General features: G+C 38.0%; 5 protein-coding genes and 1 pseudogene across 33 annotated transcripts; 4 read left to right on the top strand and 2 right to left on the bottom strand.

Moving 5' to 3' along the window:
• LOC18786703 lies at positions 7,377–7,893 on the bottom strand (annotated as a pseudogene).
• Positions 8,781–13,135, top strand: LOC18787191. 28 transcript variants are annotated; one of them, XR_002270483.1, is made up of 6 exons: positions 8,781–10,088; positions 10,697–10,816; positions 10,998–11,189; positions 11,411–11,458; positions 11,842–11,945; positions 12,782–13,135. XR_002270483.1 is itself a non-coding variant. In XM_020558434.1 (5 exons), exons 2-5 carry the CDS (start codon positions 11,051–11,053, stop codon positions 12,862–12,864), a joined length of 333 nt encoding a protein of 110 aa, XP_020414023.1. In that variant the 5' UTR covers positions 10,697–10,816; positions 10,998–11,050; the 3' UTR covers positions 12,865–13,135. The 28 variants fall into 28 exon arrangements, 5 of the variants coding, with proteins under 5 accessions (XP_020414019.1, XP_020414023.1, XP_020414020.1 ...); XR_002270481.1 differs by having other exon boundaries at positions 11,411–11,549; XR_002270487.1 differs by having other exon boundaries at positions 11,406–11,458; positions 11,883–11,945.
• Positions 13,688–17,341, bottom strand: LOC18786151. The gene is made up of 7 exons (XM_007220590.2): positions 16,846–17,341; positions 16,563–16,723; positions 16,180–16,428; positions 15,379–15,513; positions 14,902–15,084; positions 14,446–14,607; positions 13,688–14,349 (listed from the first exon to the last, which is right to left on the bottom strand). The coding sequence occupies exons 1-7, from the start codon at positions 17,216–17,218 to the stop codon at positions 13,927–13,929; spliced, it is 1,686 nt and encodes a 561-aa protein (XP_007220652.1). The 5' UTR covers positions 17,219–17,341; the 3' UTR covers positions 13,688–13,926.
• On the top strand, positions 36,943–41,998 carry LOC18785427 (protein SUPPRESSOR OF npr1-1, CONSTITUTIVE 1). Of its 2 annotated transcripts, XM_020558328.1 has the most exons (7): positions 36,944–37,705; positions 38,184–38,580; positions 38,710–39,279; positions 39,430–39,732; positions 39,821–40,903; positions 40,981–41,070; positions 41,218–41,998. In XM_020558328.1, the coding sequence occupies exons 1-7, from the start codon at positions 37,209–37,211 to the stop codon at positions 41,734–41,736; spliced, it is 3,459 nt and encodes a 1,152-aa protein (XP_020413917.1). In that variant the 5' UTR covers positions 36,944–37,208; the 3' UTR covers positions 41,737–41,998. The 2 variants fall into 2 exon arrangements, with proteins under 2 accessions (XP_020413916.1, XP_020413917.1); XM_020558327.1 differs by having other exon boundaries at positions 36,943–37,705; positions 38,184–39,279.
• LOC18786504 lies at positions 44,951–50,572 on the top strand. The gene is made up of 8 exons (XM_007218809.2): positions 44,951–45,667; positions 45,781–45,933; positions 46,044–46,169; positions 46,320–46,430; positions 47,864–47,995; positions 48,787–48,924; positions 49,474–49,707; positions 49,869–50,572. The coding sequence occupies exons 1-8, from the start codon at positions 45,182–45,184 to the stop codon at positions 50,262–50,264; spliced, it is 1,776 nt and encodes a 591-aa protein (XP_007218871.1). The 5' UTR covers positions 44,951–45,181; the 3' UTR covers positions 50,265–50,572.
• On the top strand, positions 57,135–62,803 carry LOC18787732 (ethylene-responsive transcription factor WRI1). Its single transcript, XM_020556275.1, has 7 exons — positions 57,135–57,733; positions 57,853–57,935; positions 58,128–58,136; positions 58,390–58,478; positions 58,668–58,792; positions 58,882–58,958; positions 61,643–62,803. The coding sequence occupies exons 1-7, from the start codon at positions 57,516–57,518 to the stop codon at positions 62,239–62,241; spliced, it is 1,200 nt and encodes a 399-aa protein (XP_020411864.1). The 5' UTR covers positions 57,135–57,515; the 3' UTR covers positions 62,242–62,803.

Below are 65,530 nucleotides of genomic sequence, written 5' to 3'. Positions count from 1 at the left end.
ATCGCTCCCAGGAGGATATTACAAACCTTGAAAAAGCTCAAACAATAGTTTGCTCATTATCGGAATCTCTTATTGTATTTTGCAGTCCTGGTCTCTCGGTCCACAGGAGTCCAAGAGTTTGTGGTCTCTCTTAGTTGGATTCTGATCTAATAGTTCAAAAAAGTTTCTTAAAATGAGTTCAAGATTGAGTGAACCGTTGAATTTACATCCAACGGTGAGTGACCACAAATCTCTTGGACTCCTGTGGTCCAAGAGATCGGGACTGTAGGAACTTGTACCTAATTTTAAAATTGAAAAAATTGAATCTCACCACCAACATGGCTTTTTTTTTATGACATGGACTTAAAAAGTAATATATTTTTTTCTCTATTGTTTAAATTAATTAAAAAATTTTAAATAAGATAAATACAAAAATAAATAACAATAAAATTGACGGACTTTGACGGTAGGACCATCTTGATACCAAAAAAAAAAAGTGGAACGACGGTTCAAATGAAAATTTTAGTTGGTGGACCAAAATGATACTAGAGCAATAGTTGAGGGACCATTTTAGTCATACCCTTCGATAAAGCTTCTCAAAAAGTCGCATATACCCTTCAAAACTTAGTCACGTGGCCATTGCGTGATCAGAAGTAACGGAATCTGTCACGGATGGACCATCTTGGTACAAAATAAAAAGTTTAATGACGTTTGAATTGAAAATTTTAGTTGGTGGACCAAAATGATAATGGAGCAATAGTTGAGGGACCATTTAGGTCATTAACCCAATATATATAGGGCAAAGTGTATCAAATGAGGAGGTTCCTTGATTAAATTAGCCAATAAATGGCAATATATGTATCAAATTTGACCATAGGTGTCTATAGATTATCATTGCTTCTATACAATAAACTTGCTTATACTTTGATTCTCTTATGAGTTTTTGGTTTGATTCTATTACACTTTGGGTCTTTTGGTTTCATTATGTTACAGGTATTTAATAATTTGTGGTAATGACTGAGATTATACTTTGTTCACTAGATTTGGAGAATACTTGGCGTATTTAAATTGTGGTTTGTGCAATTGATTTTGTGGCCATAATTCTGTAATAATAGCCATTGTCTTTGCTCAAATTTTCCTATGTGTCTACACTAACACCTACCATTTTCCAAATTTGTAGCAACAAAATCAACGCCCCTTGATTTGATTCTATTAAAGCTCAGGTGTTTTGGCTTAATTTTCTTATACCTATTTAATAAATTGTCACAATTGTTCAAAGTTTGTTACCAATTGATTAAATAGAATGAGGTTATACTTTTGTCCATCACATTAATAGAATGTTTGATGTATTTAAACTGTTGTTTGTTCTGTTGGATTTTTTTAACTTAATTCTATGATAATAATTATTGCCCTCACTCAAATTTTCCCATTTATCTACTCTAATGCCTGTCGTTTTCTAAATTTGTACCAACAAAGTTGAAATCCCCTACAGAGAACAAGAAAGAACATAAGCCACCTCTAAGGCAAAGCCAGCAAAGCAAAAGATGGATCCCTTTCCAGCAGACATGAAAGCATAAAAATCCCCTTCCAACATCTAGTAGCATGTATATAAAGACTTGTCCAAACTTTTTTGAACAATGATCATCTTGTTCTAAAACTGGAGGAAATTGAAGAGAGAGAATTAGGAAATTGAGATATGGAAAGTAGGGAATGTTTTCTCTTCTCATTGTATCTGTGTTTACAAAGGAAGGGTGTGAACCCTTTTGTAGGCAAAGCCTCTTCCCAATTGGAAGTGGGCTCCACCTTATTATTTACAACACTCCCCCTTGGAGACCACAAATGATATGGAATATGCCTCGTTAAAAACCTTGCCAGTAAAAATCCAGTGGGACAAAAACTGGTCAAAAGGAAAAAGAGTACATAATCATGTGTAACGTAAAATTCTGTGTATATTGACACGCGTGCGACACTGCCTCGTTAAAACCTTGCTAGGAAAAACCCAATGGAATAAAAACCTGGACGAAAGAAAAAGAGTACAGTGTTTGAAGATCTTTATTGATAGCACGCTCCCCCTGATGCTTGGCAAAATATCTTTAAGTCATACTGTTGATCACCTTTCTGAATATCGTAGTTGACACTGCCTCTGTGAGTCAATCTTGAGCGACACTGCCTCGTTAAAACCTTACCAGGAAAAACCCAGTGGGATAAAAACCTGGATGAAGGAAAAAGAGTACAGTGTGTGAAGGTCTTTATTAATACCACGCTCCCCCTGATAAATATCTCCCCCTGAAAACTTCATGACTAGCTTTTTCCAATAAGCGACCATAGAGATTTCCAGAGTTCGCATATCTAATAACACTTGGGCTATTTGTAAGTTCACTCAAAAATATGCCCGTATATGGTGTTATGCTGAGATTGCATCAAATATGCCTCACATCATCCCAAAATGATGGTGATGGAGTTGAGCTCTATCTGGAAAATACGATGTACGGTCCAATATACTTCCAGAAAATCCTTTAAATGTCCAACGGATAATCCTCAAAAAATACTTCAATACTTTCTTAGTATAAGCAAGAATCTCGTTGGCATAATGCTCGATCTTTAAGTCGAGACAAATATTTCTTGAACTCTTCAGAAGCTTTAATGTGTTGCAAACACATTATACTCCATGTACTCACTGAGGCAATTTATGCATATTAGTATTGAGTACTGATTTTGTGCTGCAGGCACATGTCATTCAGGGACTGGCTTCATGCAATTTCAATCCTTTCAAGGATTTTGTTTAAAGGGATTAAACTTTATGACACATTATATAGCTTTAACCCAGCTATTTATACATCTTTAGGGAATCGCTTCTGGCGATATGCTTCGTGCATTTAATAACCCTTAAAGATAACATGTTGGTCTCCATAAATGTGCAATAAGGAGGCACAATTGAATCTGTAAATATGGAGAAAACCCAACATTCCTTGTTTCTGCCAGAAATATTGTGTCATACAAAGTAGGTATATTCCCTTTTATTCCGAACACCCAAGTATAAATTTCAGTATTAACATCTTTTGGGGTTCGTACTGTGGGTTTGTTCTTTCACGTTCATCCTCATCTATAATGGAATTACCTCATTCCATTTTGGCCAATGATATTGTCGACATTTAATAACTGAACGTGGTTCCAATCAACACAGCCCATTGATGATTTGAGTAGCTACTCTAAAACCAAAAATTGTCATTCATCAATTCATGATCCCATCATTCTCATTTGCATGCGCATGCATCAATTATAAGCATTTCTTTGCTTTTGGGTACCCAAGCCACTTCAGGGGGCTTTTATTATGTAAGAATGTGGATTATAACCTCCATTGGAGCGTTATTTTGCAATAGGGCGTGGATAATCTCCATTTAGGGAGTTGGAACATGTAGAACCCATATATCTGTCGTGCTGCAGGCATGCCACAGATTAATACATACATGTCAATTAATTTATGGGACTTTAACCCATATAATTTGCTACGCATTAGGCGTGCACAATATCAATATTGACATGTCAAAGGATTGTCCTTTCAGGACTTCAATCCACATCATTTGCTACGCAACAGGCGTGCATCATATTGATCACTGCTATACCCATATTCTGTTCTTATGGGACTTTAATCTGTGCAGTGTATTATCAATGTATCCAACTTGCAATCTGTAAAATTTGCATTAATAATTCATGGATACATACAAGCCATTCTTTTGGAACAGACTTATCTCTCCATTTGGTTACCTTTCAAGATAAAATATCAAATAAGTATATAAGCATAAAATAACACAAATATTGCTTACATCCTTAGGTGGGAGAAACTTTTCTCAAGTATCATTCAAGCTCGTATCGGCCCAGTAAATATAATGTAGCGCTTGATGATCTAGTTATATCATGCAAGAGCAAAATCACAACTCTTTTCTCTGTCAAAAAATAAATAACCCTCAGAGTTAGAATCACTCCATGGATTCTTTCTTCAGATGTTCATTCTAAAGAAATAAAATCTCTTATGAACAGAGAGTTACAAAAAGAGAAAAAATGCAAAAAAAAATTGTGATATTGATTGCAAGAGAAGGTAAGCAATCAGGGAAGGAAGGTGGTGGGAGCAGACAACAAGCTCAGCAATCAAGGAAGGAAGCTGGTGGGAGCAAACAACAAGCTCTCATTTCTTCTAGTCTAGAAGAACTTCCGGAGATTAGAGCATAAGGTTGCCTTCACAGTTCCCTGATGTGGCGGAAACGTGATCAGGGATAGTCTCGCTTCCTGAATGGATGATCAGAGATAGTCTTGCTTCTCGGGCATATTAAGTGCTCACTGATAAGAAAAACAAGTAGATATCGCATCACTAGGTATGGAGAAAACTGGATGTCTTCTGCAAAGAAAATTTCGTTAGTAACACATTTATACACAAATAAGAGGAATAGGTAGAACCGGTGAATTTCAAATTAACCATAAGAAAATTGCGAGATTCTCGGGGTGCTTTTGAAAAAATAGCTCCGTGAAATCCGCAAAGCAAGATCGGCTTTTAACGAAAATAATACTTTGAAAACGCCGAAAGTGCCGACAAACATTAATGGAGGCCACGTGAAGTTTTGGAATCTGGGAAAGAACAAGAGAATATGGGGATCCGAAAAGATATTTGGATCCTGAAAAACTGTAGCCATATTTCCTCCTATAGATATTGCCTTTGCAAAACTTGATTGGAGCAACTGCGTTTCAACTTAACTTCCTTCATTTTTCGAAACTTTAGTTTTCTTAAGACTTTCTTCGAAACCTTCTTAAAAATGGCTTCCTCTTCTTCCTGCCCAAATTATTTCAATTTAAATGATACTCCCACAACAACCAGTGACGCCAAAGTTTGGCGTCCATCCTTTGTATCCCAAAATCGTCATCTCACAGTTAATGATTCTGTGATGATGGATGATGCTACTGCTGTCATAGTAGCTAGGAATTTCATTATTCCAATGGATGAAATGTTGTTGACAGGAAGATCTGAGGAAGAGGCTATTGATGACTCAATGGCTTTTAGCATTCAGAGTGCTGCTTCTGTTTCTAACATGGCTGATCGTTTGTGTGCCAGAGCAAACGAGGTTGAGAGGTTAATAACTGAAAATTCGTCTCTCCAAAGAATGCTTCATGAGTCTCAACAGGAGGTTGAGAAACTTAAAGGAGAGAATAATGCCTTGTTGAAACTGGTGAGTTCGTACTCTGTTGATACACTGAGAAGGCTAGACATGCTGCAGGTCTCCAATGAAAGAATTTTGGGAGACCACGAGAGGCTCATGGCTAAGCTTAAGAGGCGTCGTCCTCTTCCTTCAGAGGCTTCCAGAACATAATGTAATTTTATAGATTTTACAGGGCCTGCACCTTCATTGCAGGTGGAAAAAAAAAATCTATCTGTTGTATGTTCCTGTTATAATAATTGCGCACATTCTTAAACTTGCACCTGTGGTTTTTACGTCTTTTCAAGATGACGGTTTGGAACCTTGTGCCTTATAGATTCAAATAACCACATCGACTCTCCCAAATTTCATATTTCAACGTATGGGAGCCCGGAACTTTTGGCCTGGGCTAAACACAAACTCAGAATTTATTCACCCTTTTCAAATGGACATGAAATATGAATTGAGTAAAAGCCATGATAATATCACAATATATTTGGGTTCATGAGCTTCCGGCCCAAATATAACAAAATATGTGGGGAGACTCAATTCATCATTCTCTTATGCCAAAGAAATATGTGGCGTACCACAATTTGCAATAATACCTTAAGGGTTGTCCATTTAATTGTTGGAACTTCAGGTTCTCAACACTTAGATTTTGAACCTCAAGCCAAAATCACATGTTCTCATGGTATGGACATTTTTACAATTTTCTGTACATATTTCTGGACTTCAAACTCTTACATAATTGTCCATATCTTGAGGAACTTCTGGCATCTCATTTAATTGCTCACCCATGAGTTTAAGGAACTGCAGGTTCCCTTTTGAATATAGTGACGGTTTACCCAAAATGGTTAATATTTATGTATATGTCACTATTCATATATCCGGTACTATTCATCAAGTCATGAATACGTATCTATTCATGTGGACAGTACATTTGCCAGTACAGTTATCATCTATGTGTACGGCATTATGAAACAATACGGTACTGTTACATCATTAAGGAACCCCAGGTCCTTATTTACATGTCAGGGATCAAGGACCCTCAAGTCCAATCACATGTTTACAAATATAGTACCGGAGAGACTGCCAGCTCTCATTTTAACATCATCATCAAGGATCTTCAAGTCCTAATGTAATTGTATGATGAGGATCAAGGAACTTCTGGTCCTGATCTGCATACTGTAAAAACTCATCATACAGCACAATTAATCCATAAAATAAATTGCTGGTAAAAAAATTACTGGTATGGACGATAAACCCGCACCATATTTTAAATAAATGTAAATGTGCGGTAAAATAAATTCATAAATTAAATTGCTTGCTGTATGGACGTTAATCCCGCACCATACCTTAAATAAAATTAAATGTGCGGTAAATTAAATTCATAAAGTAAACGTGCTTGTATGTGCACTAATTCTGCTCCATACTTTTAAATAAAAGTAAAGGCATGGACGATAAACCCGCACCACCCTTTTAAATAAATACTGTCGTATGGGTAATAAACCTACACCATATAGTAAATAATGTACAGTAAAGTAATTTCATAAAGTAAATTTCATAAAGTATGAGGGTCAATTCCACATCATACTTTAAGTAAAAGTAAATTTGCGATAAAGTAAACGTGCTTGTATGGGCACTAATTCTGCTCCATACATTTAAATAAAAGTAAAGGCGTGGACGATAAACCCGCACCACCATTTTAAATAAATACTGTTGTATGGGTAATAAACCTACATCATACAGTAAATAAAATAAATGTGTGAAAAAAGTAAAGACAATTATTTGTGGGTTCTTATCAACACCACGATCAAATAGTGTAATATTGTTATACTGATATATTAGTGAAAGCTAGATATATCACGTTGGCTTTTCTTCTTTCCACCTGCAATCTACACTGATCATGAGTATTAAATTCTGTAGGTATTTTAATAATGTATTTAATTGAAGGAGATAGAGTGAGGCAGAGTACTTATCCCTTTATTTTGGTGGGTGTTTTTATATGTGCAGCAGAATAGCACAACCCATGATATGTGCTGCTGTGCAACTGTGATCATGCGTGGGTGGGGGCTGCGATCATGCGCACTCGACAACATATCGTGGGTGGGGGCTGTGATCATGCGTACTCGACAGCATATTCTCTCCACCACAGCCATTGAAGCCCAAGCCATGAAAGTCCACCCGATGCCCAAGAAGCGCAACATCACCATCCAATACAACTCAAGCAACCGAGCATCCTTAGCCTCATGAACCATAACCTTGTCTTCCATAGCCATATAGAACTTATCCCCAGAACCATCGTAGGTCACCAAGCTGGCCTCCTTCCCCAACATTTGTTGCTATCGTAATCGACGACCTCGGAGTCGGTGACGGACCTCGAGTGCTGCACTATGGACCGTCCGATCGAGTTGATCCAGTCCTCCTTCTCCTTCTCCGAGTCGGCGATGAAGTACATGTTGTCGGAGCGCGTGAACAGCTCGAACGCGTACTGCTTGTTGAGGACGTCCTCGGCTCCCTTGACTGTAAGGCAGGAAGCCACCGGGATCACGCCACGTGGGCTGGAGCCGCGGGTGACGGTTGAGTCCTTGAACCAGAAGAGCTTGCCTTGCTTGAGCACGAACCAGTGCGTTCAGGGTTTAACCAGAACTCCACTCCGTTGTAGTCGTTGGGCTTCTCCGTCTGGCCCGTCGCGGCTCGCCATAGGCTCGCCATCGGACTTTGGGTCAGGTTCGGGCAGAAATCGACTTGGATGGCGACGGTGTGGATGCCGAGGTCGTGGCGGGAAGAGAAGTCCCGGGAGAGGAAGTTGAGGTCGCCGGAGCGGAGGAGGTAGGAGGCATGGGAGAGGTCTGATTTGGCTACCATGGGCATGCCGAGGCCGTTGGTAGAGCTTGTATGCGAGGAAGATCAAGATGATGATTGATGAGATTGGAAGTGCTAGTTCAGAGAGAGCCATGTTGATGGAATGAAAATTGAGGAGAGCAGCGTTGTATTGGCCCAACAGCATGAGCCATGGATAAATAAGCTGCTATCTTTATTCTCTGCCTGCGCTTTTGGATCAGTTTTTTTTATTTATTATTTTTTTTTTTGAAGATGACGATGAACTGGGCGGAGCATGGTTTCTGATTTGCAAGAGGGATCGAACAAATCTATGAGCAAACTTGGTTCTGCAGGATTTGATCGAATTTCCCAGCTGGTATTTTAGAGATATTCGTGCTGATAACGTGTTCTAAAACTGGAGGAAATTGAAGAGAGAGAATTAGGAAATTGAGATATGGAAAGTAGGGAATGTTTTCTCTTCTCATTGTATCTGTGTTTACAAAGGAAGGGTGTGAACCCTTTTGTAGGTAAAGCCTCTTCCCAATTGGAAGTGGGCTCCACCTTATTATTTACAACACATCTCAAAACTGCTGATATTTTGGTGTTTTGAGTGCTGCTTGGTTTATTAAAATATGGTCAATATTTTAACATGACAAGCAACATATAATACGGTTATTAGTGTATTTTTGTAACTTAAACTTGCTAAACAAAGCATGATGCAACTATTTAGATCTCCATGTCTATATAAATGGTACAATTGTCCCTACATATTTGAATGACGTTGTACACATTTCACACAGTTTTAAAACCCGCAGCATCGCACGCACTCCTTTACTATTTGAAATCACCGTTCCGCCCACCCAAACAGAGCTACGCTCGATGAAATGAAAGCAGGCGCCTCTCTGAATTCTGGAAATGTGAAGAACCACCGGCACAAAATACACACCTGACATTAAAATGTTTCATTTTATCTTCAAAACCTCTCTCCATCTTCAACAAACCAGAACCCTGAATGCCAATATCAGATCCCTCACCACTCTCAGCATTTGTGACTACCCAGCACTCACAGACTATCTCACAAACACTTTGGCTTTCACCCCAGAGTCAGCTTCTCAAGTCTCCAAGAAAATCCATGGTAGACCCCCCAACAATCCCTACCCAGTCCACTCCCTCTTCGAACATTACGGTTTTACCCCTACCCACATAGCCAAAATCATCACCATATGCCCATCCTTCCTCTGGGCAAACCCAGAAAAAACCCTCAAGCCCAAGCTAGACTTTCTCGCCCAAAATGGCATTTATGGTCAAGACCTTGTAATCACAATCACCAACAACCCCAGAATTCTAGAGCGGAGTTTGAACAAACAGATTGCGCCCTGTATTGGGTTCCTCAAGAGCTTTCTTGGGTCTGCCTCGGCTTTGTTGTCGCACTTTTCGGTCAAGCGTGGTACTGCGGTTGTGCTCAGATTTTCTGACTCTATGGGCGCGAACGCTGAGACTCTAAGACAACACGGTGTGCCTCACAGTAACATTATGAAGATGATCGCGTGCCAGCCAGGGATATTTTCAAGGGATGTTGAGGTTTTCAGTAAGATTGTGAGGGAGGTTGAGGAACTGGGTTTCAATCCGTTGAGCATGATGTTCATCTATGGCGTGTGTACGCTTTTTTCGATGACGAAGGACAAGTGGGTTTCAAAATTTGAGGTGTTGAAGAGTTTTGGGTGGTCGGAGGCGGAGTTTCAGGCTTTGTTCTTGAAGCAACCCCTAGTAATGAGGTCGTCGGAGGAGCGATTAAAGAGGGCATTGGACTTTTTCATGAACAAGATGGGGTGGGGCACTTCGGACATTCTCAAGTACCCAGTTTTGCTTTGCTTGAGCTTTGAAAAGAGGGTGTTGCCAAGGTGGTCGATACTTCAAGTTTTGATTGCCAAAGGTGTTATAACCAAGAGCAAGAAGACTACTGCGAAGGCATTTATGCAAACTGAGGACAAGTTTGTGAGCGAGTTTGTGAAGGGATATGAAGAGCATGCCCCTGAACTTTTGGAGATGTACCAAAAAAAGCTCCGAGGTTTATGATATGTGACTCTGTTTCCTTGCAATGAGGTGGGAGCTTTTATTTTTCTGTGCAATAATTAGGTTGTTTATTTATTGTTATTGGTTCATGATTTGGTTATTGAAGAACCTTGACGGGATTATGGTTTCATTTGCTTTTATCTATATTGGCAATTGTTTTAATTCAATATATGTTGTGCTTTCATAGTATAATTTTCTGACTTAGTAATAAGGCAATATTTTGTTTTAAAAAGCTGAAACCTGATTAGTGAACCAGTTTGCAGACAGACAAAAACCTAATGAAAGCATTTTTGAAGTGTTTTTCCTTTTCCTTTTATTCATTTACTATGCATTTCTCTTTTGAAATATGTCATGGTGTAAAAAAGAAAAAGCATGTCCTTGGAACGGAACCATGCATTTATCTGATAAAAGGGAAGACTACCATTTGCTGTTAATATGTTTTTTGCTAGGGGAGTTGGTAGGCGGTCTGCCTATGTGGTTGTCCATGTTACTGTTCGAAGTCTTGATTTGCTTGGCCATGCAAATAGACAGCTGCTGATAATAAGAATCTTCTATTGTTGGCAGAGTATTATTTCTGTACCAGGAATGCTGTAAATAACCTGAAACTTGACAATGCGCATGTGTGTCTATTTTTCTAGGGTGTATATTGAGGAAAAGGCATGAGAACTACTAGCACTTTTAGATATGATTTATTGGATGATGGATTGAAATTGAGGATGAGATGACATGAAGCTACTAGGCCTGGCAACTTATCAGTGGTGAGTGAGCTGATTTTCGGTTCTTTTGGAAATGCCTAATGGTTCTTGCACTTATTATGATAGAAGCTGGGAGATCTCATTGGTTCCAAAGTCAATTCCTTATTTTTGCTTTTCCCACTTTTAGTGGGGTGTGGGGGATAAATGATCTATTCTATTCTTTAACAGTATTTTTAATATGTAGATGGAAATCAGGAAGGAACATGTAATGAGAAATTGGGGTTGTGACTAAATGTGATGGTAGAAGAACGAGTGATGCTTTTCTTATGGGACAAAGCCAGATTCTGGGCCTCGCTCCAGGCTTCTTCTGAGTTCCCAGGCTTCCCTTTCTTCCCTCTGACTTTGGATTGGGAAGCAGCTAGTTCTTATGGTTTGGGTCTGTTTTCAGTGTGGCTGTTCTGCTGTTTTGTTGTTTTTTTGTGGCCTTTTGTAGTTTGATGGTTGTTTTTTAATGGACAGCTTGTTCACTTATATTGTACTTCCCCCTTTCGTTCTTGTTCAATTTTTCTGTTAATGTGGATCATTTCTTCTGTATATAGCTACATTATTGCCTTATTACTAAGTTTCCCCTAACATTCTTTCCTCCTTTTAGGGTAGGTTGGATGGCTGGTGTGGTCCTGAGATTGGTCATCAAGGAGTTTGAAGGTTTTTCATGGACCAATTGCTTCTCAGTTCCCACTGTATTTGTTGTGTCAAAAGAACGTGATGGTCACTGTATTTGTTTGAAGGTTTTTGTGTATGTTATATTTTTGGGGCCTCCATTTTCAGTTCCATGTTATCTGTGTAATCACTATGACTACGCCTCCAATGTGATGCCTTTTCTGATACAAGAACAAATGGGGAAATCCTGCAAATAGGAATTCTTTATATGGCAGACTTTTTATATTTGGTTTCTTTTAACTCATCAAAAAATAATAATAAAGGTTTTCTTACTAGCTTTATCATCCTTCTCACTTTTGCAAACATTTCTGAATATCTAATCATTATATGTGAAGGAGTTTCATTTTTTTTTTTTTTTTTTTTGCCAGATGTGAAGGAGTTCTTTTTAAATCCGCATGTTTTTATGCAGTTGGTTTCGACCTGAACAACAAATCAACGATGAGCAGCTGGCCTACTTCTCCATTCATGACAGGTAATTGTTTTTCCTTCTAGTTTTCCTTCACCCATTTATTGAATTTTGTATTTATCAAATCATTTTGGAGATTCCTGTGCGTTTGGATATAAAATGCTTCCTTGATTTTTATAAAAAAAATCGTCCTATTTGGTCCTCCAAGTTTGCCATAAGATTTTACTTTTGAACTTGTTGCTCTATTGCTTGCAATTCTTTCTACTCTTCTGGCTTCTTCTCTTATCAAACAACATGGAAAGAAAAAATATGTGGGGTTCTTTCATTACACCACCTCATGTATGGATACTTTCTTTTTCTTGGATGAGTTGTTCTGCTTTTTGAAGTCCCTCTTTAAGTTGTTGTACAAGGTCATCTACTTAAGCATGTAGTTAGTTTTGTTTCAACTATTCAGCAATCTGATAATCATTTACGGTATTGTTCAATTAATTTAAGAAATAGAGTGCCACGCTTGGTTGGTGGTGAAGACATTGATTGACTAGTAAATGAGACCCAAATTTCACGTCACCCTCAACTACAAAATCTTGCAATATCAAACCTAACGTTTACAAATCATTTCAATGCGGCCCTTCTGTCATTTTGGCTGTTATTTCTTCTCAGTATTTCCTCCGTAGCTTGGGTGGGTCTCAATTCTTTTGTGATGTATCAACTCATGGACCCATGTCTACACATCTGAGGGCATTTTATGTTAGGTTTGATATTGCAGGATTTTGTAGTTCAAGTTGCAATGTGAAAATATAGGACATACTTGAGTGGTGCAAAGTGTCTGATATTTGTATGATATTTGAACAAATCTGCTTGTTGCTGGCCAGTGGCCAATAATTATTGCTTGGATTTCGCAGGTCTTTCCTTTCAAGGAGGTTTCAAGTTTTGGGAGTCGAGGAGATTTCATGTAGATGTTATTGGATCTTCAAAAGTCTTTTGATTTGGATACCAAAAGTAGAGAAAATATTGACAATCATAATCTGATTGAAAGGAGTTGTCTGGCTAATCCATGATATTGCCCTTGGGGGGTTTGTAGGACACATCTTTTTGTTCTAGGCAGATGTTGATGCTGATGGACCCAATGGAATGATTCGACCTTTGAGGGGCCGAAAGAATGGGATTGGTGAAACACTTTCCTATCAATTTACTCTTTCCCTCTGTAGTCTAATGGAACTGGCAGAAAAATAAATCCATATTCCTATACCTTCCAACAAATGGCCAATAAATTCTCAAATATACATGCTCTCTCTCGAGCTCCAAATGAAAGCTAGCCAATCGAGGAAGTGGAGTGCAAAGAAAATTTTGATACCTGTTTGGGATGGGCAGATTATACCTCGTTCAATAACTTAAAAGTCGTATCCTTTAATAAAAAAAACACTTCATTAATCAATCAAGTTAAAGAGTAATGCTAGGCAGGTCCTACCCCTATTAGGGATGTGGTCTCCCCAGAATTTTTCGTAAGTTATTTGCATGCCAGACGTTGAAACTTGGAAATTACATATTCAACGAGAGAACATAGCTTCATGAAGACCAGCTTAACGGCAACTTTGAAGGCCTAACCACAATTTAAAAGACAAAATCTTCACGAAAAACAACCCTATTCTACATGAAGTTGGTTGATTTGGGGTAGTGGGCTAGCTTAAGGCACCGATCACTGAAAAAACTCAATGAGATGCTTATTAGAGGAGGCAGCCGTATACAAAATTCTGCTTAGTCTTAACAGTGAACAAATTGTTTGATCTAACGATTAGAAGATAAATAAATACTTTGAACTTGTAACAAAGTAGTTAACATATGCTCTGCAATCATGCTCATACTTTGGTTAAGAATCTCAAGTACAACCTATGTAATTATACTTGCAAATTTTCCAAATATGCGTAAACATCTGTTCCATGATGTTATGACTTGAGTTATAAGTACCAGATTGGATATAAACAAATGAATTAATTCTCATCATAGAACACTTCTGAACTTACGCTAGGCCTCTGTTAAAAGTTCATGATTATGCTGGCTTTGAATTCAACTTCAGCCAAAAAATTTGAATCAATGATGACATGTAAGAATGCATACTAGAGATTAAACCATCCCTATTTTTCTGCATACTAGCAATCAACCATTGATAGTCCGACAGAGTAGAATCAGATAACGGCTCCAAAAATTCACACCTTGCCAAAATCTGAGGTGGAGGTACTCCTGCAACAAGGTTTGTGTCCAGTCTTGGCTTTCCCTTGATGAGCTCATTCAAAACTTTTGGCGGAGCACTATCAAGAGCAGATGGGGATGCTCCGGGGACTACCTCCTGCTTAAAAGGGAGTGCTCGAGCAGTTTGCAAGCAGAACTCTATCCATTGATGGATGAGCGGAGATGGCCCTCTAACTCTCCCCCCAATTCGATTTGTTTCAAGTTGAGAGACAGCAGGAATTGCCTAGAAAAAGAAAAAAATATATAAACTTGACATCTAGGAGAAGATATCATATAAAGGACGACTTAAATTTCTACGACAACATGAAGCAGGGTGTACCCATAGATCAGCCCATATACTAGCTCCTGATTTGGGAACAATTACTGCAACATTAGACATGCGTTTGGCAACAGGAAGAACATCACTGCTCCACCCAACAGCCATCCACACATCTCCAACCCCAAATGCTTTTAAATAGTGCACACTGTCAAATAGTCGGACCTACATAAGGCCAATGAGCACATCATGATACAAATTAGAACAGAGCAAGTAACCTTCTGCATCATTCTGACAGACTTTTTTTCGTTTTCCTAACAATTCTGAGACATGTTCACCACATGAATTATCATAAATGTTTCAGCCACCACTAGAAATACCCCTACCTAAAGTAGAATAATTTTGAGCCATAGCTCTAAAACTGACTCCCATTACCCAAATTTAGCTCCAGATTTGGCAGTAATCTACTTTTTCAGTAGTTTATCAAGAGCCTCTAACTTAGATAGTTTCTCTCAATACCTGTTTTACAAGTAAAGCAAGATTTTGCCTGACAGCATCTTTCCCACCATCAACTTGCAAATGGATGTCTTTTGTGTTGTATGATGCTCCCATGTACTTCAAAACTGCACCAATAACCTCTCTAGGAGAATCAACCATTGAAATCTTTCCTGCAAGTTCAGGTCGCCATAAATCTGCCCAGTCCTGCAATGCCAACTCTTAGAATGTTTGTATTTAAGACAACATTTAGTAAAAACCAAAACATGCCAAATACAAACAAAACCAGTTATTCAGAATTTAATGTAACTCTCAGCTTTCTTTAAGCAAGTTCCATCAGGTAACCTTGCCAAACCACTATAGCCCTTGAATCAGTTTCCCAACTTCTTTTTTAATATTTTCCCCTTCTCCATGGCATATCATGTGTATCAATGAAATTGTTAAAACTCTCTCAAGGAGAAAGAAGTATAGCATAACAAAATAACTTCAGAGACATGTTACCTCTACAGGAGCCAACTTATGCTTTCGGAATTTAGTTTTTTTGTATGCTATCACCATGCAGCCCCAGCGATATGGAGCAGCCCATACTTTACCATCAGGATCAATTCTCCCCTCAGAGTTCCTGCGGAGATATACCTGATACCTTTTTAGCAAAAGTAAAACGCCATAAAGCGATTCTTTATGGAACAAAAGGGCATTGCCAATTCGAAACAGTACACCAAGCAAAAGCAAATGGTTAAACAACTTAAGGAAACATGCACAATAAAACTCAAGAAGTTCATAGAATTAACTGATATTGACTAAGAATGGGTATATAACACACTGTTGACGGGAGGAAGACAACAACACCAGCTAACATATATTGATTCTGAGGTCTGGCATGCCAGTTGAAACATTTAAGCAGGTTTTCAATCCACATATCATCTACATGTATATAGTACCCTTCAGAATATGTGTGATTCCGGAGTTTCCAGTTACACAACATAGATCTTAGAAATCAGGGCTTGCCCCTCTTCGTAGCTCATTTAAGATTTATAATAAAGCTACTGATATAATCCATCACATGGATGCTACTAAAACTATAATAAATTTATCTATTCCTCTGATTTCTGGTCAAGAAAACAAGTGTTGCAGTTCAACATGACCTGTGACCTTCAATAATTTGGACAGGACAGACATCAACATAAAATGGCATAGCTGGGCATAGATAGCATCACTTAATGTGTAAACGGGGGATCCACTAGAACACACTATTCAGGAATCAGGAAACAAGAGGACACGAAAGAGCAGTTGTATTCTTACTTTCCATCTGTCACTCAATCCTTTAAACCAGTCCTGGTCTTCTACCCCTTGAATGGGTTCAATTAAAGCCTTGTTAATGGCATAACTGAGCCAAGAATCCCCAACACTAACGAGGTCAGCTGCTACAATAGATGAAGGTCCAACTTTGCCTTTGCTAAAGGCCATTGACAGATCAGAAAAGATGCCCTCAAGACTTGCATGGGACTTCAAGTGAACCTTTGATCTTTTTCCTTGAGATTGCATGAAATCCTACAGGTCAGAAAGCAAATTAAGTTATGAACCACGCATGTTGCCTAAACTCGCACAAAACCAGCTACCCATCAAACCAAATACTAAATTCCATGTCATATGACAAAATACAGAGAAAGAAATGCGCCACAGACCTTAACCCATGAAGGTGGAACAGAGCCACGCAGAGCAGCAATTCTCAAAGGTACAGTCAAAGCATATGTCTTAGACTTCCAGACTCCAAAGGCTGCTTCCAACTTGCTATCTTCTGACCTTTCCAAATTGCCAGATTTACCCTCATCACCATCATCTCTGGCTGTGCTCATCAAATGTACAATCACCAAAATTACAACAATCACACTTACACTAAACAGCCCGCCCTTATTGTTATTGATAAAAATAAAAATAAAAACTAAGTCGGCTGCTTTGGGAAATTACCTTGAGCTGTGTGCTCCTCCTCCAGGACCGCCCCAGGGTCGCCGAGAGGAAGAGGCGGACATTGGGCCGAAGCGGCCCAACAGCAAAGCCCAAGCCCAAAGAAGAGGGCGGCAGAGGCAGCAAGCCGAAGCAAGGTCTGAGGCACGGCAGAGGTGGGCTGCTCCGGCGCCGGAGAATGTGGAGTGAGGCTGAGGCTACAAGAGAAAGAGAGAGGCCTATGACAGCGGAGAGTTGGTTGGGATTTGGTTGAGCGATGGAGGCGAGGGAAGAAAAGGGTGAGCTTATTAGGATTTTGGGGAGATGAGAGGTCAAAGGGGAACGAGATGTGTGGTGGCACCAATGGAACGACACAAGCAGCAGCAGCAGCAGCCATGGAAGAGAAATAATTGAACTGAAAAGGAGTGACGACGGAGGGAGCAGAGTTTCATATGATCCAGGTAGAGAGTTATTTACACTAACAGCCTGAAGTTTTCGGAGTTTTTATAAAATTCTCTAAGATTTCAGAAATTACATGAACATCTTCTCAAGTTTAAAATTGTTTTCACAAAATCTCTTTTCATTGACTTTTGGTCTAAAAATTAATATATATATATATATATATATATTCTCCAAATAACAAAGTTGGCCTTTAAGATTAGATTGCATATATATCATTGCAGTTCTGATCTCTTGGACCCTTTATTTGTGGTCACTCATCATTGGATGTAAATTCAACGGTTCACTCACTATTTCACTCCTTTTAAAAAACTTTTTTGAACCATTGGATTAATATCCAATAATGGGTGACCACAATCTTTTGGACTCTTGTGATCCAAGAGATTGGGACTGTATATCATTGATGTTAATTTTGTTATTTGCATAAAAAAAAAATTTCAACAATGAAATCATCAATTTTTGGACGAACAATCAACGAGAAAGAATTTTGTGAAAATATTTATAAAAAAAACCTCATAGAGTGGTAGTATAAATAATTCTCAAGTAGCACTTGGAACATTTGGGGTTTATTATGTGGAAAGATCAGGACATTGAAATTTGAATGGTGACGTTGGTGTAGTGGAACAATCCTTCTAGCAGCTCAAATTTTTCTCATTGGTGGAGTTTTTTTTTGTTTTTTGTTTAGAAGGAGAATTCATTCATAAAACCACAGACGTAAAAGAGCGACATGATACAGTGGCCTCGTTAAAACATTCCTAGGACAAATCCCAGGAGAGGAAAGAGTACCACACACGTCATGGACTAACAAGAGAGTCCAATTCAAGTCACTTTGGACCATTACAATAAAAGAACAAGTCAAAAACAAAACCTAACACAAAGACCTCCGACGAGAACCGCAACTAGAGACCAACACAGAAGACCCACATGAGAGGACCATAGAAACCCCAAACAGTAAAGCCACAGGAGAGGACCGCAGAACATCTCAATTGTCAAAAGAAGCCTTTTATGAGCAAAATCATAGTCCTTTGACACCCATACAAACTGTAAGTCATACCATAGCAGAAACCAGGAGAGAATACAGAGGACAAACACAGAAACAATAGTAAAAAGACCCATGAGAAGTACTCTACTTCAACTCAAAACCTGACAAAGAAGACCTCATATGACCAAGCATAGTTCTTCGGTCGATACAGAGTAAAGAAGAGCACCACATCCCAACAACTACCACCAGCGTCGCCGCTGCCGCCACTATTAAAACAGAGACAAAACATCGGCCACCAGGTATCACAACTCTCCCAAGGAGAGACACAATCTAGCGTCACTACTGTCGCCGCCGCCGAGACAAAGACAACATCAGTCACCTGGAATACTACAAAAACAACCAAACAAAACAAACAGACCTAGATCCAAACAGATCTAGACTATCTGGAGAAGGGAAGGGGAGGAGAAGAGGGGATAAGAGGAAAAGAAAATATGGGAGAAAAAGAAAGGGAGATGAGGAGAGGAAGGGGAAGATGGGATGAGGGAAGGCGGGGCAGTGGCCACCTCCCCCCCCTTAGCTTCCTCGCGGTTGGTTGTTAGCAAGGAGAAAGGGGATCAGAGTGCGGCTAGGGTTAGCAAGGAGAGAGTAACAAAAGTGGAAACGAGTACCAGTCTTCTACTCTCATTGGTGGAGTTTATAATTTCATATTCTCAGCCTTTCATTAAATGTGTTGGTGCATGCAATATACATGCAATCCAACAATCGAGATTGGATGGCTTTGTTACTGCTTCTTTACCTGCTTAGTGAATGATACTTTGATTGTTATGGTCCCCAAAGTAGAAAAACCTGTCTTTATGGCTCTACTCAGGCCTATCAGTTTGTCTTTATGGCTTTACAAGGTAGTTTTTAAAATCCTTGTAGGCTTCGTTCTTGTATGGCTAAACTTGTTAGTCCAACTCAAGTTGTTCCAAGAAGACAAATTGTAGAAAATATTGTGGTCCCCCTACCCCCTCGTGTGACCCACCTACCCAAACACACCACTGCACCGACCCCTTTCTCTCTCTCCCTACTTTGCCCCCTCTTCACGCTACTGTAACTTGCATCATTCCCACAACCTAATTCCACTATCACCTCATGAATCATAAAGTTCCCAACTTCATCACATACAGTATGAAAGGGAAATAATTCAAGAAATAAAAAAATGAAGAGGTCAAAAAAAAAAAACAGAAGGGTCTAAAAGAAATGCATCTAAACCTTAAATAGGAATGCAATTACACAAAGTGGAACACAAGTGTCGGCCAGTTGCATACACTATTAAAAAAAAATTGGGGAAATCATGACCCAAAGGCCACAAAAAAGAGGGTCATGTCATTTTGAATCACATTTAACACAGATATGTTGTATTTGTGTCATATGTAGAGAAAATATAATAGTTTCGTACCCAACTTGAATAGACGAAAGAATTTATTGCGCTTAATTAATTTAGGCACAACTTTCATGGCTTATAGAGAGCACAAATAGACAACTTTTGTGCCTAATGGTTATATATATATATATATATACTTTTATTATTTTTTTAAAGTCTCATGACTTATATAAAGCACGGATACTAAATTTTCGTGCCTTTGTATTGCACACACTCCAAAGTATTGTGTCTATAGAGCACGAATACTGCAATTGTGTCTCTTTAGGTTGCCTATAGAGCACAAATACGGAAAATTGTCTCTTTAAGTCACATCATGTCTCATGCATTAACCGAGAAGCTGGATATATAGGCCACATTTATATCATTCGTGCCTAAACAGTTTGTTTTGCACACATATTATAGTCTATATAAAATGCTTAAATGTACATAATTTCCATTTTCAAACAAATTTGTGCTTAGTAAAGAGTACAAATTCCTGATTTTCGTGCCTTTAGTATATATTTTTTAAGAACCAGTTTTGGGGGAATAAGCAAAACGAAATTATTGAGGCCCAAATGAATACAAGTTCCTCTTACTATCCAGAAGACAACTCTGGAGACTATTATCCAAGCCCTCCACATAGTGGGTATTAATTTATGTTTATTTGTAATTGTTGTTTATCTTTATTTATAATTGTCGTTATCTTTATTTGTAATTATTGTTTATCTTTATTTACAATTTTCTTTTATCTTTATTTGTAATTTTTGTTTATCATTATTTATAATTATCATTTATCTTTATTTCTAATTGTCATTTATTTTTCTGTGATTAGTCTTTTTTTAATTTCAATGATAAACCACATAATTCATTAAAATCACACAACCACTTTTATAATTTAAACATACTTTCATAATTTAAACACTCTTACATAATTTAAACACGCTTACATAATTTAAATACACAACATAATTCAAACACACAACGTAGCTCATTGCCCCTCTCCTTCACATCTCCAAATGTGGTTGATCAAATTATTTTTTAGATTGAGACGCACTTGCGAAGCATGAATCTTATTATGATGGACCATATGTAGTATGAGATAGTTGGTCTGTCTTGGTTCATATCATACTTGATAGTTGGCTCAAGCTCATAAGCAAGTCTTGCTCTTCTAGATATTCGTGGACATTCATCATCATCATCATATTCTACATCTAGATCATCATATTCATCCTCAACAATCATGTTGTGCAATATTATGCACGTCATCATGATTGAATGAAGTTGTTCTTTATACCACATACGTGCAAAACCCCTAACAATTGCCCATTGAGCTTGAAGTATTCTGAAGGCTTTTTTGAAATCCTTCCTATTTGTTTTTGGGCAAATATTTTTTTTTTTTTTTGGAGTATCCGGTTGGGAAATCGTCTTAACCAATGTGGTCTAACAAAGGTAGATACCATCAGCCAAGTAATAGCCAGATTGTATTCATATCCATTAACAATATATTGGATATGGGGAGACACTCTATTGACTACATCATTAAACAATGGGGAACGAGCTAGGACGTTGATATCGTTGTTATATCCGGCGACTCGAAAAAAAGGCATGCCATATTCAAGTGTCATACGAGGCCACTGCCTCTAGAACAAAAGTTGGCTTATGCTTGTAGCCGATAAACTGGTCTGCCCAAGCAGTGGGATAGTTCTTCCATTCCACAATGCATGCAGTTAAGATTGCCTAACATGCCTGGGAATCCTCTGCGACAAGCCTTAGGCAAGAGCCTGTTATGGTTGGCCAGATTTGGGAAACGGAGGTACCACTAGCCATACACAACTTCATTAACAAAATAAAACTTTTGCAAACATTCAAGGGATGTAGATTCACCCAATCTACAGTGCTCATCGGTGGAGTTTGTCGAGCCTCAATATGCTACATTCAAAAAACAGCCATTAGCTTATGCTCTGGGGATAGACTTTGTTGTCCACAAGCGTCTGTCTTCTAGGTAAAGTATGGCTCATATGCAACAACATCATTCAAGATACGATAGAAAAGCTCTCTTCTCATGTGGAACCGCCTGCGAAAATTCACTAGGGGATAAAGTGGTCTTTCACAGAAGTAGTCTTCCATGAAACTCTTATGATATTTTTCTCTCTTCCGATTCTTGTATTCACGGCTTACAATAGAACCACTATGCTTGGGTCATTGAACATATTACTCCAACAAAAACGTATGGTGTTGAATGGCCATTGCAACCCTCTATTGATGAAGGTCATCATCATCATAATCATCATTGAAGAACTTTTGTGTAGCCTTCCCACGTGAATTCATTGTAAGAAAGAGAAGGAGATTGAATGAGATTGTGTGGTCAATTGGGTAGAATAATGCTTCTTAAATAGAAATAAGGATGAGATGACCTATGTGTTTGAAAATATTGAATGAAGATAGAAAAAGATAGAGAAAGATAAGGGAATCCAATAAAGTGAAATGGACAGCCGGTGGTTTGATTTTTTTGGCTCAAATCTCTCTATTTCATTCAAATCCTCCTCTCTCGCTCTCTCAAATCTCACTACATCTGGGATGAGCCCAACCGATGGTTTGATTTTTTTTGGGATTTTGGATTTGATCTTGGTTGATTTGGTTTGGGTATTTCTTATGGCAAGGACATTGAATTTCAGTTTGTAGGCTATTTTGATATCTTGAGAAAGTTGAATTTTGGTGTTTTCTCGGATGTAGGTTGCCTCTTTGCTCTGCCTTCCTCTCATCTGAATGTTGGGTATGCAGGTAAGCTTCCTCGTTCATGGGTAGTGAATATATGAATTTTGTTCAAGGGGATTTAGTGAATATTGTGAAGTCCCTGAAGGCTACCTTTACTTTAATTTTGAGTTCCATTAGCATACCTAAAAACTACAATGTAAAGCCAAGGAGCAAAAAATAAAACATGTATGTGACCCACATTAATTAGCTAAAACATATCTACCAGTATGGTAGTCATTGAACACAACGTCTATAAGAAGACAATGTTGTTATATAGACTCTAGAGAGGATAAACAAGAATTGATACATGTCCCTACTACAAACATGACTATTGGAAGGGCTCTACCCAAGTGGTAGGAAAATCTGTTCGGCTCTACCTTTTTGGTAGCTCTTCCTCACCCCTCAACTCTTCAGCTTACACCCTACTGGTGTCCCTTCTGTCAGGTGTTTTCCTCTCTGTCTGCTGGCTGTTGGCAAAGTGTCCCAGCCCCACACCGCTTCTTGCTGTCCGAGCTTCTTTCTCAATGACTCATGTCCACCCCACAGCCGACTCCCTGGCCTCACAGTTGGAGGAATCCTTTGACTTGGACGACGTTAATAGGGAATGTATTCTGGTGGGAGCGATTATTGCAGACGTGCTGCCAAATATTGGTGGGATTAAGGGGGCCCTGAGATCAGCATGGGGAAGATTGGGCGCTATCTCCATTTCTCACTATAAACGGAACATTTTCACAATCACCTCCTCTAGGGAGGTGGCCACACTTATTCTGGAGGGGGCTCCCTGGAACATAATGAACTTCTGCTTCAACGTGGTGGCCTGGCAGCTGAACATCGAGGAGGTTCCGGTGCATCTTATCCCGTATTGGGTCCAGATTTCGGGTCTCACCTTGGAGAAGATGAATGCAAAAAATGCCAAAACCATCGGGGAAGAAATTGGTGAAGTTATTGAAGTGGAAGATCCGATAATGAGCAAGGCCATAACCAGGGGCTACCTACGAGTAAAGGTGCTCATCGACTCACGCAAACCTTTCCCGACGGGATTCTGGCTCCCCAGAACTTCCCACCAATCTTTCCGGGTAGAGTATTGCTATGAAGGCCTTGGAGACTTCTGCTATATTTGTGGTTTACTGGGGCACTGCGAGAATGCTTACAGAGGAAGTCCTGAAAGCAGCCCAACCTTGTCGGAGAACCCATGGTACGGACCGTGGATGAAGAGGCGCCTGCCCCCGGTGGTTCCTCCATCATCGACGGGAAGGCGGAATCTTACAGGCCGGAGGAGACCATTGCCCACCCGCAGCGCATGGAGTTGCCACGTGACGACAACGAGCTTGGTGGAGGCCATGAGTCAACCGTTGACCTCGATCCCCTCGATGTCAGTTGACCTGCCCCTATCTTTCGATGGTGACAACTCTAATGCTGCGCCCCTGCACACCTCTTCTACTGTGCACGCTGATCCTAGGTCTGCTTTGCCATATGACACCTCTGAGACTACAGGCTCTGCCCACCTTAACGAATGCATTTCAAAATCTCTGTCCCTTCTGCATTGTGAGACACCTAGCTCCGAGGTTTTGAAACAAAAGTTGTTGCCCGCTGACTTTCCCAACACAAATGCCTATGAACGGGCGATGGTTGTAGCGCTTACACATAGGGGATGGAACCCGAATATGGGCCAGGCCCAACCCTCCAAATGCCAGCTAGAGGAGGAGCGGGATTCTTCCAAGAGCACTGTAAGGGGCCCCAAGGCCTTATGCGTGACTGGCCCAACACCTATGGTGTGGATGGACAGGACTCCTTGCAGCCCAAGTGCACATAAAGAAAAAGGGAAGAGCCATTTGCCATCTGACTCCGGGGGCCAGCTTGTTATATCATCACCCGAAGAACCATATACATTCAAACAGGATGCTCTCCCACCCATCTCAAAAAAAAAAAAGACGTGCACTCTCTCACCCCTACGAGGAGGGACTCAAAACGAGTAAAACTAGAATTCTCCATGATCACGACAACCCAGCAGCCGATTCTACTAGTCTGGTGGCGGTCCCTACTCGGGTCGGCGGCAACTGGAACCGTGGAAGAGGAAGAGGTAAGGGAAATAGGGGACGAGGAAAACGAGCAACGAGGAGAAGCGGGAGATATTGGGAGGATATTCCCGACACTATGGACCTAAACCAGGGGAATTTCAGAGAAATAAGGGTGGAATTTATTGATGAGCTCACTGTGAACGATGATGCATCTACTACCGAAGAACCGAAGAAAAATGTGGAGGGGCAATCCTACCTCCAGGGCTGTGGTGGCTGGCCCAGAGCAGCCACAGGTCCTAAATGAGCCACCTTGCTTGGAACTGTCAGGGCCTGGGGCGTGCCTTAACAGTCCAGAAGCTTAGGGAGCTCATTCGCTCCCACGTCCCCTCTATGGTATTTCTTATGGAGATAAAACAGAACTGCCATGGAGTGAATTCACTCAGGCGACAGTGTGGTTATTATAAGGGTATTTGTGTTGATCCTGTGGGGTTAGCAGGAGGTTTGGCCCTCTGGTGGAAACCTGAAGTGGAGGTCGAAATCTTGACATCGAACAAGAATATGGTGGATACGAACGTGAATTGCAGGGAGAAGGGCACCCAATACAGAATCTCTTGGGTGTATGGCCCCCCATATGGGGAGGAAAAAGCATCCTTTTGGGAGAACTTGGCAAACTTTGCTCTGGTCGACTCCCCCCCGTGGCTCTGTATCGGAGATATGAATGAGATATTAGGAAACGACGAAAAAGAAGGCGGCATACCTTGGCCTTGGGGTTGTACTCGATATCTTCGATCCTTTATGGACACTAATGGATTGCTGGAATTAAGATCGACGAGCCAATTCTACACTTGGGAGAATCGACATGACCCAGTCTCACTCATTCGAATAAAACTAGACCGTGGGCTTATCAATGACCAATGGCTCTTTTGGTGGTCGGACTCGTGTGTGCATGTGGAGCCCAGGGTTGGCTCTGACCACTCCCTTCTGGTGCTTTACTTTGCTCCAAAAATTCGGAGGCGAGCAGGAGGTTTTAAGTTTGAAGCTTACTGGGCTGATGAACCCGATTGTGGAACCATCATCCAAAACAAAAGGTTAACCGATCCCTTCTCGATAGAGGAAGTCCGAACTGCAGTCGGGCAGCTCGGTTCCTTGAAAGCGCCTGGTCCGGATGGCTTCCCTAGCCTCTTCTATGATCGCTTCTAGGAAATTGTTCAAAATTCTATTAATAACTTGGTTACCGATTTTTTCTCAGGCAATAGCAGATTGGAGCTCCTAAATCACACTCATATTGTCCTCATCCCAAAGATTCCCAAGCCAACGTCGGTAAACCATTTCCGACCTATTAGTTTATGCAACAACTCGTATAAGATTCTGTCTAAACTGCTGGCAAATCGTCTCAAGACCCTTCTCCCTATGCTGATAAGTCAGCATCAGAATGCCTTTATCCCGGGACGGCAGATACAAGACAATATTTTACTGGCCCACGAGGCTTTCCATTATCTCCGTCTTAAGTCTTCCAAGAAATCCTTTGAGCTGGGACTGAAACTGGACATGAATAAGGCATACGACCGGATCGAATGGGATTTCCTTGAGGCCACTCTTTGTAAGTTCGGCTTCGACAACCGTTGGGTGGAGCTGGTCATGCTGTGTGTCAAAACTATCACTTTCTCTCTGGTGCTGAATGGTTCCCCTGGCAGTCCCTTTTCCCCATCGAGGGGCCTGAGACAAGGAGATCCCTTATCTCCCTATCTTTTTCTTCTTGTCTCCGAGGTTCTTTCTCTAAATATTATCAATTCTACTGATACTGGGATGCTTAGGGGCATTAAATTAAGCAGGGGTGGTCCGGAATTATCCCACCTATTCTTTGCAGACGACTCTCTGTTTTTTCTGCAGGCTACTCCTCCGAACTGCTCGGCTCTGAAGTCCATTATCGAATGCTACTGCTCGGCGTCGGGTCAGGAGGTGAATTTTAACAAATCCAGTCTGTACTTCTCTCCCAACACTGATACTGGGACTAGGAATCAATGCGGCCTCATCCTTGGCGTCCCTGCTACCGATGACCCGGGTCCTATCTGGGTCTACCTACTTTCTGGGGCCGCTCTAAGGTGGAGGCCTTGACCTATGTTCGGGACAGAATAAATTCGAAGATTGCTGGGTGGAAGCTAAAGCTATTATCTCAAGCGGGCAGGGAGGTCCTTATCAAATCGGTGGCTGCAGCTATCCCGGCCTACCCCATGTCTTGCTTTTTGCTGCTAGCCACTATATGCAATTCAATAAACGCTGATTTGGCGAGATTCTGGTGGGGCCATGATGGTAACCAGGGAAAAATCCATTGGCACTCTTGGAAGAAACTCTGCAGACCCAAAGCGGAGGGGGGCATGGGATTTCGCGATTTACAGGCTTTCAACTGGTCCCTACTTGCCAAGCAATGTTGGCGAATCCTGCGCAACCCGACTACTCTCTGGGCTAGGATTTTAAAGGCCCGCTACTTCCCCGAGTGTTCCTTCCTCGATGCTAAGAAGGGAGGGCGTGCGTCATGGGCTTGGAGCAGCCTCCTAGTCGGTCGGGATATCATCGAGAAGGGAGCTCGCTGGCAAATTGGAAATGGCCATTTAGTGAGTGTGTGGAAGGACCGCTGGTTAATGGGGTATGGCTCCGAAAAAATCTCCCCCCTCCCCTCCTGTAACCGCTTCACCCCCTTGCTGGTGGCCGATCTCATCGACGTGGGGAACAGGTCCTGGAACATCTCACACATTGAGCCCTTTATTCATCCCAGCGAGGCTATGTTAATCCGATCTACTCCTATCGGCTCCCTGGCTACTCGTGACCGGCTAGTGTGGCCGGCGGTAAAGAATGGTGACTATACTGTTAAATCCGGGTACTACCATGCCATCAATGTCTCGCCTCCTGACCCCTGTGATCGAGCTTCTTCCTCCCATGCAGTGAATTCCGACGTGTGGAAAGTTATCTGGAGGGCTCACATCACTCCCAAAATCAGGAACTTTATGTGGCGTGCGTTAACAAACTCCATTCCTACGTGCGCTAACCTCTTTGGAAGAAAGTTAGCGCGTTCTCCTACGTGCCGCTTGTGTGGTTTGTTTCCTGAGACTGTGGAGCACCTGTTACTGCTCTGTTCTTGGACGCGGGCAGTATGGTTTGGCTGCCCTTTTGGTTACACTCCGGACCTAGCATCCATTACCACATTGGATTCTTGGCTTTCTGGCTTCCTAAGAAGCTCTTTTGCCGATGGAGATCAAAGGGACTGGGGAATTTCCCTCTTCATGTTCTGCTCTTGGGAAATTTGGAAGGCTCGATGTAAGGCGATTTTCAATGATATCCGACCCTCTCCTCCCCTGGTTCTCTCACGAACCATGAAAGGTTTAGAGGAAGTTGTGCGGGTCAGGAACATGACTTCCAGTGCCCCCCAAGCTACTCTGCATGCACCAATTAGACCACACTGGACTCCTCCTCCTTCCCTTTTGTAAAGATCAATATTGATGGGGCTTGGGAGGCTAAAACGGGTGTGGGGGGTATTGGAGCGGTTATTCGCGATCATAACGGCTCCTTCATCGGTGCCGCTAGTCAACCATGCAATTGTTCGTCTGCGGCTGAATGTGAAGCTAGTGCAGCGATCATGGGCCTCTCTTTTGCCTCCTCCTTTCACGTGCAGAATGTGGTTGTGGAGACTGACTGCTCTGAGCTAGTTTCTTGTGTTAAGAAGGGTTCTGCATCTGGTAACTGGAGATTCTACCCTTTCCTCGCGGAATTCCGCCGCTGGAAGCGTCCTTCATCCAATGTGACTAGAATTGGATTCTTCGTGAAGCTAACGGAGCTGCTGATGCTGCCGCCAAGCTAGCCAAAAGGAGGTTGTGCGTTTGTAATTGGGTTAATACCCCCCCCACCCTCCTTGGTCTCTGTCCTCTCAAGGGATGGACTACCTGCTCCCCCATAAGGGTCTTGCTGGGCAATGGCTTCGGTTTCGTTTCGCTCTATTTCCTTTGGCTGCTGCTCTATAATTTAGTTTGGGTACAGGTGTGCCATGCTGTTTCCCCTGGTGGCTGTTTTAGCCCCTTTGTGTTTCTGTTGCCTCTTTTGGGGCTTTGTATGGAAGTATCCTTTCGACCAAAAAAAAAAAACACAACGTCTATAAATCTTAGATGTTGCCTTTTTCACCACTGTACTCGGTTCTTAAACAATGAATGGTCTTTTTAGCCAATGAAGTTGAATTCGCGGCAGATAAAATACAAAAAAAAGAAAAAAGACCTATCCAATCCCTAATTATGCCAAGAAATAGAACTGTTAAATTCCTCACTCAGCTATTTCTTTCAGAATTTTGTTATGCTTAATATTTCGATATCAATTAATTTGCTTTTATTTGATTTCTGATAATTTTTGGGCACCTTCGATTCTTTTTTCATTGAATCTGATTGTATGCAATTCTGAAATGGGAAGATGAAGAAGATGTGGGGAATAGGAAGAAGAAAGCATATCTGGAGATTGGAAGATGCTATTGTCAGGAGGGACGTTGTTGCAAATTATTTGGGTTGTAATTCAAATTAGTAAAATACGGAGATACTCAGAGTTGTACAAAAGAATTATTGTAACAAAATTTATTTGTTTTTGGTATCTCAGTTTATTTTCATTAAAATTTTTTTTTTTTTAAAGTTTGCATTTTAACCACATTTAGAGAATTTTGTGTCCATATTGAATAAAAAAATTTATATTATTTTCGTATTCTCAAAGAGCCGTTGTCAAGAGGTGGAGTTTTGGTGGGGCCCAACTACTATATAACCATAAATACTTCATTCGTGCTCTAAATATCTGCCATGAAATAATAAATTTGTGCTCTATAATCAATGGAAACTCCTATAAAGTGCATCGACAACTTTAAAGTGACTGCAACGTGGTCAGTTTTATAGAACACGAATATCCTGTTATTTAACATAAAGAGCACGAATGAAATTCGTGCTTTTAGCCCAATTTTTTATTTTTTTAGTAGTGATAGAATGTGCAATTCAAAAATAGGTGCCCATGAATGATTTGATTTCAGATTAGGGAAGGGGTTAGGTGGCGGGTGGGTGTGCTAGCTATGGGGAGAAGCCACCGTAAGATTGGAGAAGAGCCTCATGAATTTACTTGAATTAATAAAAGGTATTTTATGACTAATGGTGGGTGAAAAGATAGGATTGTGTTTTTCGAAATTTACATGGTGGGTGGAAAGATAAGGTAGGTGAAGAAATAAGACAGGTGGGTAGAAATAGCAGCACTGTACATAATTGTAAAAAAAAAAACAAATAAAATTGCAATACATAAGTCAAATTTGGCGTGAGCCCATATCGGCCCATTTAGTGGCCCGATATGAACACGACCCGATCCTATATGGGCTAGGGTCGTGGACTTGGGCCGGAATTGATGATTTTCATAAATGGACGAGTCTGGCATGACCTGTTTATTAAATGAGCCAACTCTAAATGGGCCGCGTTGGGCCGTTTGACACCTCTCTCGAAAGTTTACGTGGCAAATTGTGAAGAAAAAATATATTGGCTGGTAATTGCATACACTGTTTATAGTTGGGGTGGTATTTTTGCAAAAAATTTCCTTTCCTGTTTGGTTCATGGGAAAGGAGGCTTGGAGATGAGAAATCAATTGATTTTCCATGTCTGGTAAGTCTAGGTAAGAGAAATGGTTGCTTGACACATGAGAAAGTAGGGGGGAAAGTAAAGCCCTCCTTCTCTCTTGGGTTTTGTTTTCCCTCTTCATGAAAAAGTTTGGGAAAATGAGCCAACATAAAATGCACATTTTATGAGCTATTCCTACCCCCAACAAATATTAGCCCATACCTCCCTCCTGTGTCCTTCAAACTTTGGTGCGGTTTTTTTGTTTGTTTTTGTTTTTGTTTTTATTAAAATATTAGCCTAACCCCTAGCCCAACCCATATTATTTTCAAAATCGACCCAACCCAATCCATGCCCACCCCTTGAAATAACTAGGCCTCGCCAATCAGCCCGGTCTAAATTTAATAGGCTTGGACCGGGTTGGATCGGGCTTTAAAGAGGAGAGAGAAAATGATGGGCCAGGCGGGGCTGCATTATAAAAAAAAAAAATTTAAGTTCAAACCAGACCCATGAGTTAGGCTTGAAAAAGCTCATCGGGCCGAAATGGGTCTACTTTATTTTGTATTTTTTAAATATTGATTTTGTTGTCAATTCTTTATTTTTTTTCTATGTTTTGGTGTGTTTCTATGTTTCGTTTTTTTTTTCCTTCATAGTTCTCTATTTACATTTATCTATATATTTATGTCTTCATTTTTTTCTTGTTCATTTCATAAATTCACAATACATAAATTAAAATTTAGAAAACTACAACAAAAATTCATATGAACTCTTTTGACATTCTCTTCACCGTAAAGCTCTAATAGAGAACATGGAACCTTCTCCCATTCCCTTTCTCACCAAAATTCACAGTTTGATAGTAAAGATTACAAGCAGAAAGAAATAAGAGAAAGGCTTCCAAGAGACATACCATGACGGAACAAGGGGAATGTAAACAATACTTGGCTCCAAAATCTCACCAAGAACAAGTATACCCCCTCCATTGTCATCTCCCTTCAAACAATGAGAGAGCACTTTGGGAATTAATCCTTGAGATAACAACTGTGATATAACAGATAGAGGCCCTTGGCTAAACCCGAATATCCCATCCAAGTCAAAACCCCAGACTCATAGGTACTGCACCTGTATGTTTCCAACACCGTCAGCCAAGGCAATTTCAGAATTAATTCAATCAACACAACACAACATAATTACTTATAAGTTATAATCAGAGAAATTATTCTGCATAATATTAATTATTTTTGTTCTAAACGATGGGACCTATGCAGCCATGCCATGCCATTTCAAAATTTATACTAACTATGGATAAGCTATATTATTAAACAAATTATTTTATTTATTCAGAAAAAAAAATCTAAATAGATAGTTACTATTTTTCTCTTTCACCTTTTTTTTTTTTTTTTTTTTCTCAATGATTGGTTTCTATTGCACATTTTTTATCCACACATCATCTCAGTACAAGTTGACGGAACTGTGTACAGCAGTGCAAGATTTGTAAACTACTAACTCGGTGCAAATTTTATAAGCTACTCCTACCCCCAACAAATATTAGCCCAAACCTCCCTTCTGTGTCCTTCAAACTTTGGTGCGGTTTTTTTTTTATAAATTTTTTTTTAATATTAGCCTAACCCCTAGCCCAACCCATATTGTTTTCAAAATCGACCCAACCCAACCCAAGCCCACCCCTAGAAATAACTAGGCCTCATCAATCGGCCTAGTCCAAATTTAATGGGCTAAGACCGGGTAGGATCGGGCTTTAAAAAGGAGAGAGAAAATGAAGGGCCAAGGTGGGTTGGATTTTAAAAAAAAAATTTAAAGTTCAAGCCAGACCCATGAGTTAGGCTTGAAAAAGCCCATCGGGCCGAGCCGGGCCAAAATGGGTCTACTTTATTTTGTATTTTTTAGTATTGATTTTGTTGTCAATTATTTATTTATTTTCTATGTTTTGGTGTGTTTCTATGTTTTGTTTTGTTTTTTTCTTATAGTTCTCTATTTACATTCATCTATATTTATGTCTTCATTTTTTTCTTTGTTCATTCATAAATTCACAATACATAAATTAAAATTTAGAAAACTACAACAAAAATTCATTTGAACTCTTGTGACATTCTCTTCACTGTAAAGCTCTATAAGAGGACATGGAAAAAGTGCCTTCTAAGTTGACATAGTTTGATGTAGCTCCAACATTATTGATATGGCTTAAATTTAGTTATGGCAAGGTGTTTGATGAAGCATATATAAATATCAAATGGTGTAGTGTATAATCACTTTTACTAAGTTGTTGATTGGGATGAAAGTGGTAGGGGTTTGAAACCCCTTGTGTGTGTCTCCATTTCCTTTCACTTTTAAACTAAATTTATATTTATATAAAATATATAGGCTTGCAGGCTGGGCCTTAATGGGCTTTGCGAGCCTGGCTTTCATGGGTTCAAACGGGCTTGGCCTATGGGCCGGGTTGGACTTTGGAAACGAATATGACTTACCCATGGAGTGAATATTGGTTTAGAGGTTGTTTCGATGGGCTGCCAATGGAGTGAAACAAAGTAACAAAGAAATAGAAGAAGCAATAGTGGATGGGGGATGACAGAGCTTCTCTGTAGTTATTTCTAGGGGTCATCATTTGGCCCACGGGCCCGTGAGTCGATGGGGGCCCGCTTGGCCCATCGAGAAAAAGTTCAGCTCAGGCCGATATTTAGTGGGTTGGGCTTGGGCTTGGGCTTGGGCTTAGGTGGCGAGAGACTGATAACAAACAAGTACCGCGAGGGAAGGACTTTGAAAAGAGAGTAAAAGTAATATGGGTATAATTGAAAAATTATACAAACTTTTCCATTCCTACTCAAAACAAATAGGAGAAATGAAATAAAATGATATTTCCCAGTTACTTTCCCACCATTACCAAACATGGGAAAATAATCTTCCATTTTCCATCTCTTGAGAAATGACATAATAAGTGATTTCCCGTCAAATCCATTCCGTGAACCAAACGGGGCCTATCAATAAATATCCACTTATATTATAACATGTGGATGAGTTATATCCCATAACGATACTATTATATTACACTACTCCAAGTTTTGGACTTGATACAAAGGGTTTTGATAATTTTGGTAATAACGGTGTTGAGTTATAGTTGCATTTGGTCTTAGGTTTCTGTTCACCCGTTTTTATTTAATCCTGTGATGGTAGGGTAAAGTTCTCCATTGGCTTGAAAACCATTGGTGGTCAACAAGTCAACTTTCTTTTGTGTATGAGCGTGCCACTGCTAGCAAAAAAAAAAACCCTAGTAGACTTCTTAAAAATAGATAACTTGAACCCTAAGTTATTGATTTCTAAACAAACGATTGTGAATTTGGGTGAGGAATATCTCCCAAGTAAGTTCTTTTCCTGCCTCAGACTGGTGAGGACTTTCACAATTTTTCACAGTACAAAACTGATAGTTCTGGCCAAAATAAATGAAAAGAAAGCAAACTGTTTAAGCAGAACTACCTAAAAACACAATAATTACTTAAGAAGTTTTCAGAATTTGTAATAATTACTTAAGAAAAGGAGTTTTGATAAACACAATAATAAGGAATTTTGGTAACACATTTAATGTGGTTAAAATAATAAGGTTACACACATTTAGAAATAAATCCATTTCGATAATTTGGTCTAATGACACTTATCTTCACCTTGTATTAGAAGGTATTCTAAATTTAAATTTTATAGATGACAATTGTTGAACAAGAAAGAAAAAAAGAATTCTACACCACTCTATTGAAAAGTTTGAAAACATTTCGATATACTCATGTCACTTGACTTCTCTCCATATCAATTTATCCTACAATGTCTATTATAAGTAGGACAATACTTCCCTTCTTATCATGTAAATAGGAGCTCCTACATTCATGTTAATAGGCGTATATGTTGCCGATATCATTTTTAATTTATTTAATTTAAAAACTTTAAATCCCATCAGCATCAAGTGATAGTCTATTTTCCTGCTGCAAAGATAAGTCTTTTCTTTTGACACTAAAACTAATAAACTATATATTAGCCCGACATTTAGTATCGAATTTAATCTTATTTTAGACTAATTATAGCAAATTTTTATGTACTTTTCCCTAAATACATATTGTTAGTTCATATTGTTAAAACTCGGATTATGCTTAACTTGGCTTGTGCTGAACCAAATTTGTAATGAGAGAAGTCTCGCTTTGTAAAACTGTTTCTCTGAACTGAACTGAAATCAGAGATTTGAATTCTAGCTGATTTATTTCTTATGGATCAAAGAGCCTTGGTTGCTTCAGTGTCTGAAGGCTTTTGAGATCAGTTAATCTTTTTGAGTTTGTCAGTTGTGACTTTGAGAGTTTTTGTCTTGATTGATTTTTTTTTTTGCTGTCCTTGATCTATTTCTCCTCCTCTCATATTTATAGAAAATGCTGGAGTGGGGTTTTTAATTTAAAATAATGGGCGACAGTTCCCATGGTGATCTTTTCCTTGCTTTTTCTGAAAGAAAACCAACTATTCTTGTTCTCTGTCTGTCCCTTGTAAAAATACAATCTGCCATTATGGCCAGTTTGCTTTTCCTGATGAACAACTCCCTTACTTCCTACTTATCTCTTGAAAATGTAACATGCTTATCTCTTGGAAATATAACCTGCTTTGCTGCAGAGCTTCTCTGCATATTTGAGTGGGGATTTGATCTTCTTTCCCTTCCTATAAAGTGGAGAAGTCCTCCTATAAGACCTGTCTTCATTAACTCCTCCTCACTTCTTCTGTGATAGTTGAAAATTTTGACTTTTCCAAAGTCAAAAAGTCACGTGGGGGTTTTCTTGAGAAAAAGATCTGCTGACTTGCCTTTTTTGGGGTAGAGATCAAGTGGTGCGAATTTTTCAGAAGCTAGGCTTTTTATCCAAAGCTGTGTGTGAATTTTTTAATTGCCAATAATGGTATTTTATTTTCTAGACCATGGCTGTATTTGTAATCTGCTCAAAAAGGTCTGGGCTATTTCAACATTTTTGGTTTGATTTCTAATTCCCATAGATAAAAAAAAGCCCAAATATTTGTGTTCATGAGCCTCTTAACAAAAATAGGCTGGCCCGCAGAACTTTAGCCCAAACAGTTTCAATTATATATTGTGCAAATTAGAGGAGAGAACAATGAATTCTTACTCACCTGGCCTCTTGGGTTGTCCCATTGACTTTCTCATTTCTTAAAGCTATGAAGGTCAGGAGTAAGAAGTTAGGCATCAGTTCCCCAAATTGAATGCGGAAAAGTGTTGAATGCCACAGATGCTGAAAAACTTGATTTGATGATGTTGGACGAAGATGCTAAAACTAAGGAGGGTGTATTCAATTGTGATTTTAATAGATTGTAATCACAGGATTTTAATGTAATGGATTTCAGCATGATTTGTAATTACAATATTTTACTTATGATTTTAATAGATTGTAATTACATGATTTTCTTATGATTCACTTAGGACTTTTTTTGTATTCTCCAAAGAATCAAAAGATTTGCTCTATGATTTCATATGAAATAAAAATCATATAATAACATGGATTAATTATGGATAAATAGCCAAATGATAAAAGTAATAACAATAACGTCATGTAGCAACTAGACATGACTTAAGGAAAACAAAAGTTATTCAAGACGTAATAAACATTTGTTGGAGCTTCATCTCCTCATATGACCTATATAGCATCTCTCAACATAGCATGTAACTTGATAAACTTTCATTAATTGATTGGTATGCAAACCTTGATTATTTTTCATGTTCTAGAGGCCCTCCTTGGATTTTTATCGGAATCGCTAGACGAGTGAGTTCACATTTGAATTTTATATAAAGAAAATAACAGAAAAAAAGGGTCGATTGAATTTGTTGACTGTGCATGCATCTCACTAACAATCAAATTAATGATAAAAAGATAAAATTATTTAAAAGATAATTTATTCCTATATCCCAAATTGAAATTGTTGACTGTGCATGCATCTCACTAACAATCAAATTAATGATAAAAAAATAAAATTATTCAAAAGATAATTTATTCCTATGTCCCAAACGATATTCTTAGCATAGTGGTCCTTTTCTCCCAAGTGGGACTAGAAGACCCAGAGTAAACAAAACAAAGCTCTATTTTTTTTTTTTTGGTCGAAAATAAAACAAAGCTCTATAGTTAATCGAATCATCATTCTCCAGTTTTTACAAAAGTAAAATATTATTTTAAGAAATAAATGCTAAATAAAAAGAAAAATCAATCCTAAAGAATGAGGCAATGTGTAACAAACCAAAAACACCCAAACTATCCATCTTACAGATTGGTTTCTTCTTCTTTATCTGTTCCACACTCTTATTAATAATTGATAAATTGGCAAAGTGGAAAGATATAAAAAACTGATGTACGTAGGCTTGTGCCCATAGCAAAGCAACACAGATGAGAACTTTGTTTATCTTCTCAAGTCTGTTCGTCTTCTTCCAAAACAAATCAACGTGAGAATCATATATAATAGGGTGAGATTTTTTATGAGGTTTGATATTTATATTACCTACTTAAAAGTCTCAAACAATGCATCATTTAATGAAATACCTCAAAATCAGTAAGTTTTTGAATACCACCGTACTTTTTATAATCTTTTAAAAATCCTAATTGAATACCACCAGACTTGCATTGATGATTTTAAAATCCTAATTGAATATCATCATATTTTTATTGATTACTTAAAAATCATAATTGAATACCACTAAGACTTTTCAGCTTCAAAAAAATCTACTAAAATCCCCCTAAAAGACAACGTGATGAGAGATGAGTCTGAGCAAGTGGAAGTGAAGTTATTTGCAAATAGAAAAGCCAAACTTTGTAACGCGTAAAGAAGGGCCCCATTGCATGTCGTGGATATATGGGTGAGTGTGAATGCTTGAATCTTTTGTTGGGTAATTTCTTATCTTCTCCATTTTCCATTTTTCTGAAGTGGTTGGATGAATTTTGTAATTTTGTTTTTGAACAATCATACCACACAATCCCAGTCAAGTCAACAAAGCTAGCTAGCTTATCTCTAGTCTCTGAAACTCCACACTCGCTTTCGATTCTAATAATCAGGGCAACTAGTCTCTCCAGCTGCAACTCTTTCTACTTCTCTTCCTTCGATCCCCCTGATTCTTGAGCTCCAACTTGATCATGGCTGCTTCTTCGGCTCCTCCTGCTCCTATCCTCCATCCTCAAGAAAAGTATGATGTGTTTCTTAGTTTCAGAGGTGCAGATACCCGCTACACTATTACCAGCCATCTTCATGCTGCTTTACGTGGGAAGAAAATCAAAACGTACATAGACGACAAACTTGAGAGAGGAGATGAAATTGCACCCGCCCTTGTCGAAGCAATCCACAAATCGAAGCTTTCAGTAATCATTTTCTCGAAAAACTATGCTTCTTCTACTTGGTGTTTGGATGAACTTGTGCATATACTAGGATGCAGAGAGAGAGATGGACAGTTTGTTATACCCATTTTTTACGACATTGAATCATCTCATGTACGAAAACAGCTGGGGAGTTATGCAGATGCATTTGCTAAACATGAACAACGTTGGAAGGACAGTGTGGACAAGGTGCTCATGTGGAGATATGCTTTGGAGAAAGCAGCCAATCTATCTGGGTTTGATAATTCAAACAAAACTAGGTAACAATCTCCTCCTCTAATTTGTGCCTATTTGATTCATTAGATGAGATGATTGGTTATTCATGTACTTATGTTTCGTTTGGGAGTGATTCTGGATAGGCCAGAATCACATTTTGGAAGAAGAACCTCCCAAGTACTTCTCCAGAAAATCACTTTTAGTGATTTTAAGTTATTTTGGGAAGCAGACCAAAAAAAAAAAAGTGATTCTGGGAAAAAGCACTTCTCATGTGCTTTTCCATAAAATCACTTAAAATCATTTAAAGTGATTATTTGGAGAAGTGATTCTCCATAAAAGTGATTGTTGGACTCTCCCGAATCACTTCCAAACGAGCATTTACTTTGGATAATTCATGCTAAGCAAGGTAACTAAGTCTGTATTTGTATTACTTTCTAGGTGTGATGTTTCAATTATGAGAATTACATTAATTGATGCATACTTACTGTCTATTAATTGTCCATATTGAATCAAATATACCAGGACGGAGGCATATTTAGTTGAGACTGTTGTTGAAGATATTTTGACCAAACTGAATCGAAAATCCTCAAGTGATTTAAAGGGCCTGGTTGCAATTGAAAGCCAAATTGAGCAAATTGAATCATCCTTATGCATTGATTCACCAGAGGTTTGCTTTGTAGGCATTTGGGGCATTGGTGGTATTGGCAAGACCACCCTTGCTGGTGCTGTATATAATCGACTCTCTTCTAAATTCAAGGCTTCTTGTTTTCTTGCAAATGTTAGGGAGGAATCAGAAAAGCATGGATTAAATCACTTGCGAAATAAACTTCTTCGTGTGTTATTAGAGGACGAAAATCTTACAATCGACACTCCATCAATAGGATCAACTTTTGTTGGAGAGAGGCTTTGCCGTACAAAGGTCCTCATTGTTCTTGATGATGTGAACGAGATGAGCCAATTAGAACTTCTAGCTGGAGATCATGTCGGGTTTGGCCCCGGAAGTAGAATCATTATAACAACTAGAAATAGGCGCCTGCTTAAGAAGAAGGTTGATGATGATAAGATATACAAGGTTAAAGGATTACATTGTGATGAAGCTCTTCAGCTCTTTCATTTGCATGCCTTCAAAAATAACTCTCCTAGAACCGATTATGCAGAGTTGTCAAAAATGGTGGTAGATTATGCCGAAGGCATTCCGTTAGCTCTTAAGATTTTCGGTTCCTCATTCCTTCACTGCAAGAGCAAAGAAGAATGGGAAAATGAATTGAAAAAATTGAAAAACTTTCCCAGCAAAAGAATTCAGAATGTGTTGAGACTAAGTTATGATGGATTAGAAAAAAATGAGAAGGAGATATTCCTTGATATAGCATGTTTTTATAAAGGAATGAATGTGGATTTTGTGAAAAGAATGTTAGACATTCGTGGTTTCTTTGTGGTGGGAATTGGAGTTCTCATTGATACATCTCTAATATCAATTTCAACAAGTTACTGCCTAGAGATGCATGATTTGGTACAAGAAATCGGTTGGGAAATTGTTCGCGAACAATGTATTGAGCCCGGAAAGCGCGATAGGTTGTTCATTGCTGAGGATGTCTGTCATGTACTCAAAAACAATACAGTAAGATCCAAATGCATTCGCTTTCTCTAAAAAAATTCTTATCATGAAAATTTCTATGGAAAGGTAGGAAATTTATGTCTGCAGATGTTTAGTAAATTTTGTTGTGTATTGTATTATCATTCTCATTTATAGTTGCTCTTTTATTTTCAGGCAACTGCAATGGTTCAAGCCATATCCTTTAACACGTCTAACATTAGAGAGCTACACTTGAATCATGCAGCCTTCAAAAAGATGTACAATCTAAGATTGCTAGAAATTTATGATTCTAGCTATGGCCAGAAGTACTGCAAATTATACCTTTCTCAAGGTCTTCAGACTCTTCCTGAATCTCTTAGGTATCTTTACTGGGATGGATACCCTTTGAAATCTTTGCCATCAAAATTTTCTCCAGAAAATCTTGTTGAGCTCAAAATGCCCCGCAGCCTGGTTAAGCAACTTTGGGAAGAAGACCTGGTATATATGCTTATTGTACTTCTTGTATAAAATGTAGTTATTTAGGCCAAGTTACTAATTCTTGCAATTTCTCTTTAATTTGTTACAGATTTATCTCGGGAACTTAAAATTGATCGATCTTAGCTTCTGCAAACATTTGACAGAACTTCCAGATCTTTCTCAGAGTCGAAAAATGGAGCATATAAATCTTTATGGCTGCACAAGTTTGGTTCGAATTCCTTCGTGTTTGCAGTATCTTGGCAATCTTACTTTTCTTGACCTGGGTTGCTGCTCAAATCTCAAATATCTCCAGGAGATGCCAGGCAATATTGAATTATTGAATTTAGAAAGCACTGCAATTGAGGAATTGCCTTCATCAGTTTGGTCTAACAAAAAACTTTCTTTCTTGAATATTCAACGCTGTAAATACCTTAAGAATCTTCCCAGCAGCAGTTGCAAGCTAAAATGCTTTGGTTTTCGTCTAGGGGGCTGCTCATCTCTCGGTAAGATTTCAGAACTTCCCAGGAATATAAGTGTATTAGATTTGACTTGGACAGCAATAGAAGTGGTGCCCTCATCAATCGAGTGTCTCTTTGGTCTCACTACAATTAACCTGAATGATTGCAAAAGGCTTGTGAGTCTGCCAACCAGCATTTTTAAGCTGAAATCTCTTAAGAGTCTTGATCTCAATGGTTGCTCTAACTTTGAATGCTTCCCCGACATCTTGGAGCCTACTGAACATCTGGAACTTCTTAATTTATCTAAAACTGCAGTTAAACAGCTACCCATGGAGATTGAAAATCTGATTGGGCTTCAAACATTAAATCTACGCCGGTGCAAGGACCTTGAGTTTGTCCCAGATAGCATCTACGATCTAAACTGTCTTAAAACTCTCAGTTTTTATGGCTGTTTGAAACTTAAAAGCCTGCCTCCCTTCTCGATCGGTTTGTGCTCTTTGGAAGAACTAAACCTCGGTTACTGCAATATATTACAAGTCCCAGATCCCCTCGTTTGTTTAACGTCGTTAAGATCTTTAAATCTAAGTGGAACCAGGATTCAGAGCTTACCTGCAAGCATCAAACAAGCTTCTCAGCTGCGTTACCTGTGGTTAACAAATTGCAAGAGACTTCCATCTTTACCTGAGCTCCCTGTGCTGCGTCATCTTGAAGCACATGGCTGCACGTCATTGAAGGTTTGGATGCATTTGATTCTTTTTTTCTTTCTACAACTTGGCAAGGAATTAACTTATGTTTTCTAATATTGCATCAGAATGCTTGGAGGAATATGATGGGTGAAGCACAGCTTAGAATTATGCAAATGGCAACTGCGTCATCAAACCCTACAGATGATGTATATTTTGTATGTCTCTCTGTCTCTCTCTCCCTCTCTCTGTCTCTCACTCGGTCTCTGTCTCTCTCTCTGTCTCTCTCTGTCTCTCTCTCTCTCTCTCTCTCTCTCTCTCTCTCATCAAGCCTTCAATAAGCAGAACTTCCATCCACGGTACAGGGTTATGGTCCTGCAATTCCTTCAGTTAGCATTGTTTGTCCAGGAAATGAAATTCCAAATTGGTTCAGCTATCAAAACGAGGGATCTTCAATAAATATCACCCTTCCTCCAAATTGGTTTCGTACAGATTTATTGGGTTTAGCTCTATCCCTTGTCGTTGAATTCAACAACTATAATGTAAAACGGGCGGGTTTTGCATGTACAGCCAATTTCAAATCCAGTAATGGTGAAGGCCATGAAATCAGTTGTCATTTGCATCGTCTGTATAAGGGTATAAGCAGCTCTGGGCGGAACAATTTCAATTCAGATTATGTGTTTGCATGGTATACTGCATCCATGCTTGTAGCTGCAGCAAGATATTCCAGTGGCACTGGTTTTGACAATGTCACTGAGGCCTCTATTGATTTCTTCCTGATGGATTTAAACGGGTTTCCCCTTAAGGATTACAAAGTTCAGGTGAAGAAGTGTGGGTTGTGGTTGCTGTACGCCGAAGATGCTGAGAACTTGATGTCATGCTGAGAAATTTTCTGCTCTAACTTGGAACAAGAAGATGAACTACTTCCTCAGCTCTAAGCGAGTGTTAGTGCTGTGGCTGTAGCTGAGGATGCTTTTGGGTTTGTCAAGCCTAGGGATGCCCCAGTATCAGTGCTGGTACAATACAGAATGAGGCTAAGGCGAAATTCACAGATGAGAACCTTGCCTTTTGATATGCAAAATTGCTGATAAATGTATGTATTCACTCGCCTACAGAATGATTAATATAATCCACGTAACAAATGAACCAGGGAACCACTTACAATGCAACTTAAGAGCTCCAAGGGGCTAAGCCAACAAAAGGACAATACATCAAAAGAGAGAAAAAAACAACAGAGCTACTCGATGAACACACAGCATGACAGAATCAAACCAAGCTCGACCAACCCGAAAAATAAGGGGCTTTATATGATGTGATTAATTGCAAGTAGATAGTATCGCTTTAATTAATATAGTAGTAAATATAGTATCGTTTCAACATGGATCAAGTTAATCTATTAAGTACTAGAATGATTTATTCTTAATTATATTTGAATTAAACAACAAGTGGAATACGTAAATAATGTAAAGAAAGATGATAAAGGAAGTAGATTAAGAATAATTAAATAATGTAATAGATGAAAATAAAGATGATAAAGCATTAGGACATCGATTTCACCTAACTAATCCCACTCAAATCCTTCTACCTTGTTAACCTAATTGACCTAATGTTAGTATGAAAATAGTGTTGTCATTTCCTAGACTCTAGCATAGGTTGAAAATTAGTGTGTGAAGAATTGTTACTGGACGTTTTGGCACAACTCATTCAACCCCATACATCCAAGGCTTGACTTGACCGATATGAGAAACTTGATTTCAGGTAAATCATGACATAATCATGCATTCATTATAGGATTCCTAGTTTGAGTTTTTTGTTTTAATAGATATTGTTTTAATAGATATTGTTTTTCTATTAAAAATTGATTGGTTGGCGTTTTTCAATAAGTATCCATATTGAACTAATATTCATGTTGGAAAACCAATTGTGGTCTTCTTAAGAGTCCAAATTAAGCTAAAAGTTCATAGTTATAATTGAAGTGGGTTTGGTACTCGTGTGCGGCCATCTGACTAGGTATAGGAAGCTTTGAATAAAAGCAGCTTGCATCTCTTTGGTTTTTCACAGTTTTTGATATTGGGTTGAGCATATAGAATTCTTAAGCAAAAGCTGTTGTGCACATATTTGAGATAAATCATCAAGTGTTCCATGTTTACTTGGTGATTTATCAAACACTTTAATCATTCATATTGCATTCATATGCATGTCGGTGACTCATACGGTTGAGTGCACCAAGACCGTGGTGGCAGTTTTCCTCCGGCGAGCTTGAAGCAATCGTGGCCAGTATTGCGTTCAACATAAGGAGTGTCGAAGATCATCCCGTGACAGAAGTTGAGTTACGAAGAAGTCGGTAAACATTATCTAGAATGAGTCTAGGATAAGTGTGTGAGTACTTCTTGTAATCATCGTTCTATAGTGGATTTGAGTTGGACTGAGGAGTCCCGTGGATTTTCCCCAGAGGTGGGGTTTTACCACGTAAAATAATTCTCTGCGTGTTCTTTTATTTTAAGCTTTGCACATCTCAAGATTGATAACTAATATCAATCCTGCTTCAAAGGTTGATCATTATTTATTGCAAAAAATTCGAATTAACTTGTTTAACCTTCTCCAGGCATATATAGATATCCTACAGGTATTTTCACCTAACATGTAGATATTCATTTTCCCTTAAAAGTATGGCGCCCCCGGAAGGAAACACGTATATAAATATTTGGCCAACTTCCTCATTGGTACACTAGTTGCCCCGCTCATCCAGTACACTATTAACGATATTAAGACGAGAACGATATTTCGCTTGCTCATGAAAGAACCTTGTACTACATTCCCCCATGTTTAAGCCAAGAAACCCTGGAACGCTATGGCCAAAAAATTAGTTACAATTAGGGGACCAAAATAAACACTATTTCCAATTGACAGATACTTTAGGACAACATAAAAATTTAATTTCAAAAATAAAATGAATTAGATATTTGGATTGAGTCTGTATGGGAGATTGCTTAGTTGTTGTTAAGGTCATCTCCAACCATGAGGGCCAAACTCAAATTTTAGGATTATAACCCCAAAAACCTTTTCCAACCATGTATAGGGAGGGGTGGTAATTTGGGTAAGACTGAAATCTTGGGCAAAATTTGGCCCAACTTTCCAGTCAAGGTGGAATTTCTATGGGCCCCAAGTCGGAGCCAACTTGCGCAGCACATAAAGGAATGGCAAGACAATGCCAACTTGCTCGACGCAGGGAAGGTTCACATCAAAGGGACATTGGAATCCAACCGCTCCCTTTGAAAACCAATGATGTATCTTCTTGTTTTTTTTTTTTTTTTGAATTCTTTATTTAATCTTTTGGAGCCTTTAAAAGCTGGCCACGCGTCGAGCAATGAGAACCAACTTTTTGTGATTTTCAAGCTTTCTCAAAGAGATATAAACGGCCCATATTTTTTTCAACTTGATTTTAACGAGAAAAAGAAGATCCAATGGTCGAAATTAAAATCAAATGGTTAAAATAATATTTTTAATTTATCTGAATGAGATTCCACTCTCAAACTCTACAAATGGCGTTCCCATTTTAAATTTAAGTGAAAAGAAATGTTATGTTTATGGAATTTCAAATTTTTTAGATTAAAATGTATAGAAAATTCAATCATGAATGTTGAAATAAAAATAATGTCAAGAAAAATTAAAGACAAAAAAAATTTAGGCGTTAATCATTTTTAAACAATTTAATAAAGTTGCTGACTCAAATTATGAGTCTGGAAGGTTGGAGGAAAATAAATTTGAGTCCTAAAAATACACAAATAATTGTATTTTGAAAGGTAAAAATTTGAGTTTAGCCCTAACATAATTGCAGATTGCCTAATACTGTCAAAATATTTTATGATGTTAAGAATTTAGAGTTCCTTCGAGAAACCTCTGTGTAATGTTTTTCTGGTTAAAAAAAAATTAAAAAACAATCTACTGGTTAATAAATAAATAAAATATCCACACACAAAAAATGATGATGACAACAACGAAGGCGGAAGAGGAATCACTTTCAGCACTTTCTTCGTTTTTGTCTTATGTCTTATGGTGATTGTGCTGGCGGCCTTACACTTACCCACGCCACGCATATTCTTTTCTTACAATATTTGATATGGACATTTCATCTCACTAGAAAATGAATATCCTTTTGACAAAAAGAGAAAAAAAATAAACCCAAATTCAACTGAATTGGACACTCAAAATTCCTACTCCAAGTTTCTGTAAACTCTCTCTTCTTCTCATTCATTTCCCTTTTATTTTCCACTTTGTTTTCCATTTTCCATTTCTGTAACAAACAAGAATTACAAAGCGGATAGAAATATGGCTGTCTCAGCCTTCAAATCGTCAAGCAAAAGGAGCAATGCCGCCACCAATTCCTCAGCATCAACAACCTCATCTGTTGGCAGACAGCAAATCACAGACAAAGATGATAACAACCCAGCAAAGAAAGCCCCGCTCAGGAGGTCAAGAAGCGTCAGCGCTTTCTCAAGGACCAGCCTTGACGCCTCCGCTGAAAGCTTCTTGAACAAGAGAGACAACCCTCTCTTCTGGTCAACGGACGCCCAAGCCGTTGACTCCCAAAAGCTAGTCAAACCCACCAAGCTTGACGCTGCAACATCGAAAGATTCGAGACCGGCGACCTCCGCTGGTGCTGATTCCAGAAGGGGCCGCTCCGGGTTGCGGAATTCCGATGCTTTGGGGACGAGGAAGGAGGCGGGTCGGAGCTTGTCGCGGGTCGACCCGAGCCGTCGGAACCGCTCCATTTCCCGCGGTCCGGATTCCAGGAGGCATTTCGTCAATTCTAAGGTTTGTTGTTGTGTTGCTTTCAATTCAATTCAGAATATTTCAGATTGGATTTTTGGGTTAATATTGTCGAGGAAGAGAAAAGGAAGATGAATTTGAGTTTGTTGTGTGTATAGAGTGACGATGAACAAGTATGGGGTTCGTTGAATAAAGTGGGCAGTGATGGGAAAAAGGGTGCTTTAGTTAGAAGCAGTTCTGATGAGTTGGATGAGTTGAAAGGTCTGCGTACATGGTCCAGCCAGCATTCACAAGATTCTGATGCAAATTTGGTAAAAACTAAGCTGACCCATGTTCTGATTTTGTATGATATGACTAGTGGTGTTAATATTAGCATCTTGCTTGATGATTTTTTCTTCTGTTGTTCGTGTTTCTCTTTCAGTCTTGTTTGCAATCTACAAATTGGGAAGATGGAGTTTCAGTCGCAGGTTCATTATCTGGAGCAGAAGAGAAAACTGTTAAAGCAGTGTGTGAACGGATGAATATGGATCTTGGGCATTCTCATTTGGTCTGTATGACTTCGATTCAGAAGCTTGCCTCTTATATATTTATTTTTTTGGTGACATGCTCATCGCTAGTTCAGATATCAGTTGGAATGCTACTTTTCGAGATAAGTAGTTGGTTATGATAATAAATAAAATTCCTTGCTAATTTGCAGTCAGTTCAAGGGAAACATTTGGAAGATGATAACCCGAGTACTAGTATATATGAAACAGTTCGATCTGAAGTGAGGCGTGCTATCTCTGAGATTCAAAATGACCTTGAAAGTGTAAGTTCTTATGGATTTATTTATTTATGCTTACAAGTAAAGAACAAATTAGCAGCAGGTTGTTGGTTGTTGGCATTCTATTACTTACTAAAGAAAGGATTCTTGTAGGACTCTTATATTGAATTCCTGTACCTAATCTTTTGGTATTACTCCTTCGTCTAGAAAGAATGCTTGCTAGCTGAACTGCGGTTGTCTTTTCAACTTCATTAGGATGAATTAAATTACTAGGAGTTGTTGGACTTAAAGAAAGGAACACTTTTTAAAAGTGTTGCAAATGTTTTTGTAGTACAGTATCTCTGGTAAGTACGCATGCTCAGAGAAGAAGTTAGGAATTTGAGCTACTAATTTGAGTATATGTTATGCTGCATTGTGCAAATAATAGATTCTGTGGCCTCTTAATTAAAGTTTGCATTGTGTATGAGAACGCCAGAATGTTAAGCAGAATTAGAAGTTTATGGTACAATCATTCTGATATTTTGACCATCAAGTGATACATTAAAATGAAGGTAGTTAAGAACATAGGTTAGATGATATGGAGTGATGCATAAATATAAAGCTTCGTTAACCTTGGCAGTCATTTTAGGGATGAATACAGTACAAATCATTTGATGAAAGTGACTAATAAAATAGGCGCATAGCAAAGGCCTTTTTCTTTGCTCTAACTGTTAAGTAAGCCCCTATAGATTTTGGTTGAGTTATTTTCTTTCCACACCCAAAAAAGAAAGAACGAAAGAAGCAAGCCCTTATAGATTTATTGATTCTGAATTAAGGTATGTACAAGCTTATGAGTAGAATGTGAAATATCTTGGACTAGAGAAAGACTTGTTAGATATGTTTCAAGGAATTGCTACTAGTGACAATAATGCGTAATCCAACTCCACTCAAGGCTTCACAGTTGGAAATAAATTCAAGGCTGTATTTACCGCCTAACAAATTTTTGTGCAGTTGCTAAGGAACTCGACATAAATCTACTCACCTTAAGTAAAATGGATTGCTCCATAACATATCAAATAGTTCTTATAACAGAGACATCAATGAACCTGTTGTCTCTTGAATGGACAGATCACCTCCAGATGTTGGATTAGTTGGTGGAGGCTTAATCTTTGGATTTCGGCTTTTGTGGAGTATGGGTTGTGGCATTACCAATATTACAAAGTGACCACTACACGACAGCCACTTTATTCAGTTGACTTGTAATTTAAAGATTTTGTTTATTGAGTAAGGTATACCAAGACGAATGTAACATATGTATATAGGTTATTTAGTTTCTGTAACCCTTATTAAATTAGTTCTCTTGCTTGTACTCCCTTGCTTTTATTTTGATTAATGATGACAATGCTTCAATTATGACATATATTTATTCTTTGCTTATGTGCTTGCAAAGTGCAGTCACTGCTATTTGATAATATGCTCTTTCTTTCTTACAAGCTCAGGCTATGCGAAGGAGTAATGCTCCAGCACTTGCAACTACCGACATTGCTGATATCCCTCCTGACCTGGTAAATCCAAGTGCAGTTGAATTAGTTTTGGACATCAGAAGAGAATATGCCAAAAAGCTTGAGCAGGTAAATTTCCATTTCTCTAACCGTACTTGGTTTGAGGTTGGCCAGAGTTTTGTCAGTTGAGTAGTCGGATGTGGCTTAATTGACAATGCCATTGTTGTGGAACTTACTAGATGTTAGCATTTGAGCAGATGAAGATGCATGCATTGATTAATGAATATGAATAATTGCAAATACTTGCTTCTAGGTTAGAGTAAACAGACAGGAGAATGTGTCTCATCTGGGACACAATTGGCTTCTTGTTATGGTATTGGTTAATGCAGATTGTCCTTTCATTGTTGGATGGAGTATGCAATTTGGGTGGAAATACTTGTGGAGTCCATTTATTTTATTGTGATAATTATTGATGTCTTTAACAGAGTGTGTAAGTTACTTTTATGATAAATCCCGTCATCCTCATATTGCTACTGCGTGGGTTGAAAACTTTAAAGTGGTTGCTTCGGGAAACGATGTTAAGGGTGTAAACATATTTACCGTGTTTTGACAGGACTTTGGGTGATGGTATTTTTCATTAATTGCAGTGACGTATATATTCAGCTTGATCTGAAGGTTTTTCTTTTATTTATATATTATTTTTTCTGTTGACATGATATAAAAGAGAGGTTGATCCCCTGTGTGCTACTCTCAGCTGTGTGACATAAAGGAAACATTATTATTCTAGGCATGCTACATGGACTTCTGTGACACTTCAAATCCTATAATCTTTTTCTTTTCTATTACTTTTTCTCCTTTTTCTTTACATTTTATGTGGGGAACGTAACTCCACTAAGTAGACCCTTGCCTTAAACTTGCAGTCCCGGGAACGCTCTAGAAAACTTCAATCGGACCTGGCTGTTGAGGAGCACCGTGGACAAGAGCTCAGCAGGATCCTGAAGGAAGTGCTTCCAGATCCCAAGACCTCTAATGTGCCAAAATCACGTCCGGGAAGAAAAGTAGGATATTCAATTTTTTATTTCTTCCCCTACCTTCTCTCTTAGTATTTAGTCAAGTTCCATGCAATATGCTTGTATTTGTTTTCCTTGGAGCATGACAAGCATGTTTTCTTTTCTTGTGTTTATATATTGTTGGTTCTTGGATGCAGATGCTAAATAGCTTCTTTTTTCAGAACATGAAGTGAGTGTGTATGGATCTTCATTTCATTTTTACTTTCTTAGTAAAACTACACATCATGCTTAAAATAACATTTTGTAAAAGCATTAAGCGTCTAGGATTTGTCATTTAAATTGTTTGTTTCCTTTAAAAAAATGCATCTGTTTGTACACAAATGGTCAATATTTCTAAAATGGAATGTTTTTCACCCCTTGTTCTGAGGCAGTTATAATTTTGTGTATGGAGAAATTTGAATCTCTGTGATGATAATTGGAGAACAAAGGTTTGCATCCCATACACAGTTGAAATTTTTCTTACAGCTAGCATCTAGGTAAGAGTTTCACAGGTTGTTTGTCTTTCCTTCATGTTCTTTTATTAATTTATTGTTACAGGCTAGCATTGAAAGAAGGAAGATGTCAAAACGTCTAACAGAAGAAGCCATGTCTTATTTTGATGAGTGTGTATCCCTATCAACTTTTGATAGTTCTGACTTCTCATCGCCAGAAGACCCACCGCTCAACTTAGTTGGCTTTACTACTCCTGTTGGTAAAAGCATGTCTTTACTCCAAGCAAGTTCAACTGCTGCAGTCACCAATAACTCAAACTCTTGCCACAATGATAAACAGGTCCATGTTATTCCTTGCTGCTAATTAATTTTTTACCTATTTTATATGCCTTTTCCCCCTAAATTTGTCAAATTATAAGCATGTAGTTATTCATGTAATATCTTATATGATATCCGAACAGAATCATCTAGTTTCTGAAACAATAATGTTCATTCTTTCAGGGATTAATCATTGAAAATCAGTATACCAATGACCGTCATGCTTCAGGACTGATGGCAAGCAGTGGTCCTAGGGAGCCACAGATTAGTCCTAACAGTGCCAACATGCCCCAGGATTGGAAGTTCTCATTTGCTCATAAGCCAACAGAAACCCTTGAGCTTCAACCAGACATTATGAAGTACGCAAGACATTTTGAGAAAGGAATTGAGAAAGATGACACGGAATTGCAGATTGTAAGATCAAACTACTATGATTTGGGTGAGTACAATTTGCAGGCTGCAGCACAAAGCTATATGTTCGACAGGGTATTGTATAGAAATAGAATAGAGTCGGGTGGTATTTTACTCTGTGGCAATGGTATTTCAGGTCCTTTGTCACATTTTGCTTCTTTTTTCTGATAATGTGGCTGAGGAATGCGATAAATAGAACTGTCTCCGGAGTGAGGTTAGGAGTAATTTTTTAATTATGTATTATTATTATTATTATTATTATTATTATTATTATTATTATTATATATAAATATAGGAAAAGTGAGTAATCTTTTGTTAGGACGGAAGCCTTGGGAGGAATGAGGGCGAGAGTCGAAATCTTACCACGAATGAGTGTAATTTTTATGAATGAGAGTAATGGTTATGAACGGGTGTAATTGTTAATTAAGCCAAAAATGGTTTAAAGTGGTGTGTGGTTGTGCGCATCATACCTTGCTTATGGTTTATTGCCTTTTTCTATTCCTTAGAAAAACCTCAATAAAGAACAAAGCCTCTTCTACAACCAGAACCCCTACTATCAAATTTAAACGCAGAAACTAAAGAGACGGAAAGAGTTATCCCAACGCCGTTGAGAATACTGAAGAGAGCGGTGCCCAAGCTTGGCTTATGGTGTTATTGTCATGACAAACTTATATATATATGTTTTGTTTTGATGAAACAAAGCATACATAGAAAGGTGGATGTGAATTGGGCTAGTTGGCTACGGTGAAATCGCTCTCCGGTACTCAAGTTTGACTCCCTTAGGTATAGATTAGATTAATTTAAAGTAGTGTAGACTATTGTTTATATAAAAATACAAATAAAAAGTAGACTTACAAAGACAATGTGAATTGTTAGTTAGGCTAGTTGGCTAGGGTGAAACTGCTTCTTTGCGCTCAAGTTTGACTACCCCTCGATGTAGATTAGATTCATTTAAAGTAGTTTAGACTATTGTTTATATAAAACTAAAAATAAAAAATAGACTTACAAAGATGATGTCAACATTCCGTACAATTAAAACAAATTTGAAGTAGAAAATAAGAAAATCAGACAAAAGGTTGTGAAATTAGCTTATGTCCAACTACTTCACCCACCTATTTCTCTAATCTATAATTTTCACTGTGGTTTTACAATGAATAATCCCCAATATTTTTGAAAGTATCATTTTAAGTCCATCAATTTGCAATGCAGAACGCCTATGGCAATTTGGGGCCCATATTTGTTCATCAGTTTTGGGTCGTCTATTATGAGCTCATCATGGAACATGGACGGTGTATCTATCAGTCATGGTTAGTGTCTTCATTTGTTGCTTAAGCAGTATTATCAATCTAATAAATTTTCAAGATTATTTTTTCTTTTTCATTCGTTTTTTTTGTAAAAGAGGTGTTGAGATTTTGTTTCTAGGGAAAACTTCAGTAATGCCCTCTAAACTTTGACAAGGGAAAACTTTCTCCCTATGCCTTATGACCTCACGTGCAAGGCCTGATCATATTTTCAGGGATACTTTAGTTAGGATTGTTATTCTCTTTTTTGTTATTATTTTTTTTTTTAATGCAAGCGATAATAGAGGAGGGGGATCCGCCCATGATCAAACTGGTTTTGGAAGTTTAAAGGAACATTTTATGAGCTTTCAAAAACTAGTTTTAGAGTCGATTTTCATGGTCATTTGATGGACTAATATAATTTTAAATAATCTTAGTGTTGATTGATGCTCTAGGTTTGGGTTTCTTTGATTTATTGTTGGATAAATTATATCAAAGAGTATAAACAAGATTTTAGGCATGTGGAGAACCAAAAAATCTGTATTTAATTTTAAATTTCGAAGCTCTATGAAGAAAAATTACAAACTTACTCTCTTACTCAACCGTGACCACCACTCACTTTGGCTTTTCATTTATTTTCATGTACATTATTTTGAATTACATATACATATGTGAAACTTGTTATATGAGCAACTAAACTCATAGGGCTAATTAGTTCAAGATTTAGAAGTTCAGGATAGATGTCATTCCAATGTTTAGTAAATATATTCTTTAAAATCTAATAGCTAACATGTATGGACTTCCGATATCATGGAGAAAATAAAACCCTTGCTCCCTCTTGGGTTTGATTTTCCTATAACTTGGAAAAGCATTTATTGAAAACCATGAGAATAGACATGAGAAGTTCATTCTTAAACAATTCATTCTATGAACCACAGGGCCTGTATGATTTTAATGATCAAACATGAAGAGAAAGCGAGCATGAGACAAGTGATAGATAATGGAGTGAAAGGAAGAAGAAAAGCAAGGGAGCCTGTCATGGCCAAAATACCCTTCAAGAAGTGATCAGGTGTGAGACAGACGATTAATCTTTTATGGAAATTATGGTTCTATTTGGTTTCTGTTAGGATGCACCCCGAATTCCCCTTTGGAGCCTGAAAGAAAGTCTTGAGCATGTCTGACACCCAAATGGGAAAACAAGACGGTAAGACTTGTATCGAAAATTTGATAGTCTCCTTTGTAATTGATACTATCACCAAATTTCTACCTGTAAGAAAAACACATATAAAGTTCCCATATAATTAATGAATCAATATCCAATACCTTAATCATCCAACATATCCTTTGACAAAAAAATTTATAAAAAAAAAAAAAAAAATCATCCAACATATAGGCCAATAGTCCAATAAGGTCTCATGCCCTTTACACAAGTCACTACAATCTAGAAATGGGCATATCAGAGCAATAGTATACTTAATTTCAAAGTTTCAAAACTTAAGAGAAGTGTAGAACATGAAGAAATAGAAATCTTACGATAGCATAAGGTGATTGGAAGATAGTGGAAATATATGCCTTAACGTTGCTTGAGACAGTTGAATGCGTTCTAAAAACAAAACCCCACTCACAATAGTCCAAAGCTAGCTCAATATCCTCATCGGGTTCGTTGCGGGTGCATGCGAGGCCCTGGTATTAAATTTGATCCGACGCATAGCGACGCGTTAAAATAAAAACCTACTTCCCGAAACCCTAACTATGTGTGAAACCTACACTAATTCGTCCAATGACAACCCCAATGGGTTTAATGGATGTTCTAGAGCTTTCTCTGAGGTCAAGAGGCCTCAAAGGGCCTCCGGGCCTACAAGACATGTGGGACGCACACAAACTTGAATGGTCCTGAACTCAACATCACAAACGACCTCCGATTTAGATGAAATTTATATTAACGAAAAGAGTTTGAAAGAAGTTTCACTTGAAAGTGGCTGGATATGGCATAAAAGTCGCGATGGCCGCGAACTTTTCGGCATTGCTATTGCGTGCACAATAGTCCAATGGGGACGTTGTAATCAAAACATGTAATTGAGTTACTTACTCAAAAAGATCAAAGTTAAAAAACCAATATTAACCTAAAATGATCATCACCATCACATGCTAGTTTTAGTTTTTTTAGTTTCACCTCTCACCATATCAACCATCAAATCCACCCATATGTTCATTATCACAATTATTTGTGAGTTCCCATTGACTATTATGTCATGTTAACTGAAATCTTGTTGAGCTATATGAATTCTTTTGCTCACCGATATTGGTAATAAAGATTAGGTCCCATTGACTATTATAACCAACTAATACTATGTTAGTAAGAATCTTGCTCCCAATGGGACCTTCCTAGTTGAATTTATTGTCTGGATCCAAAAGGGTAAATGCATACTCTTTTTTTTTTTTTTTTTCTTAAATGGAAATTTAAAATTGAATATTCTTAATTTTTAACTTGCATGTTGATGCAATGAAAAGTATAATCTAAGGACAAGACGTTAAAACGTATTAGTAGCTTAAATATGAACTTTTCATTTCATAATAAAATTTCTAAGATTTTTACGGTTTCTTTAATCATTGGGAGATTGGGTATTTCTAGGACTCCTATTTTTTTTTCTTAAATAAATTAAGCCCTAAAAATCTGGGGATGAATCAACAAGTCTACGGTTTGGACTCTTTTCTTGGTCAGGGTGTAATGGTGATGAATGCTGGGAGAGTGATAGAGAATGCTCCTCTTGTTCTAAAGTGGAGCCAAAGATCCAAAAAATGAATTTTAGTCCAAAAAAAAAATTGAAAATCCAAATGAACAACAAAGAGGATTTTAAAAAGCTAATAAAATCTACTCTGTTTCTGGGGTGCAGAGAGAGAGAGAATGAGGTAATAATTAAAGGGTATTTTAAGAATAATGGTGGGTGAAAAAATAAGATTGTGTTTTTTAATATTTGAATAATGCTACTCTTACCACATTTGTATACCACATCTTTATACCATCTTATGTGGCAACTGAGGTGGACAGCCACATCAATTAAAATTATTTAATTTTTTTTCTTTTATGATTTATTTCAATATTTGTTTTTCTAATTGCCTTAATTAAAATACACTTCATTGATTTAATTGATGTGGCATATAATATGGATATGTCACATCATGTGGTATAAAAATGTGAGATAAAAATGTGATAAGTGTAGCATTACTCTTTAAATTTATATGGTGGATAGAAAGATAAGGTGAGTGAGAAAATAAGACAGCGAGTGAAAATAGCAGCACTCAACTCAATTTATATTTGGTTTCAACACTTTTTTTTAAAGTTATTGTCATATATAATTTAAATGTCACATGCTATTTACCGTTAGTAACAAGGTGACATCAAAGCTCAACAAAATTACTTAATACCACAAAACCAATAACATAAGTAAATTAATTATTTAAATTTTTCATGCCATTATACCAATCAAAACATATAATTGAGTTACTTATTCAAAACTCTCAAAGTTTAAAAAAACCAGTATTAACCTAAAATGATCATCACCATCATACTATTTTAAATTTTTTAGTTTCATCTCTCACCATATCAACCATCAAATTCACTGTATATTCATAATCACTATAATTTATTAGTATCTTGATCCCATTGACTGCTTGCTCATCACTTGGGCTTTCGAGTTCATCGATTGCGTCACGGTTACTAAATTTTTTTAAAAACTATATGAATTCTTTTGCTAGCTGATAATGCTGATTAGGGTTATAAATATTCATTTGTAACAAACTACTGATATGTTAATATGGATCTTGCTCCTAATGGGACATTACTAGTTGAATTTTGTGTGTGGATCCAACGGGGGTAAGTTCATACCCTTGAAACACCAATGAATTTTTTGTCTTTTTCAACTTCACGACTAGAAATCCCAATAAAACACCATTACAGTCAACTCCTCAATTCTTTTGGAAGAACTACTCAAATTTACACTACCATATCAATATTCTCATCAGCCCCCTTAGAAATACTGGTGTCTTCATCACCGCGACACCACCAACACAACAACATGGCTACGACCAACAAGACTGCCATGTATTTTAATTGAAGTGATGTTATATAGATAAAGACCCGCATGTGGGTTAATTAGACTGAAAAATCTTTAAAATGGAATAAAATTGAAGGAAAATTTGGCCTCTATTATCAACACCCACTAACCTTGACACAATATTAAAGGTGGAGCTGCGAATTTGATTTTTCTTATTTTTTTACCTTTTCAAAGGATTGAGATGGGTAGATTGGAGCTTGCTGGATTTGTTGAGGTAAAGAAGATGGAAAGAATATGGAGAGTTAAAAGAAAAAAATTATTTTCTTTTTAAAATTTGTTTTATATTTAGGGTTTTAAAAGTCATTTTACAAAGGGATAAATTTGTCTTTAAATATTTTAAGATAAGGTGGGTGGGAAAATAGGATAGGTGGGTGGAAATAGCAGCATTCATAAATTTTTCATGCCATTATACCAATCAAAACATATAATTGAGTTACTTATTCAAACTCTCAAAGTTAAAAAACCAGTATTAACCTAAAATGATCATCACCATCTCACGGTTACTAAAATCTTGTTAAACTATATGAATTATTTTGCTAGCTGATGTTGCTGATTAGGGCTATAAATATTCATTTGACCACTGATATGTTAATATGGATCTTGCTCCTAATGGGACATTACTAGTTGAATTTTTTGTGTGGATCCAAAGGGGGTAAGTTCATACCCTTGCATTGTTCTTATATGGAAATTGAAAATTCTTCTAAAACATAATTTTTCACTTGGATGTTGATTCAATGCAATGTATAAACTAAGGACAAGATGTGAAACCGTATAAGTAGCTTAAATATGTACTTTTGATTTCATAATAAATAACAAGAAACATTGCGTCATCTATTTCGAGAATCTCACTTTGTGCAAACCATCTAGGGCCCAATTGGACACGTTTGCCCAATAACGAGGGATAATTAGGAAATTATATAGATTGGATCATGAATATGTAGAAACAATTCGGGATCTAAGAGATTGGTTGTTTCTACAGATATGAAAAATATTGTATATACGTCGACAAATATGGAAATAAGGAAAAATGTCGCTTTTCAGGTTATTGCAATAGCTTCATATTTTGTAAATGTAAAAGTTGTAATAATCGTAAGCACACTATAATCCTAATATAATTAACATTTTTAAACTCAAGTTTTGAGGTTGTATGCAACACCAGACATCGGAAAGGAAATAAACTAGTACGTTTAGTTACTTTCTCGACATTACCAAACATGGAAAATAAATTTTCAATTTTCCATCCCTTAAAAAAAGATATAGAAAATAATTTACTATCAAATTTTTTCCGTGAACCAATCAGGTCTTAGAAAACTTTATCGGGGTTAAAAAGAGATTTCCAAACAATGCCAATGTCAAGCCCAAATGCTGAAATTTAGTCCAACAATGTGGTGGGTAGTAGAATCTGAAACATAGGTTGTGGATGTAATATTTGTAAGTATTGAGGGCAAATTCGTTCTCAAGTAGGACATAGAGGCCCAACTCAAACCCATGGAGCAACAGATACACATACAATATAAAGCCATATGGTAGAAATTAATTTCAATTTTAAAAATTCGGGATGGAGAGAGATTCTTTGAAGCCTAGGAAGGCCAACGTGGAGAGCAAATCCGATTGGTAGCATGACTGCGGCTTAAGCCAAGTGTAGGGTGCTTAATTAACTCTTGGTTAATTAACCCAGCTCCAACTTTGACCCGTGGTTAACCTCCCCCAACACAAAACCAGAAAAATGGTCTTGCTTCCTTGTATATTTTAACACACCACCCTTCCAACTTCTTTCTTCCGCAGTCCTCCTCTCTCCCTTTTTCGGTAAACCACTTTTGTCTACCCCAAATGCCACTTCTTCTTATGCTAGTACAACTCCATTAAACCCACTCACCATAAAACCAGAGGAACCCAGACATGCATTTGCATCTTCCACTATTTCATTTTCCCTTCCGATTTTCATCCTCCTCTTCAAGTTTTTTCTTTTCTCTTCTTCTTCTTCTTCTTGGGTTTCTGTCATTTTCTCTGTAATTGGAAGGGAGATGAAGAGGTCACCTAGTTCTTGTTGCTCTTCTTCTTCCTCTTCTTCATCTTCATTTGCAGGGCCTGAAACTCCCCATCTGAACCAGGCAGAGAATCAGAAGCCCAAGGCCAAGCGGATTAGAAAAAACCAGAGCAACCCAACAGAGAAATGCCAAAATGGCACCAACCCAAACACAGGAGGGGGCAGAAGAAGCTCCATTTACAGAGGGGTCACCAGGTCCATTAATTTCACACAATTTTTTTACAGAGAATTTCCCATTTGTTTCTCAATGGGATTTCTTAATTTCCATTTGCATGTCTGAAATTTTGCTGCATTTTGTGTTTTTGGGTCCACAGGCATAGATGGACTGGAAGATTTGAAGCTCATCTCTGGGATAAGAGCTCATGGAACAACATTCAGAACAAAAAAGGACGACAAGGTAATTAAATTTCTTTTACTGAATCCTGATCGGGTCCAAGGAGATCTGTAAATTTGAATTTTTATTTTTATAAAAAAAATCTGATAATCCTTTTATTTATTTTTGTATGTGTTTCTGACTGTGTTTTTATTCCTGTAAAAACCTCTGTCAATGCAACGTTCGTATGCTCTACTTTTGCCGCTGCTTAATTAGTTTATTTGGGTAAGTCAGTCTCTCCTTCAATCTAATATTTTACTTGTATTTTCTTTTATCCTCCTCTGACTCTCTATTTTTTTCAATTTAATTTAATCTTATTTTTCCACTTCTGGAAAAATAAGATATATATAAAAGCTAAAAATAAAAGAATCTTTCTCATAATTATGTGGTCATGGGGGCTGACGGGGTGTTATTAAATAAACTGCCTGCGTTTGACGTTATTTATTAATTTATTAATTAATTTATGGCATGTATATAGGGGCCTACGATAGTGAGGAGGCTGCTGCTCATACCTACGATCTTGCTGCCCTTAAGTATTGGGGCCCCGGGACAACCCTGAATTTCCCGGTACATTTATTACACCAACCTTAATGTCTCTGGAGAAATGTCTCTCTCTCACTCTAATCCCGTCACACACAGCCTCTGTCACGTGTGTGACGGTCACAGCTAAGTCTGAGAAGACGTTTTTTTTTCTTCCCATTTTTGGGTACTGATTAAACTTGCCAACAATGGTTGAATTTGCGTGCAATGCTGCAGATAGAAACGTACACAAAGGAGCTTGAAGAAATGCAGAAGGCCTCCCGGGAAGAATACCTAGCCTCATTGCGTCGCCGGAGCAGTGGATTTTCTAGAGGCGTTTCGAAGTACCGCGGCGTGGCTAGGTAATTAAATGCAATGTACAGGCCAAATTGGGAATGCAATACAATCCTTTGGGTAAAAAATTTATACTATTTTATTTTTATTTTTACAGGCATCATCATAATGGAAGATGGGAGGCCAGAATTGGAAGAGTTTTTGGAAACAAGTATTTATACCTTGGAACTTATAGTATGTACCTTCTCCTCTCCTCTCTTTTCTTCTCTTTTAATTATTATATTTTTCAAAATTTCAGATCCAATTTCAATTGCCTCACTCAGTGGACTTTCATTCACTATGCATGCCTTCACATTTTGTCTCATTTAAAACAAAAATTTTAAGGAGTTTTTAGCAGAAATTTTCAGAAAAGTCAGTCGGTCCAGCGTAATTTTAATTTGGAATTTTCTGAAGAACTGGATGCTGCCAATTTCCAACTGCTCTACTGACTATAGATGCCAATTTCTAGCACCTTTGGGTCGGCCAATGCACAGACGTGGCCAATTTTATAGCACCTTTAGTTTTCCATTCCGGTCCAAACCAATATAATATACATGTCAAAATGAATCTGTTTTCTGTATGAAAATTTTAAATTATCTTCTATTTTTGTGTGTATTAATTTTATTTTATTATGTATATTCCTTTGAGAAAAAAAAAATACGCAACCCACAAACAAATACAGCCTCATATGTCAAGGGGCATGTAGCTCAAATGATTAACAGTGTTTACCTTGCACTGACGTCCTAGGTTCGGCAGTTTCGCGATCAATGTTATCAGTAAGTAAACTTTAGGTTCAACTAGGAAGTTGCCAAAAGATTGAACTGATAGAGTTATTACTTTTTAGGTTAGCAAATAAAGGTAGTTGCACCACCCAAAATACCAAATATTTTGCCTGAGTAAATGAAAATCAATTATTATTTTTGAAACGTAACTGTGTGTTCTGATCTTGTTTTTCATTCGTTCTTTTTTTGTGAAATAGAACTATTTTCATTTGAATTTTTGAAACCAAAAAGGGGATATTAAAAACCATTAAAACACCTTAGAAAAGTACGATTTGGTTTGGGTTTTGGGTTTAGGATGGCAGTAATCAGGTACATGCGGAAGTACAATAGTAGCAGGAGGTACACGCAACCAGCCAACGATTGCATTGACTGGATCTGAGGGTGGGTTGAGAGATTATTTATATATATATATATATATATTTTTTTTTTCTTTTGGTCAGATGGGTTGGGTTGAGAGATTTTAAGAAGCAAAAAGAGTGTGATATTTGCTGCAAATCGCCGGCAGTGGGGCACGTGACACCCAGCCTTTGCCTTTTAGTCGGAGAGAGAAAATAAAAGTTGCCTGTCATTCTTCTTCAAAGCGTCGCAGTGGATCAGATTGATCTTGGTTTTGATTCAAGAAAGCGACAGGCACGGGGGCTCACGTGTCCTATGGCTCTCCTTGTGGCTCTCTCTGGGTGTGCCAAGTCATCCTGGCCTCATCTTGCTGCTGTATTTTTTCTTATGCCAGATCCACACCGTCCAAATCTTGGGTGCGTGCGTGTGCTTTCCATCTCATTTCTAAAAAAGAACCAGAAAGCTAGTCTCGATTCTCATTTGCGTGTGTACGACTCTCAACCGTTGATGATATAATTCCCATTCTCTCATTTTTGGACTATAATTATCAACGGCAGTCAGTCGTTCACGCACAAATGAGTGATGAACACGAGCTTTCTTTGATTGTTAAGTAGGGATTGAGAGGCAAGGGACCCACTAAGTATAGTAGTTCGTAGTAATTGCTCTCCCATGCAAGGGCTTGGGTTTGAGTCCTAACATTTGTGTAGTGTGTGTGAGTTTAGTATATTATGGCTCCGCTAAATAGAAAGGTAAAAAAAAAAAAAAAATTTAATTGATTAGTTATTGTAGTTGAATAAAATATGCTTCATTTGATTCTCAAGCTTCAGTACTTTACACAAAAAGTATCTTTATCTAAAAGTATTTATTTATAAAAAGTTACCCAGATTTTTTTATTTCTTTTTGGTAACCAAACTCAGCTAATTTCCCATTTCCCACCTGACAAAATACATGATCCATGATTTTGCTCTTCTCAAATTATGATTTTTTTAATTTTTAATTTTTGTATTTACATTTAGAAGTGACCACATTTCTTATCAAATTAAAATTCTGCAACCCGTACGACAATGACAGGGACAAAAAAGGTGTTTGGTTTGAAATTCAAGATAATTGCAAGAGAAAAATTAGGGTTTCAAATTCAAGACAACATATTTTAAAGCATGAATTTTCTACTGTCGGGGAACATAGATCCACTGCTTCAGGTTCTGTGCATCTTCTTTTCTTATATTTTGCCTTTTTGTTTTCCAAAGTTCAATGTTTGTGGTTACAAATGGAGACCCCAAAAAAAAAAACAGTGGGGAAGGGGAAATTGAAAACAAGCATGTGAAGCAGTGAAGGGTACTTGTAGGCTTTCACCTAATTCCTACCTTCTTTTTTGCTTTTTAAATGCTACAAAAATTAGGTGTTGTGGGGCATTGAAATTCTTGTAGATTAATTATTTGGTCCAATTATACAAATGCATAATGATCTTCACTAGTATGTATTTTTTTAGTTAAATAGTATGAACTATCAATGTCACATGAGTTCTGTATACACATGCATTTAATCATAATGTTATTTAAACAGTCGAACCATATTTATCTATCACATTGTAGATCACATCGCTAATAACACGTAACTACGTTTACAGGTGAATCCCACGTCTATTAGAGATGTGGTCTACAATGTAGTTCTAGTTGATTTTATATTGTTTCATTATTTTGTTGTTTTTTCTGTTTTTTTATTTTTTATTTTTATAATTTGATTTATTGTGTGTTATTGAAGATACACAAGAGGAGGCAGCAGCAGCATATGACATGGCAGCAATAGAGTACAGAGGAGCAAATGCAGTGACCAATTTTGATATCAACAACTACATTGACAAATTCAAGAAAGAGTCGGAAGAAACTCCTCCCAAATGCTTCGATGCTGGACTACCGGAAGATGAAAAAGTAAAGCACAAAGTGCAACAACTACAACCACAACAGCAGCAACAACAAGAACAACAAGAAGAACAAATTGTCTCAACCCAACCTCAGTATCCACATCTTCTGCATTGCATAGAAAGTAATACAATGGACCAAGTCATGGATGCTGCAGATGAACACAAGTTCACTTGGAACTTTTTGGACACAGGATTGATGGCTCAACTTCCAGTTCCTGACATCCCTCTGGATAACAAGCCCTTAGAGTTACCAGACCTGTTTGAGGACTTGGGCTTTGAAGAAAATTTTGACTTGATATTTGGGGCAGCAGGTGATGCTGATTTGGGTGGCTTAATGGAATCTGCAGGTTGTGGGGTTGATGTGGGTGTCCCAAGAAACTTGGAGGATAATGGGCCATCTTCTTCCCCTTCTTCAACAACCACCTCTATTTCTTTTTAACTTTTCTGTTTCATGGTGTTGATCCACTGGGGAGGGTTGGGATTGTTGGGGTTGGTCTCAGTTTGTTGTGATTTGATGTGGGTGGGTGGGCAAGGAAGATAAGAAAAAAAAAATGGTTTTGGCTTTTTTATTTTTGTAACTTTAGTTTTGGGAAAAAAGAAGAAGTTTCTTTATTTTATGTTAAAGAAATAGAGGATAAAAGGAGAAAAGGTGGGAATCTTGATAGAGATTTTCTCTCTTTCAACAATAAGACATATTTTTGCCTTTTTTAACGATAGAAATAAAACTTAAAAAACATTAGCGGGGAAATTAGAAACCAATATAGAGACATTTGCCATACGTATAGAAGCCAGCCAATTCATCTTTCATGAAATTTGCTTCGTGAAAAAAGGCTTCGTGAAATTTGCTAAGTGTGGCTGTGGCTCTTCTTTCTAGCTCTACTATTTCCACGCACCCTTTTTTCAGCCTTATTAGTTGTTGCAAGTTAAAGATTCAAGCTGGTTGGAGGTGTTCAGTTAAGCATATCTTTAGGGAGCAAAATGCGGCTGCTGATGTCTTGGTTTCCAAGAGGTTTCTAAGAGCATTTCCAGCAGGGCTGGAAACACTCGGGCTGGGGGGGGTTTGGGCAAAAAATCGATTCCAGCAGCAAAAGTCCAGCCCGGGCGAGCGTGGGCCCCAGCAAAACAGGCAGGCCCGAAGGCGAAATCGGCCCGAAGTCGCGCCCGAAGTCCAGGACAAAATAGCTGACGCCAGCATGGCGTCAGCCCTGAAATTTCGAATTTTTTTTTACCGTTGGCGCGTGCATTGCACGCGCCAACGTTAAAAAAAATTTCACATCAGCGCTACAGTGCCGCCAACGGCTCTTTGACACGTGGCGGCCTCTGGTCGCTCCGATTGGAATTTTTTCTTCAATCCAACGGCAGCCAATTTTTCTGCCAAAAAAAATTGAAAAAAAATCGAATTTTTTTTAAAAAAATACACAAAAATTACAGAATTTTTTGTGTATAAATACCAACCAATACTCTTCACTTTTAACACCAAATCCTCATATATTTTCTTCTCCTTCTACTATTGTTAACTTTCTCCTCAAAATTTATTCACTTTCTATTCAATATTTTTTCACTTTCAAGTTGTAATTTTTTTCTAGCATATTATGGGTTCTTCTAATGAAAATGGAGGGGCATGGAGCATGATGGAAGATGTTAGCTTGTGTGAGGCTTGGGTCCAAATTAGTCATTGTCCAGTAACGGGCAATGAGATTAAATTTTCTCATATGTGGAAAAAAATTCATCAAGCATTTTGTGAAAGGGCAATTGGTTCTACACGTACGGAAATGGCATTATCCAGTAGGTGGAAAGTTCTTAATAAAGAGTTGGGGAAATGGAGAAATGCTTTAGCAAAAGCAATTGACAACCAACGAAGCGGAGAAAATCTTAGCAATGAGGTAAATTATTTGTCATTTTTCTTCTATTAATTTCTATGTCATATTAATTTTTATTTAAATGTTTCTTGCAATTTATATATTTTGTTAATATGTCTCTATTTTTTTTTAATACATGTTGCATTTTTTTATTAATTCTTTAATTTCCATTAGTTTTTTTTTTACATGTTGCATTGCCAATATTTTAAAAATTCTCTTGCATTTCCATTTCATTTTTTTTTATAGATTATACAAGCACAAATGTGGTTTGGTGCTACTGGCCAAGGGAAAAAAAGTTTCATCCATACCCATTGTTGGGAGGTGGTGAAGACTTGTAAGAGATTCCAAATTATTCCAACCGGTCCGACGGTAGTCTTGAACGAGACTCCACTTCGTGAGACTCCGGCATCGGATTCACCTATGGATTCCCCGATGAATCTAGACTCACCAATTGAAAATGAGCCAAGACCTATTGGGAGGAAGGCGGCGAAGGCGAAGAGAGGGAGTAATTCTAGCAAGAATGCATCTCAATTTTTGGAGGAACTTTCAAAGCACCAAGCCATGAGAATTGAAATGGACTTGAAACAACAAGAGCATGATATGGCTATTCAAGTAGAATATGCAAAAGAAAGGGAGTATGTGCGCAAAGAAAGGGAGTATGTACGCGAACAAAACATTGAAAAAAAAGATCGGGAAACCATGGCCATGGATACAAGCCATATGTCCCCTGAAACAAAACAATATTGGAAGCTAGAACGAAGGGATATTATGAGACGAAGACTTTTTCGTGACGATGGACCTAGCAACACGGATTGGTTAAATGATGGAAACCATTAAACTAGTTTGTTTGCCTTTCATGTCTTAGTTTACTTGGCTTTGATTTCATTGTATTTTTTGTTTTCTTTAATTCATGTACCTTTGATTTCATTGTATTTTTTGTTTTCTTTAATTCATGTACCTTTCATTTCATTGTATTTTTTGTTTTGTTTAATTCATGTATTTTATTTTATTATTAGTTGTATTGCTTTTCTTTTAGTCAATAAAGAAAATATTCAACAAAAATCCTTTTTATTCAAAACATTCCATACATAAAAAACAAACCACAACCAAAGCATAAAAAATAAACAACCCACAACCAAAGCATAAAACATAAACAACCCACAACCAAAGCATAAAAAATAAACAACCCACAACCAAAGCATAAAACATAAACATAATAAAATAAAAACAACTTCTTCACTTCACTTTATTCACCTTCATTTCCTTCATTGCCTTTCACCGCCCATAAATGCTCCATCAAGTCAACTTGACGGTGTTCATGAATATACGACGATTGCATCTCCGTGTAGCGATCAATCATACGAGGCATGAAACTACCGTCTCTAACCAACGGTTCATGCTGCACTGCTTCTCCATTTGGCCCCACTGGTTTTTCATAAATTCGTGTTAGGGCCGTGTCCATGGGATTTGGTTCATACACGTCATCAGCATCGTAATCATATTCATCTTCCACAATCATGTTATGGAGGATGATACAAGTCATCATTATACTCCTAAGCACCTCCTCGTCAAATAGACGTGCCGCGCCCCTGATAATAGCCCACCGAGCTTGAAGGATACCAAAGCACCTCTCAACATCTTTTCTGTACCCCTCTTGATAGCAAGCAAAAAATTTTTCCTTATGGGATCGGGGATGTGGAATTGTTTTCACAAATGTTGTCCACCTCGGGTATATGCCATCAGCTAGATAATACCCGGTCTGGTAGATGGTATTGTTAATTTCATATGTGATATTTGGGGCTTCACCTCTCAAAACATCATTGAACACCGGGGATTGACCTAGGACATTCAAATCGTTTTGAGATCCGG

Source organism: Prunus persica, chromosome G2 (genome assembly GCF_000346465.2).
Source record: "Prunus persica cultivar Lovell chromosome G2, Prunus_persica_NCBIv2, whole genome shotgun sequence".
In the NCBI taxonomy this organism is placed as follows: domain Eukaryota; kingdom Viridiplantae; phylum Streptophyta; class Magnoliopsida; order Rosales; family Rosaceae; genus Prunus; species Prunus persica.
Note: the sequence above shows the minus strand (reverse complement) of the source record. Positions and strands in the feature narration are given on the sequence as shown.

Coding starts and splice junctions, on each gene's coding strand:
- LOC18787191 (XM_020558430.1), top strand. CDS start 8,943: ATGTTTCATTTTATCTTCAAAACCTCTCTCCATCTTCAACAAACCAGA.
- LOC18786151 (XM_007220590.2), bottom strand. CDS start 17,218: ATGGCTGCTGCTGCTGCTGCTTGTGTCGTTCCATTGGTGCCACCACAC. Junction 16,429..16,562: donor TTCCACCTTCATGGGTTAAG/GTCTGTGGCGCA, acceptor TCTGACCTGTAG/GATTTCATGCAATCTCAAGG. Junction 14,350..14,445: donor GTATATGGGCTGATCTATGG/GTACACCCTGCT, acceptor TTCTTTTTCTAG/GCAATTCCTGCTGTCTCTCA.
- LOC18785427 (XM_020558327.1), top strand. CDS start 37,209: ATGGCTGCTTCTTCGGCTCCTCCTGCTCCTATCCTCCATCCTCAAGAA. Junction 37,706..38,183: donor GATAATTCAAACAAAACTAG/GTAACAATCTCC, acceptor CAAATATACCAG/GACGGAGGCATATTTAGTTG. Junction 41,071..41,217: donor CTACAGATGATGTATATTTT/GTATGTCTCTCT, acceptor TCCACGGTACAG/GGTTATGGTCCTGCAATTCC.
- LOC18786504 (XM_007218809.2), top strand. CDS start 45,182: ATGGCTGTCTCAGCCTTCAAATCGTCAAGCAAAAGGAGCAATGCCGCC. Junction 48,925..49,473: donor AATCACGTCCGGGAAGAAAA/GTAGGATATTCA, acceptor TTATTGTTACAG/GCTAGCATTGAAAGAAGGAA. Junction 49,708..49,868: donor CTTGCCACAATGATAAACAG/GTCCATGTTATT, acceptor TCATTCTTTCAG/GGATTAATCATTGAAAATCA.
- LOC18787732 (XM_020556275.1), top strand. CDS start 57,516: ATGAAGAGGTCACCTAGTTCTTGTTGCTCTTCTTCTTCCTCTTCTTCA. Junction 57,734..57,852: donor ATTTACAGAGGGGTCACCAG/GTCCATTAATTT, acceptor TTGGGTCCACAG/GCATAGATGGACTGGAAGAT. Junction 58,793..58,881: donor AAGTACCGCGGCGTGGCTAG/GTAATTAAATGC, acceptor TTATTTTTACAG/GCATCATCATAATGGAAGAT.